The sequence below is a fragment of the Pinus tabuliformis genome, chromosome 1_2 (genome assembly GCF_031772625.1).
Source record: "Pinus tabuliformis cultivar Carrire ecotype Pingquan chromosome 1_2, CPIR1, whole genome shotgun sequence".
Classification (NCBI taxonomy): Eukaryota; Viridiplantae; Streptophyta; class Pinopsida; order Pinales; family Pinaceae; genus Pinus; species Pinus tabuliformis.
The window spans coordinates 575970354-576042442 of NC_142298.1; the positions used below are offsets into that span (position 1 = coordinate 575970354).

Here is a 72089-nt window from a genome sequence, read left to right on the forward strand (position 1 = left end):
ATACATAAGGGCAATTTTTTTTGAGAAAACCGAAATAGAGAGAGAAATACAAGAAAATTAGAAATATAATAAGTCGAGCGGGCAGAATATGACATTGGATTCACTGAAAGAAATTAAAAGTTATAAGTGAACGTAATGAGTAAGAGGCAATCTGCTAATGTAGTGAACTGATGATCTATGTGATTGATGATCTCTCTAATAATAACGCTTCTAACTCTCGATTTCGGTGCTCCAGTTGTTGTATACGCTCGTGCAGCTGAATCACATAATCTTTCGTCTGAAGAAGCAATGTAGCTCTACCCGCCTTCTATATCAAACGGTAGTTAACAATAATGAACAATTAGAATCAATTGGAAGTTGGAACCACTTATAACCAGTCACAGCGCCAAAATTTCAAGGAAGGCAAGATGAAAATGTAAAAATCTTAACTTACAGCCCAAAGATTATCAATACCAAATATTTCAGTGACAAACTTAATATGATCTTTGTTTAAGAAGACATACCTTGATTAACAGTGGAAGAAGTAATGGCTGCCATCTTCTGTCTTCTGTCTTCTGTCTTCTTCTCAGAATTCGGTTTCTCTCCTCTTGCCCTCACTTCCTTTATGCGTTTCTTGATGGAGAAGAATACAACTCTTGTGTAAAACATAAAGGACCAGAAAAATAAACTTGCTCCCACTGATCTTTAGGTATATACAGTGATCAACCGTATTTTCCTTAAAACTAAAAGATGTAATAATGGTATTGAACTTAATATACCATTGCCGGGATGCTTGTTTAAGCCCATATATTGATTTCTTAAGTTTACACACCAATTGTTCTTTACCTTCTACAGAAAAACCCTCAGGTTGATCCATATAAACATCCTCGTCAAGATCTCCATTCAGAAAGGCTGTTTTCACATCCATTTGATGCAACTCCAAATCATAATGAGCTACTAATGCCATTATTATTCTTAGTGAGTCCTTTTTCGAAACAGGAGAAAATGTATCCTTGTAATCAACACCATCTATCTGAGTGTAACCCTTAGCAACAAGTCTAGCTTTATACCGTTCGATATTACCACTAGAGTCGTGTTTGGTTTTAAAAACCCATTTACATCCGACTCTTTTACAGCCATGTGGTAACTCAACGAGATCCCAAACTTCATTATGTTGCATGGATTTCATTTCTTCTTTCATGGCATTAATCCATTCCTTTGACTCTTTACTTTCTACAGCATGTGAAAACGAAACTGGATCCTTATTGATTCCAATATCATAATCTAATTCTTGCATATAAACCACATAATCATCAGAAATAGTTGACCTACGATTTCTTTGAGGTCTTCTTAATGCTACTTGTTGTGGTTCATGCATATCAGTATTATGTAAGTCATTTCCTTCAGGAAGTACTTCTTCATTTATATGTTGTTCATTATCATCATGCTGTTCTACAACAGCTAGAACAACATTTGGAGTAATAGTAGATGGAGGAACTATTCTAGGCAATGTAACATTTACCCTTGTTTCCTTTATTTCTACTATTTCTCTTCTAGTACTCCCACTGACTTCACCATTCTCAATGAATCTTGCATTACCAGTTTCTACAATTCTTGGACTATGATTAGGACAGTAAAACACATACCCTTTAGATTTCCCAGGATAACCTAAAAAATACCCACTGATCGTTCGAGAATCTAATTTCTTTTCATGTGGATTATAAATTCTCGCTTCCGCTGGACAACCCCAAACATGCAGGTGTCTTAAGCTAGGTTTCCTGTTAGTCCATAACTCAAAAGGAGTCTTTTGAACAGCTTTACTAGGAACCCTATTCAACAAATAGTTAGCGGTTTTGAGAGCATACGACCACAAATTCTTAGGTAGTGTAGAATCTGACATCATACTTCTAATCATATCAATTAAAGTCCTATTGCGCCTTTCTGCTACACCATTTTGCTGTGGTGTACCTGGCATTGTGTATTGCGCACATATGCCATGACTTTCGAGGAATTTTGCAAATGGACCTGGACACTGGCCTGACTCATCATATTTACCATAATATTCACCACCTCTATCAGACCTTATGATTTTCACCTTTTTATCTAATTGCCTCTCAACTTCCTTTACAAACGTCTCAAGGACATTCACAGATTGAGATTTTTCATGAAGCAAATAGACATAACCATAACGGGAAAAATCGTCAATGAAAGTGATGAAATACTTTTCTCCATTAAAGGCTGGAGTGTCCATAGGTCCGCAAATATCAGTGTGTATTATTTCAAGAAGCTGGCTGCTTCTAGTGGCTCCTTTCTTATTATGTTTGGTTTGTTTGCCTTTAATACAATCCACACATAATTCTAGATCACTAAAGTCCAAATTTGACAAAATTTCATTACTTACTAATCTCATCATTCTTTCTTTGGATATATGACCTAGTCGTTTATGCCACAAGAAAGCAGAATTTTCATTCAACCTGCTACGTTTACATCCAACATTATTTACTACATTCAACAAGGAATTCGCATAAGTGTCATTCAGTTTCAATTTATATAAACCATCAATTAGAATACCAGAACCAACATTATCAGTATTCTTATATAAATCAAAACAACCAGATCCAATCATACATCCAAAACCAGAAATATCCAATTTACTTGCGGAAATAAGGTATCTAGATAATGAAGGTACATAAAGGGTACTGTATAAGTCTAATACATATCCACTTTCTAGAATTAGACGATAAGTCCCAATGCCTTCAATTGAAGATTTCATTCCGTTTCCCATAAAAAGAAAACGATCTTCATTTGGATTTATGGTTCGGATCGTAAGAAATCCCTGCATATTGTTGGAAACATGAGTTGTAGCACCAGTATCAAGCCACCATGTATTAATAGGAACTTCAACTAAATTTGATTCAAAACATACGAAAGATAGACAACCTGCAAATCAAAAATGAAATAACTATAAGCTCATAACTAACGCGATTCAGATGTAGACATAATAGTATAATATAGCACTCCTTTGGGTAGATACTATCTTATACTTAACATAATTAAATACCAAAACATAAGTAGGTAATAAATATATTCAATTAAATAGAACTGACATCTTTGGATGATCAATATTTATTTAATCAAAATATCTATCAAACCTCATCATGTCAACTAGTTATAGAACAAGACTTTCCTTTGGGTAAGTTCTCAGGTTCTATCATTAGTGACGCCAGTTTTTAATTGGTATTATTATAACTGGCAATTTCTATCAATAATCATTATGTCACTTATGCACTAAATGATTATTCTGATTTTGACCACTTTGGTGATTAACAAAATCATAAATCTCATGTGCATAAATAATTTGCAAAACAACATTCTGATTTTGACCACTTTGGTGATTAACAAAATCATAAATCTTATGTGCATAAATAATTTATAACACATACCTTATGCAAAACAATCAGTCATAGAGCAATTACTTTTATGCCCAAATTTCAAACAATTATTTTGCACCAGTAACTTTAATCGTGCAAAGCCAAAACAGTAAATGATGCACGAAAAGACCCTTCTAAACTTCAATCCAAATTATATTGAATATAAGTAATTATGGTCCATATTTCCAACCAGCAAATGTGACCCTTGGAAACTAATACCCAAATTACAGGTCTTCCAAACAAAGTTCGGCCATAAAGAGGATTCTCCGCGAGCATATTGTAAGGGAAAATGTAATGTATTGTGCCCGTATCAGAGGTGGAGTCCCCAAAGTTAAAAACGGCTGGATATTCACAGCTACTATAACACATTGCAGGCAGCAATGTCATAATCATAACTATACAAGCGCCACAACGTTTAAACAAAAGAGAATTCATGATGACTCTGTATCCGACGGTCGGATCACGAATCTTGATTAACAGAAATCCAGGGTGCAGTTAATGAGGACAATGAAATAGTTGTTTTACAACTGGAACTCAAAAGCAACAGTGCCTCACCCCTCTGGAAACTCAAATCCCAATCTCAAAACTATGGAAAGCAATCATAATATCACGCTGGTGATCTTACTGTGCACAACTCACAAAAGCTAGATGTGGATCATGCGTGGTAAGGAAAATTTATGCCCGTCCACTGCATGCATGGCGTGATGTTGAGATGCCACGATAGGAGTCAACCTCTTATCCAATTGAGGAGATATTCAGGAGTCAGATTGGGGTTTATCAAGGGACTGCATCCGAATATACGAGAAATGTTTTGAGTATATGTTCAGCCAAAAGATTTAAACGTACCCCATACCGGCTGAAATTTAAGGCGAATAGACGACACGAGAAGGGGAGGGCGGATTCCAATTAATTCCCGTTGGCTTAAGACTTCGATTAATGGAGGACAAAGCCAGACGTGATGCAGAATTTGCTTGCGGTGGATTTGTTTCGTGATCATTTCATGAAACCCCCACAATTTCCCAAAGGCTCAATCACATGAGTAAAGCACAGAACAGATCAATTGCAATAGACACATAATTGTATATCAGAAACACATAAAAGAGCTCAGAATGTCACACATCAATTATTATTAATACAACCAAGACCCATTCTTTGAACATGTTCCTTAAATTGTCTTGGTTGTAACCCTTTCGTCAAAGGGTCTGTAATCATAAGTTCTGTCCTAATGTGCATGATTGACACTCTTTGTTTCTGAACCTCATCTTTCACAACAAGATACTTCAGTTCTATATGTTTGGCACCTTTAGAGTACTTGTCGTTCTTTGAGAAAAATACTGCTGCAGAGTTATCACAATAAATTTTCAGCGGCTTGCTAATGGTGTCGACAACCGCAAGTCCTGAAATAAAGTTCCGCAACCATAATGCATGAATTGTGGCTTCATAACATGCCACAAATTCTACCTTCATAGTGGATGAAGCAACGATAGCCTGTTTCGCACTTTTCCATGATATGGCACCTTGAGCAAACATAAACAGGTAACCAAAAGTCGATTTTCTAGTATCGATGCATCCAGCAAAATCTGAATCGCTATATCCAATCACATAGGATGCCTCTCCCACTGATCTTTTGGTATATACAGTGATCAACCGTATTTTCCTTAAAACCAAAAGATGTAATAATGGTATTGAACTTAATATACCATTGCCGGGATGCTTGTTTAAGCCCATATATTGACTTCTTAAGTTTACACACCAATTGTTCTTTACCTTCTACAGAAAAACCCTCAGGTTGATCCATATAAACATCCTCATCAAGATCTCCATTCAGAAACTCCTTGTAATCAACAATTCCAATATCATAATCTGATTCTTGCATATAAACCACATAATCACTAGAAATAGCTGACCTACGATTTCTTTGAGGTCTTCTTAATGCTACTTCTTGTGGTTCATGCATATCAGCATTATGTAAGTCATTTCCTTCAGGAAGTACTTCTTCATTTACATGTTGTTCATTATCATCATGCTGTTCTACAACAGCTGGAACAACATTTGGAGTAATAGTAGATGGAGGAACTATTCTAGGCAATGTAACATTTACCCTTGTTTCCTTTATTTCTACTATTTCTCTTCTAGTACTCCCACTGACTTCACCATTCTCAATGAATCTTGCATTACCAGTTTCTAATTGCCTCTCAACTTCCTTTACAGACGTCTCAAGGACATTCATAGATTGAGTTTTTTTTTTTCATGAAGCAAATAGACATAACCATAACGGGAAAAATCGTCAATAAAAGTGATGAAATACTTTTCTCCATTAAAGGCTGGAGTGTCCATAGGTCCGCAAATATCAGTGTGTATTAGTTCAAGAAGCTGGCTGCTTCTAGTGGCTCCTTTCTTATTATGTTTGGTTTGTTTACCTTTAATACAATCCACACATAATTCTAGATCACTAAAGTCCAAATTTGACAAAATTTCATTACTTACTAATCTCATCATTCTTTCTATGGATATATGACCTAGTCGTTTATGCCACAAGAAAGCAGAATTTTCATTCAACATGCTACGTTTACATCCAACATTATTTACTACATTCAACAAGGAATTCGCATAAGTGTCATTCAGTTTCAATTTATGTAAACCATCAATTAGAATACCAGAACCAACATTATCAGTATTCTTATATAAATCAAAACAACCAGATCCAATCATACATCTAAAACCAGAAATATCCAATTTACTTGCGGAAATAAGGTTTCTAGATAATGAAGGTACATAAAGGGTACTGTATAAGTTTAATACATATCCACTTTCTAGAATTAGACAATAAGTCCCAATGCCTTCAATTGAAGATTTCATTCCGTTTCCCATAAAGAGAAAACGATCTTCATTTGGATTTATGGTTCGGATCGTAAGAAATCCCTGCACATTGTTGGAAACATGAGTTGTAGCACCAGTATCAAGCCACCATGTATTAATAGGAACTTCAACTAAATTTGATTCAAAACATACGAAAGATAGATAATCACCTCTCTTTTCGAACCAAGCTTTCTTTTTCGGACAGTCACTTTGATAATGTCCTTTCTTTTTACAGAAATGACATTGAACATCCTTTAGTTCCTTCTTTTCCTCATCCTGCCCATTCTTAGCAGGTGCCTTTTTCTTCTTGAAATGACTTGATTTTCCTTTCTTTTCTTTACCAGCTTTATTACTCACAAAACTCACTGAGTGATTCACTTGATTTTTCAAACGTCCTTCTTCCTGAACAAGTCTACTGGCCAATTCATTAACATTCCACTTATCCTTTATAGTGTTATAGTTAATCTGAAAAGGTCCATATTCAGATGGTAGCGAGTTCAGGATGAACTGGACAAGAAAAGAATTCTCTACTGTAAGTCCCAGGGAGTTTAACCTTGCTGCAATATTAGTCATCTCTATAATGTGCTCTTGCATAGTTCGCGACCCATCAAACTTCATGGTCGTGAGTTCTGCCATAAGAGTACCAGCGAGTGACTTATCAGCTGAACGAAAACGCTCTTCCACAGACTGCATATATTCCTTAGCACTTTCTGTTTGTGGAATTGTTGACTTGATGTTGTTAGCAACAGTCATCTTAATAAACATAAGGCTCAATCTGTTACTGTGTTCCCATGCTTTATGGTGTGATTTTTCTGCCTCAGTACTATCTCTTGTAAGAGCAGCAGGCTTATCCACAAGGAGTGCCAAGTCAAGATCCTGAATACCTAAATGGAAATTGACTTGTTCTTTCCATTCAGAAAAATTAACACCAGTGAACAATGTAACAGATGAAGCATGTGTATTCATGGTAACTCCTGCAAATTAAAAATGAAATAACTATAAGCTCATAACTAACGCGATTCAGATGTAGACATAATAGTATAATATAGCACTCCTTTGGGTAGATACTATCTTATACTTAACATAATTAAATACCAAAACATAAGCAGGTAATAAATATATTCAATCAAATAGAACTGACATCTTTGGATGATCAATATTTATTTAATCAAAATATCTATTAAACCTCATCATGTCAACTAGTTATAGAACAAGACTTTCCTTTGGGTAAGTTCTCAGGTTCTATCATTAGTGACGCCAGTTTTAATTGGTATTTTTATAACTGGCAATTTCTATCAATAATCATTATGTCACTTATGCACTAAATGATTGTTCTGATTTTGACCACTTTGGTGATTAACAAAATCATAAATCTCATGTGCATAAATGATTTATAACACATACTTGATGCGAAACAATCAGTCACAGAACAATTACTATAGAGATCCATCATTATATGGCAAAACAATCAAACGTCAATAACTTCTATTATCAACGCAATTACTCTGTGGAAATAAATTTCCAACACATTATTCTATAGAGCATGTTCTTGTACAAAATATATAATGGATTATATCAAGATATTTATATGCTGTTATTGATTCCACTATGGACCAAAATCTTACGCCTCAAGCTAGCAGCAACCAAAACCTTGATTTTTACCACTCAACCACCACGGAACAACTTAGAGTTTCGCAGATTCCATTACAGCAAATACAAAATGATGAAAAAATCACAATACGGCGGTTGAGACAGGACGGCAAGTAATAACGATGAATTTTTGACCATATCGGCCCCATATCGCATTACTTTAGCTTTAGTATTATTGTTTGGGTGGGCATAAAATTCAAACCCTTATGTGATTATAGTATACATTTCGATATTGAGGGGATTCATAGTTATTCTCCAGAGAAGCCCAAATTTCATATCATACAATATGACGCATTCAAAACAGAATTAATCCAATAAGGAAAGACGTCACTCCAAACTATATGCCCAGGCACAGAATGTATGATTCGAAGCTGGCAATGCGATGAACTTTTGACAGCGCTGGAAAATTCAGTGGTAGCCTAAGTTTCTCGTGAGCACACCTATCATTCTCAGGAGCTGTCGGATTTGATTCTTAGTACAGAGGCCGAGCATATTTTTTAGAATTAAAAGCCGGTGGCTGCAGAAGGACGTATTCAAAAGGGTCGACTACTATTTTTCTTCTCAAGTCGAATAACCAGTGTGGGGATTCGATCCTTCAGTTTGAGGCTATTCTTTAGATCAACGGTTTCATGTTGTCACAGTACCCACCAGCAAGGAAATCGATCTTTCCAAGGGAGGATGGACTCGTCATTGCCATTTTCATAAATGATATTTGGGAATGTTAAACCTCCAGGATTTCCCAAAACTTAATGGATGATCGCAGGGCATGATGAAACTTAGGGATATTGCGTTTAAACTAGTAAAAATCTTAAGGAAAAGCACAGTAATATGTCGGTTTGCGCGCTTCTGCCGAAAGTAAAATAAAAAAAAAACACAGAGGTCCAGAATCCCCTTCGGCATCGACATGCACAGCGACAAAATCTCTTGATTAATCAAATTTCATAATATTCATTCGCAAGGGCAATCATAGGAAATATTCAGTTATTGATTTTGCTCTGATACCAGATGTAAAAATCTTAACTTACAGCCCAAAGATTATCAATACCAAATATTTCACTGACAAACTTAATATGATCTTTGTTTAAGATGACATACCTTGATTAACAGCGGAAGAAGTAATGGCTGCCATCTTCTGTCTTCTGTCTTCTGTCTTCTTCTCAGAATTCGGTTTCTCTCCTCTTGCCCTCACTTCCTTTATGCGTTTCTTGATGGAGAAGAATACAACTCTTGTGTGAGGGAGAGAGAGGACCCAATCCTTTATATATTATTTAACTCTAATCTGGTACGTCCATCATATACCAATTCAACGCTTAAGATCTAATATTTTAGATTAGAAACTGCTTTAATGCTTTAATGCTTTAATGCTTTTAACGCTTTAATGCTTTAATCGGGTCACATTAAGATTTAGAAACTGCAGATTTCTTACAGAAAATAGTTGCCAGAAATGATTACCTTGGGTTTCGTTGGCCCGTAAAGCAGAGAATATGTCACTCATCTGCCCTCGTCTCTTGCGTTGAGATACAACGTGGTGGATTGCAAGTTTGTCGTAAGTATTGCGAACGGTTATGTTCCCATCGCCAGAGTTACTCTTATAGAGCAACGGTCCTATTTTATGGTTGTTGATGTCATGCAGAAAACGGATCCACCGTTTCTGCAACGATGGATATTTCGAGGGCTGGAGGGAATGTGGTGGATTAGGGTTTCCAGCCTTCCACTCCACAAACGCACTGTTTCTTTTCTGATTAAACGGTAAACCCTGGCAATTAGGGTTGGTCCCTTCAGTGGAAACTGTAATAATGGAATCCTCCATTTGCACTGAGGGCGGACAATTATCAAAGGCCATCTGGTCATGTATAAGGAGATCGGAATAAGAGAAATCATTACATCAATGAGAAGGAAAACAACAGCAGGAATAATCAGCAGCAGCAGCAGCAGATTCAAACGACTCTGTTTGCCTGTTGGTCATGGCGTCGATGAAATCAAGTTCATAAACTTCATAATCATCAACTATGGTGAAATCTATGTTCTCCATAAATGTTTCGTAGGTGTTGCAGAATAACAGCTTTGAAGAAGACGTTGGTAAGGTCATGCTATCAGCAACTTCAGGCAGCTGTAGGTTCTACCCTATTGTTATTATTATCCCTAATTATATCCTCTCAATCTGTAAATTAGGTTAGATCAGGTCTGTTTTTATCACACCATTATGGGCAGGGCCATAGCGAAATTAATGATCTTTGACCTGCAAAACTCACAGGTGAACTGTCGGCCGGTACGCTATAATAATGGAGTTCCCAAAGCCTAAACAATGTGCTACTGTACAGGTTTTTGAACGAAAGGCATAAAAAATATAGGAGACTGTCTGCACATCTGAACCACCATGGGTCAATACTCTATTAAAAAAAATGGAACTGTTCATAGTCAAAAATATTTTCTAAAAAGATTCGCAACGTGCTTCAATTCGCTGAAAACCTGGACAATCCGAAAATAGATGCCAACGTGCTTCAATTCCTAATGACAGGTACCATCAAAACATAGATGCCAAACGTGCCTGAATATGAAATCGCAGCCAATTACACACAACAAAACACAAGTAATTCTGGCCGGTGGAAAGTGGGAATGATCGACATGACATTCATTAAATTCGACCCAGTAGTGGGACATCTTCCGTGACTTCCAATATCACGACAAGCAACTCCCAGTCCTGGGTCCCCATTTTCTTGAGGAGCAGTTCCGCAGTGAAATAATTTTTTAAAATTAAATTCTCTGTTTCGGAAAATGTTTGAGAAATAAAATCTACAGTCCTGTAAAAATGAGGTCGCCCGATTATATTTTATGTAAAAATGAGTTCGCACGCTTATATTTTAAGCACAAATCTAGTTGTCACAAAAAAGAAAACTACACTAAAAATTACTAGACGAACGATGGAAGTCTAGAAAGATGAGGGATTATTAAATAGCACTCAAATAGACTGAGTAACTAAAAAAATCATTTGTATTAACTTGCCTTACTTATTTAAAATTAAATAATATTTGTACAGATATGATCAATATGCTTGTGGTTCCTTATGCATGGACATTTAGTAGAAAAGTGACTCTTTCTTAATTTTAGTTAATAGCTTAAAAATATAATTGTATTGTCAAAACTAGAGTTAGAGGTAGAGTCAATAATAAATCGGAATAAATATATTATGGGGGAAAATTAAGTGAGAATTAAAAAAATTATTCAAATATACAACTCTTAACTTAAGAACTTAAGAAGATCTCTAATAATATGATGAATTGTCAAAGGATAACATTTTCTAGAATAAAAGGGTTTTTAATAAGAGTTGTTCTTAAAAATGGGAAGGAAGAGTTTAGTTGTGGATAAGTTGGAGAGATAAGGAAGTGTGTATTAATGTTTATGAAATAGCCATGTCATTATCTTGTCTATGCCCAGTGTACTTGTAGATAAGGTGGAGAGCCATTTAAGGAAGTGCACATTAATGTATATGAAATAGTCATGTCACTATGTAGTCTATGCACTTACACATGTCATCGTGCATAGCATCCATTTCTAAAATTAGACACTATAAATAGTAACTACTAAAAATAGAAAAATTGCATGAAAGAAGTAGATTTAGGGTAAGTAGGGGTAGGTAATATGTGTGTACTCCTATAATTCCTATTTTGAAACTAATTATATTACACCAATACAACGTACACACTTTCAAATTTGATGGAAATATAACAAAACTTGTTTAAGAATGACATATGGGTCCCACTTCAAGTGATTCCTATTTTGTCCCTCACTACACAACCTCCAAGTCTTTTTCTGTATGTTCATCTACAATGGGAGGAAACTTGAACGCATATTTTTTACACTTAACTGCTAAGCAACTTACACTACACACCAAGGGCACTTCTAAGACATTTTTTTGAGACAAAGAATTGTCTTGACTTAAAAAGTCACTTTTTATTTTAGTTGTTTTAAATTAAAATTTAATATCAATTGAATTGTCTTAAATTTAAAATTTAAGACAAAAATAGTTTGAGATAAAACTTTATATTTAAGACAAAATCAGTTTAGGGCAAAATATTTTAAGACAAAAACACTTTAAGACAAAAATATTTTAAGACAAAACTTTAAATTTTAGACAAAAACAGTTTGAGATGGAAATATTTTAAGATAAAACTTTATATTTAAGAAAAAAACAATTTTAGACAAAACTTTATATTTAAGACAAAAACTTATATTTAAGACAAAATAGTTTGAGACAAAAATATTTTAGGGAAAAACTTTATATTGAAGACAATGACCACCTAAAATGAAACTCATTTAAGAAAATATTATCTTACAACTAACAAAGTGACTCTGATAGTGTGCCCTAAGTCCATCAACTTGCAAGATACTATTGTCTTGCACCTATAACGAGGCTCCTATTTCACTAACTGTGCCCTAAGTCCATCAACTTGCAAGCTACTATTGTCTCACACCTATAACGAGGCTCCTATTTCACTTATTGTTCATGTTATCTTATATAAAGGCAACAATATGGCGTGCTCTTCGTTTTGTGGGGATAGCTGACTCTAGAGAATGCGACAACTTTCCCTAGCAAGATTTCTCTAACATCAATTCATCTTTTGTCCCTTCGATCTTTGCTAATACGATTAGAGACAAATTGTATGTCATTGCATTCAACACTACTACACGGCGGGGGATTTTAAGACAAGAAATATTTTATCATAAAATTTATTTTTGTTTTAAAATTTTCAATACGAGGCACTAGTAAGAAAGGTAAAGGTAAAGGATTAGGGGTCTGTCTTTACGTTGTTGATGGGTCTTTTTACAAAGCAGAGCAATGGAGGCCAACAACAACTGATGGGATTTAGGGCGACGGAGGCCGACAACAAAGGTGTGCTTCCTGAGAGGAGCGATGGCAACACTTTTGATGAAGATGGATAACCACTAACATAGTTGGAGTACTTTTCAGCGTCTCCATCGATTGTGTTTTAATACGTGTTTTTTGATTGTTTCATTTATTTTAAACACTACTTCTATATGTCAGTTTTTGTCATCAACACATTGTTATGTTGGAATTCCTAATTTTCATGGACAACATGGGTTAGATTCACCTGAAGGATTGTTGAAAAATGCAGCAATAAATTATCAATTTGATTTTGCCTTGCTTAAATTGAGAAAATTTGAATTTCCACATCGACAGAGAACATGGATGCAATTAACTTGCATGACATGGCTTGTGTCACCTACTTTACTCAGTAAATTTGAGTTGGAGGAGTTACAGTTTAGTTAGGCATGTGTAATTGCTAATTTATAGCAATCGAAGTTGGTTATCTCAAGTCGTTCTCAGTTAAACTAGTTCTAACTATTGGAGAAACTAATGTAAGGTAAGTTTTTTAGTGGGACATCAGTCAAACTCAATGATCATCCAGTTAGTTGATCAATCAACCCAAAATATCTAGTGCATGAAAAGAATTCAAGTCCCCCAATTGTCGTGGAGATTCCAAGGGAGTATAGCATCAGTTGTAGATTAGACTTGAGTGTGCAAGTGTTTCATGCAGTCACATGATCAATATTAGGAAATGTGTAATCCATTTGGAAAAAATCCCAAATAATAGGGGCATAACTTCTCAAGGAATTGCGCAAGGAAATAGGGGCTTAAGTAGATGCAAAAATTTACTAAGTATGTGTCAACGCTTCTGAGTGAGCAGAGATATGGGTTATTCACTTGCATGTTGTACTCAATTGATAAAAGAAATTGTAATACATCTCTATTCATCAGATTAATGCAAGCAGGCATATGGGTTTTTACCACATCTCTTTCCGTAAGAAAAATATTGTGTGCATATGTATTATTTCCTATTGCATGTCTGAATTTTTTGTTTTAAATTGTCAATCAACTTATGCAGAGCACTAGATTAGGTTTGTGTCTTGTGATTTTAAAAAAACTTCATGAGAAGTTGCAAATATAAACCATAATTTCTACATGGTATAAGAGCCAGATTCACGTTAGAGCAGGAATTTCGAAATTGCTTCTCAGAAGATACAAATTTGTAGTTCAATGTAGCATGATCTCTTCAGAGCTTAGAAGATGACCTTCAGTGGGTTGAAGATAGAGGATTCCTCGGAGGGAATATCTAATTTCATCGCATGGAAGGATCTCATGGAGGATGTATTCGATGAAAATGGATTGCTAAAATACATCAAGATAGATGTTACAAAATCAGGGGAATATTATGCCCATAACCTTGCTCCATGGGAGAAAGATGTAGCCAAGGCAAGGAGAGTAATATTGGAGGGAGTACGGGATCACATTGTCACCAATATCCATGGGGAAGAAAAACTTTATACAATGTGGTAGGCATTGATAGATCTCTTCCATAATAGTAGTGACCATAGGAAGATGGCACTCAAGGATAAACTTTGAAATATCAAGATGCAAAAGAATGACACTTCCTGCAGTACATGAGCAGGTTCACACAAGTTTGTGATGATCTTGCAAGAGTTGGTGTTACTATTTCAAAGGATGACTTTGTAAGTCTAGCCATTATGGGCCTTCCTAAGAGCTCGTATGGTATCAAGATTCAGTGAACGAGAGGGAGAAACTACCGAAATGGGAACACTTATGGTTTGATTTGGTACAAGAAGAAATAAGGAAGAATATCAAAGATGGGACCTCATCCAAGGGAAATGATGAAGAAAAATTGCATTGGTTGGAAAGGGAAAGAAGGGAAAATGGAAGAAATCACAAACCAAACCAAAATCCAACCAAAGGGGAAAGAAGAAAGATTTGTAAAAAATTAAATGCTTCCATTGTCATGAATACGACCACTATGCCATGAAGTGTCCACGAAAAAATGCTAGCAATAAGACCTTAGGAGGAGGAGCAGATGAAGCCTCAACTTCACAGTTCGAGCTAAAATTTATCCTTATTGCATGCATGTCTAGCACAATGATGGGAGTGTGTTTTACTTAGACTCAGGTGCTTCATTCTACATGATAAGGTGTAGAGACTTTTTCAGTGACCCAGAGGAGAAATATCTCTAGATGCACATCACGTGAGTTGATGGCAGAAGGTACAACCTGACTCGTATTGGTACAGTCACGTTTCAGAGGGAGTCAGACACTCCTCTCAGACTCAAGGATGTCATGTTTGTTCTAGGCCTAGAGAAAAATATCATCTCTATTGCAGTTTTAGAAGATCATGTTTCTTATGTAATGTTTAGCAAAGAAAAAACATTCCTGAGACACATAACCAAGGTAGAGGTGAAGCAAATCAGGGTTCGTGTGAAGAAATAGTATAACCTAGATGTGGAAGATTGTACTACATTAATAACTAAGGCAAAGAAAGTGCAGGGTTGCGATATAAGTGAACATTGGCACATAAGACTTGGCCATTTGCATTGGGACCTCTAAGATTATACAACAAATAATCACTGGTCTCCCTAAACGAGCACTTGAGCAGCAAGATGTATGAAAAGGATGTACATTGTGGAAGTACAAAAAATCCACATTCCATGATCGGGATAGAAAAGAACATGGAGTCCCAGAAATTATCCACTCTGATGTCTGTGGACCTTTCTCGACAACATCCACTACCAGACACAAATATTATGTCATTTTTATTGATGAATTCTCACGAATGTGTTGGATATTCTTCATGTAGAAGAAAGATAATAAATTCTCCAAGTTCGTAGAATTCAAGGCACTGGGTGAGAAAGAAAGAAGCGAGAAGGTGAAGCTTCTCACGAGTGATAACATAGGTGAGTATGTGTTGAATGAATTTAAAAAAAAAATTGGGTGAAAGAAGGCATTCGAGGAGAGTTGACAACACCCCACAATCCACAGCAGAATGGGGTGGCTAAGAGAAAGAACCATAGCATTGTGGGAGCAACGAGGGTGATGTTGTATGACCAAGGCCTACCTATACATTTGTTAGTTGAGGCACGCAACACAACAATCTATTTCCAAAACTGGAGTCCTCATCGGGTTTTGGGCATGCTTACACTAGAGGAGGATTTCTCAAGGAACATCAGTTGTAGACTAGTCTTGAGTGTATAGATGTAGGATTTAGTGAGATGATTGTAATGCTGCTGCTGAAAGCCAAACTTTGACAGGATCTGATGAAGCCACAAGGCTTCCTTACTAGCTTCTATGGCACCACGATACTCTGCTTCTACTGAAGAAAGAGAAATGGCACCTTGTTTCTTGCAATCCCATGTAATAGGTCCTGAACCAAGAGTGAACACATAACTTGCAGTAGACTTCCGATCATTAGGGTCACTAGCCCAATCAGAATCAGTGAAACCAACCAATAGAGGAGATGCTTCGGCACTGTAATGAATCCCAAACTGAATTGTACCTCAAACATAACAAAGTATTCTTTTAGCTGCTTTCCAATGACTTTCACGTGGGTTTTGCATAAACCGAGCAACAAGGCCAAAAACAAAGGAAAGGTCTGGATGAGTATGGGTTAGATACAAAAGTTTTCCTACAAGTTGATGGTATAAGGTAGCATCAACTTTAGGAGAAGTACAAGTGACTGAAAGCTTGACTCCAGATTGAAAGGGAGAAGGGGCTAGCTTACAGTCTTCCATGTGAAAATGGCATAGAATATCACAGGCATACTTGGACTAGGAAAGGGAAATACCTTCCTTGGATTGCAAGACTTGAAGACCAAGAAAATAATGTAAGTGTCCTATGTCTGTCATTTCAAACTTCCTTTTAAGGCTAGTCTTCATGTGGTTTATAAGGTTGGGATCACTACCAGTCAGGATAAGATCATCAACATAAAGAACAAGAATGATAAGAGACTTGCCCACTTTCTTGGTGTAGACAGTATTGTCAGAATGACACCTAGAAAAGCCATTTTCTAAAAGAAAGTTATCCATTTTGGCATACCAAGCTAGAGGAGCTTTCTTGAGACCATAAAGGGATTTCTTAAGCCGACATACAAGGTTGGAGTCTGTTTGTATAAAGCCAATAGGTTGTTCCATATAGATTTCTTCATGCAAGTCCCCATGTAAGAAGGCGGATTTAACATCCATCTGATGGACTTCCCATTTGAAAGAGGTAGCAAGGGAAATAACCAGGTGGATAGAGTTCATTTTGGCAATAGGGGAGAAGGTTTCAGTATAGTCAATGCCTTCAACTTGTGAAAAACCCTTAGCAACAAGATGAGCTTTATGTTTATCAACTTTCCCATCTGGTCCATACTTGGTTCTGTAAACCCATTTGCATCTAACAAGTTTCCGTCCCTTTGGTAGAGGAACAAGATCCCATGTATCATTTGCCAATAATGAATGATATTCTTCATTCATAGCTGCTTCCCAATCTGGATGGCCTGAAGCTCCTGCAAAGGTGTCAGGATCATAATTCACTAAAGCTTGAGCCAGTAAAGAAGAGGCTCTATCAAACTGAGAACGTGTATGTCGCTAATCTGTAGGATCACCGGCAAGATCACCTGCTGCACTCCGAGTAGCACGAACCCATTTTGGAAGCTGAGGAGCTGAAGGAGGATCCTGAGAAGGTGTGGGAGGATTTTCATCCTCGCTTTCATCATTTGAAGAAGAAATATTTTCAAAAGTAGAAGAGATAGAGAGAGGTGGCACATCCGCCGAACTAGGCTCGCAGGCCAATATATTTTCAACAAACTTTACATCTCTTCTAATGATAACATTTTTGGACTTAAGTGGAATAAGTCTATATCCTTTGACATCTTTAGAATATCCAACAAAAATACATTTTTCACTCTTATGTTATAAAGCTTTATGTTTGTCATCTAGAATATGGGCCCATGCTTCACTTCCAAAAACACGAAAATGACTTACATCTAGTTTGATTGAGCTCCATGCTTCTTCTGGAGTGATATTCGTTAAAACCTTAGTAGGAGTGCGATTTATTATGTAATTGGCACAGTTAATTGCTTCTGCCCAATAATTAAGACCAAGTCCTTTAGATTGAAGCATACAATTAGCCATTTCCTTTAAGGTGTGGTTCTTCCTTTCAGCTACACCATTTTTTTGTGGAGTATATGGAATAATATGTTGCATTTGAATTCCATTCTCGGTGAAAAAGTTGATGAATTTGTTGTTAACATATTCTCCGCCATTATCAGATCTTAGCTTAAGAATTTGATGTCCAGATTGTTTTTCAACAAAGGCCATAAAGGCCAAGAACATGTTAAATAATAGAGTTCAGGTTTTTGTGATCCATATCAAGTTAGAGAGAGATTCTTCGGCGAAAATAACATGGAAAACCATTTGTCGATGCGTTTCGAACCAACTAGTGTGGTTCATCGTCAGGACAAGATGAAGAAACAGATCCAGCTTAGCATGTTAAATAGTTTGAGCGGAGCCTCCAACGGCTAACTAAGACCAACGGCTAGTTTGACTATAGGACCAGGATCAAAATTATTATAATAGTTTAATTAGTAAGATTAAGGACCAAAAAATATATAATATATTTATGAGGGGAATAAAGTTCAAAAATATTATTAAAAATTATAAGGTAATTAAAATATAGAATGAAATTTAGTTGAATAAAGGACCTTAAAAGCCTAAGTAATATATAAATTAATCTTATTAAAAATATTAAAAATTATAAATTAATTAATAAATAAATGGAAAAAATAAATAAAATCAAAAGGAGGTTAGGTTAGTTAGAAAAAATAGTTAAAAAAAATAAAAAATAAAAAATAAATAAATAAATAAATAAAATAAATAAAGTAAAATAAAAACAAAAATAAAATAAAAAGTAAATAAATCAGTTAAGCAATAATAAATAAAATAAAATTAACAATAAAAATAAAATAATAATAAATAAAGGACCTTAAATTCTAAATTAAAAGCCTATAAATTAATCTTATTTAAAAATATTATTAAAAATTAATAATTAAATGGAAAGATAGTGTTGAAGGCCCGAAAATCGGGTCGACAGCAAGGGGGATACCCACCCGGTCGAGACCTTGGTTGGCAACAACTTATCCGTTTGGTATAGCGGGTCCGACTAGGGAAAATGGGACCAGTTTCCCAATCTAAGGGGTGTGTGTGTGTGTAGAGTTGAATGATGCTGATTTAGGAGTGTTCTAAGCTAATTTAATTCAAACTTCTAAGCTACCTCTATGCTATTGTAATCTAATAAAGGAAAAACAACACATCTAATCTACACTAACCCGGGTGTATTTCTTCTATTATGCGATCTAAAAAGATTTCAAACAATAACTAGTAATAAAGATCATTCAGCTATCATAAGAATAGAAATCAATTAAGATAAACCATTCTGCATAAAAAGTTAGGCAAAAAAGTTGTGAACAACATATCGCATAATGAGTTATTCATATATCAAGCACGAATAAATGACTCCACCATACAGAAGTGCCAAATGGTAACCCACACATTCATGCATTAACGTATAAACAACTAAAACTGCATATCACTTTAAGGATATGAACAGAAATAGGTCAAGAGATAAAAGTACCATTTATGACTGGTTCCACTCATAAGCTTTAAGCAATAACGATTTATCTCTACTTGTTCTAACATCTACTAAGAGTACAAAAGTGAAACATCAGTAGCAGACATTAAATGCAAACATTGATAAATCTCGATCCATCCATTCACCAAAAACCCCCTCTGAGGGTGCAAAAGTGCATGTTCTGAGGACAAGTCTTTTGACAAATTTCTGGACCCTTCTCTAAATGCCTGAGAAGGGTTTAAATACTGCTAACTAATTAATCTTAATTACATAAATTTAGGACAAGGTTTGAAATGACCGCCCTTCTACTAAAGCAAATTTATTTCTAAAAATTAAATCTAATTTCCAACCGTTTCTGTATTTGCTCCTTAGTGCTGTAAGAAATGCAACATTCGCCTGGGAAGAGTCGGCTGGTTGTCTTCTTCTTTCGTTTGAGTTACGAAAATAGAAACAACAAGAGCTGGCACCGCTTTTCTGACAAACTAGAAGATATTTTCCTCTAACTCGGTGTATTCGCTGCATGTATTGTTGGTAATAACCCAAATTTCTCTCAAAATGATTGTGATGTTGCTATTTCGCTTTCCGGCCTTGCGAATGACTGAATAAATCAGGGACTTTGCTCTCTGGACAATTTTCTAAATTGAAAACTGCTTCCGTTCTTTGTTCCAGGCTTTTCTGGAGCGCTTTCCCTCTTTAGCGTTTTTCTTTTTGCTTTACCCAGTCTAAGCTTCAGGATCTTTTGTGAACATGCTGCTTTTGTGCGCCTTTGACTCTGAGTCTTGGATAGTCTATTTCCTTCAGTCTCTGTTGAGTGATACTCTGGAATCCGCGGTCCTGCTGCATGCGGCATCCGTTTGCGAAGGCATTTCTTCTCTCTTCTCCTTAGATGTTTCCTGCATATTGATTGATATTAGTTGTTGTCTTGTAGTTTACGCAAAGAAAAAGAGTAACGACGAAAATATTGACATGAAAGCTTTAAGCTCTAATGAATGCATAATCATGACACTCATAATGAACTGACTCTTTGAAAAACACAATACAATCCTTCTCGGATACTTTGGCGTACAACCATTAAATTCCTTTTTAGGTGCGCGCTCAATTTGGTCTGCAGACAGCTTTCCTTGAACGCTGTGCCGAGGAACCTTTGCGATGAGTGATTTCTGTGACTCGTATCGCAGTGTCAAGGATTGCATCATTTAAGATGTATCATCGCAGGAACTGGTGATCGCATTCATCGCAGATCGCAAATCGCAGATCGCAATATCGCAGATCGCAGTATCAAAGATCGCAGTATCGCAGATCGCAGTATCGCAGATCGCAGTTTCATAATTATCGTATGTTGTTTATGCGATGTTGCGATATACGACGTCGCATGTCGGCCGTCGGGGATTCCTTAAGTTTTTCATTTAACAGCACTTCACAATATAAGCGATGCGATATAGCTTTTAGGGAGTTTAAAATACAAAATTTTTTGATAAAATGTTTTTTGGATTTTCGTTAAGGGTTCCCATTTGCTTGGTGTTATTGCTAATACCAATCAAAGAGGGGGGGTGTTGGTGACCACAACAATGCCGATTCACTGTGAAGAACCAGTTATCGCTGTTTTTCTATTGAATTTCAACTTCTGAAGCAGAAAAATTTTCATATATCTAAATTTTGTTATGGATAGATAGAGTATATTATGCCTTATCCTAACATTGATACTTCGTCTCAACTTTTTCAAATTCCAATCGTTTGTTTCCTCAGGCTTAGTTCTTGTATTCACACCAGACACTACTTGGTCTTTTAAAGATAAAATAAGGTCTTCTCTGCGCGCTGGCCTTTTAAAATATGCTCATTCGTCGTAGGTAGAGCCTCTGCTGCCCGCAAGCGTCCATAGCCTCGACAGGGTTACCTGTTTATCCAGCAATGATCCTTTATCCTGCTTGAGGTTATTTACAACATTTCAGAGGAAAACCCTTTTTGACACTTTTTCCTTTTTTTATTCTCTAAAAAACAATTTCTTGGTTTGGTGGCCAAATTATGACACAATCATTCACTTGATTTACACTTTTGCTGAACAAGCTGGCTCGTGATGAGACCCCTTGTCTTTTGACTGCAACAATCTTGAGTCGTTGCCCTATTTTGGTAGACAGTATTGGCGAAGTCAGCAAGTTATAATATCTGTGATCATGATAAGCCAGCTCGTGATGAGACCTCTTATTCTTTGAGATATAGTGTTTTCCAGGATTTTCTTCTGAACGTTGCGATTTCCTTTAGCAGGGAGGGAGTCATTGTCTTTCCTTAAGAAAGCTCTGGACAACAATAATAGAGTTTGAAAGCAGCAGCCTTACAGAGAATATTTATTTTATTATTGATACCTTTCATTGTGCTGATATAAAACAATTTTTGACCAAAAGGTTGCTTTCATCAAATTTTTGAAGTTGAAACTAGCATCAATGTTTAGGCTAAAGTTGACTCTACCTGTCAATAATAAAAATTAGATCTTTCGAAAATTTTTGCTACTTGTACAAGTGAAAAGCTCAAAATCTGATAAAGAATTGGTGTTCTTTTCATGAACCCTTTTAGTGACCATCTACAACCGGTTTTATTCATAAGAAAGAGAAAACAAATAAAAACTAAAACTATCCTACAAAAAATAGAAGAGTAATCTTCTATGGAAAATATTTTTTAAGAATCTGTCCATTAACAGGCAAAGAATCTCTTCTACCTATTAAATCCTGCAACACAAACGTCGATGGGCCTATGACTTCTACAATTTGGAAAGGACCAAGCCACAGTTTCTAAAATTTCGTATGTTTGCCCTATTCTTCATGAGCCTTATCCCATTTCAAAACTAAATCTCCCATCTGAAAATTTTTTCTGGTCATTATGCTTGAGTCAAAAGAGGATTTTATCAGCGCTTGGTGATGAGCATGGGTTTTCTTATCTTGTTCTCATCGTTCTTCTAATTTAATTATTTCCATTTGCCTTAGTTGTATGGAGGAGGTGGGTATCTCATCGATGTGTTGTACTAAAGATACAGATGGAATGACTAAGTGAGTTGGAAGAACCACTTCTTTCCCATAAACTAAATTAAAGGGAGAAGTGCCGATTGAAGCTTTCTTCGTTATTCTATCTGCCCATAAAGCATTTACCAACGCTTTGTGCCAATTCTTTTGGTTTTGGTCGACTGTTCTTTTAATAATCCTAATCAGGTTTTTGTTTGTTGATTCAGCCAATCCATTACCTTGCGGATAGTAGTTGGCTGAATATTTCAGTTTAAACCCTCTTTTAAGTGCAAAATCAGTCATTGTATTTCCAGAAAAGTATGAAGCATTATCAAATATTAAGGCCGTTGGCAATCCAAACCTAGTGATTATAAATTGATCTATGAATTCAATAATATTTTCAGAATTAGCTGTCTTGAGAGGAACTGCTTCTACCCATTTAGTAAAATAATATGTTGCCGTTAGGATGTACCTATGATGCTTAGAAGAGTGAGGAACGATCTCACCTATTATTTCCAAGCCCCACTGGCTGAATGGTTGCTCGATGTTTACCGGCTGTAGTGGCATGGACGGTTTCTGTTGTTTCCCTGCAGCAGTTTGGCAGATTTGGCATTTCCTCACGTAACTGTGTGAGTCTTTGAACAGTGTGGGCCAATAATATCCTGCACGTAAGATTTTATGTGCAGTAGTATCTCCAGCATAGTGTCCGTCTGCTGGCCCATCGTGGAGTTCCTGCAAAACCTTTTCGGCTTCAGTTTTCTCAAGACACATAAGAAGCACAGAGTCGTAATTCCTTTTAAACAAAACATCATTTATGAGCTGGTATTGTTTGGCTTTCAACCTCAGAGCTCTTTTCTTGGTGTGATCCAGGCGTGATGGAGCATACCCGTTCTTAAGATAATAAATGGTGTCAGCATATAATGATTCCGCATCGTTTAGGCTTACCTCATACATATGTACCTCGTCAAATGAATTCTCAGGAATTTGCGATGCTCCAGCCAACATTTTGCAGAAGCCTTGGCCTCTCACAATGTTTGCTGGTTTGATCTCAAGATTGTATTCTTGTAAAGCGTTGATCCAATTTTCTCTTTTTTCGCCCACATCCTTCTGTATCAGAAGATTCCTTACCACTAGAAACGGTACTATGACCTTAGTATGAGCTTTGAGTAAGAAAGGTCTGAAATATTTGATTGCTTTGAAAACAGTGTACGCCTGTTTCTCTACATCGGAATAGTTGAGTTCAGCACCTTGTAAATTTGAGCTAAAAAATACGATTGGAGCTTCCGCTTTCTCTTGATTTGTTTGAGTTAGAATCCGGCATAAGATTTTTCTGAGGCAAATGTGTATAAGATAAAAGATTCTGAAAAATTCGGGGTTGCTAAAGATGGAGCGTTAATGATGGCTTGTTTTATCAAGTTGAATGCTTCATGCTCATCTTGACCCCATTTAAATTTTGAATTCTTTTTTATCATATTTTGCAAACGAGAAACAATACGTGAGAAATCTGGGACAAATATCTTCACAAAATTAATTTGACCAAGGAAAGATTGCATGGCCTTTTTGTTATGAGGCATGGATATTTCGGAAATTTCTTTAATTCTGTCAGGTTCAATGTGAATGCCAGATTTTGACACTATGAATCCTAGAAGTTTTCCTTCACTTAATGCGAAAAAAGATTTCTTCGGGTTAAGTGAAATCCCGTACCTTAAACATCGTTGAAAGATTTGTTTCAAGTCTTTGAGGTGGTCACTTCGCTTCTTGGAGTACACTGTTATATCATCTAAGTAAATCACTACAGATTTATTGACCAAGCCTTTGAATGCGATGTCCATGGCTCCCTGAAATGTAGCGCCGACATTGATCAAACCAAATGGCATCTTCCGATATGCGTATGTGCCCCATTTAGTTCGGAATGTGGTTTTTAGCTGATCATCGGGATGCACCAGCACTTGATTGTATCTTGAAAATCCATCCAAAAAAGACATTAATTCTGAGCCTGCTACTGCCTGTAATATCTGCTCCATAGGTGGGAGGGGAAAATTGTCTTTTTGACAGGCTTTGTTGAGGTTTCGGAAATCAATACAAATTCGAATATCTCCGTTTTTCTTTCTAACAGGTACCATATTAGAGACCCATTTGGAATGTCTGACGGGGAAGATTATTCTGGCTCTCAAAAACTTATTTAGCTCAGTTTTTATCTGATTTTCTAAATTGGGGTGGATTTTTCTGAGCTTCTGTTGGACAGATTTTTCATTGTCAATCATCGGGATAGTGTGTTGAATGATAGAAGTGTCGTATGTTTTCAACTCATCGTAGTTCCAGGCAAAAACATGCATGTATTGTATCAAAAGACCGATGTATGCTAATTTCTCTTCAGGTGCTAGGCCGTGGCCTAGATTGACGTTTTGTGGTTTCTCATCGGTTCCTAGGTTTACAAAATCGTAGTTCAGAGTCGAACTGTAAAGTTTAACATTGGTAGACCTTTTAAACCGACTTTTCAAATCATATGTCTTCTAATTTAACCACCGACTTAGGTATAACATTATCAGTACTATGCTGTTGTATTTGATGATCGCGATGGTCTTCGCCAATTATTTGATTTGAGTAGGATCCTTCAAAAGTGAGGAAATTTACAATGTCTGGATCGTCATTGAACACTCTCCAGTTTGTAATGTTGTCAGGGATGGACGGTCTAAAAATTAATTCTATAGAGAATCTATCTGGACTAAAATCTTCAGAGGGAATAAGTCTAGAGGCTACGTTAGCTAACAGGTCTGCGCTCTCATTTTGGAGCCTTGGGATTGATGAAATATCCAATGCTATGAAATGTGTAGTCAGATCTTGAACTAAAGATTGATAGTGCTTCAAATGACCTGATAGGCAATGTATGGTGTTACATACCTGTTTGACGACAATTTCAGAGTCTCCGAAGACCTGAAGGTACTTAATGTTCAACCCGATTGCTTTGTATAGGCCTTGCACCAAGGCCTCGTATTCCGCTGTATTGTTCGTGCAATCGAATTCAAGCCTGCACGTAAGCATGGTCTTATTTCCGTCTGGGCTAATCAGAACGCATCCTGCTCCTTCTCCCTCGTTAGATTTGGAGCCATCAAAATATAATTTCCAAAACAAAGATGTATTTACAGAGTTATCTAAAAAATTAACACACTTCGAATCATCAGTTTGGGAAAAATTTTCTACTTGGACAAAACTGAATTTTCTAAGTAAGGTGAGGTCTGAGCATTAAAATTTCCGAGGAAAGAATCTACCAAGTAGTTTCCTATGATGCTGCTGTTGTATGCTATTGCTTCATTTTCTCCCTCCAATTCTGTCACTATGTACTTCTGGTGTAACTCTCGTTCAACCTTTATTTGATTCGGTTTACCATTGTAGGGTAACCACATGTGCGACCAGTCGGTTGAGAAATATCCATGGAGTTTTTCGGACCAATCCCTGCTAAGAATTAAGCCATAGAATTCAGGGATATCAGCTACTAGAATGTCAATAACTTGACACACCTTCGGGTTAGATGACAATCTTATGGTCACTTGATTAAGTTCACCAATCACTTCGACTTGGGATCGATCAAGCTGAACTATGCGCACTGCGGATTTTTGCGGTTGAACATTCAACTTGGCACATATTGATCTGGGTAAAATATTCGTTGAAGCACCAGAATCTATCAAACAATTGTGCACGTTTTTGTTGAAAATTTCGTAAGTGAGAATAAAAGGGGGAGTGTGAGACCTTGATCTCCCTCCAATTAAGGCGATGTCATTTGGGTCAATCTTATTGATCGTGTTGGTTGGAGGTCTTCACGTGTTATGGGAAGCTACAGCTGTAGGTAGAGATGTAGTAGGTACGGCATGTGATTCTTTCATCATTATCTTTTGTTGATGTTTCAATTTGCTCAACTCATAAAGAGTGATATTAGCCCTAGTCTTTTTTTTGTCATCAATAATGTTATACTCCATTTCATCCGACACAGTGAGTGTTCTTGATGGAGGTGTTTGATCTGATCAGACTGGGCTAGATTGAGTCGCCTTTGCAGTTGTTTTCTTTGTTGCGACTTTGTCTTTTGCTGCAGGGCTTGCGCCCTTCTGCTTGGGGGTAGTTTGGGGAGGATCAAGTTGATTTTTGCTTCGTGTACTAACCGGAAATGCTTCTTGATCTTCTTCTTGTGGGAGGATGAAAGCCCACATTCCTTGTAGTTCCACAACTTCTTCGTCATCGATCTGCCCTTTAGTGGTATTCTCTTCTTCTTATTCTTCTTCAGATTCGACGTTTGAGATAGCGTTGGGCGGTTTCACCTCCATTGAAGGATTTCTTTTAAAAGCTCTATAGGGATTTCTCGAAGAAGTTTCTGCTACTTGTTTTTTTATGTCAATCATCTCATTGGACATGGTTTTTAACACTTTTTGTAATCCCTCCAAATCGAAAGGATCTTTCGATTGTTTCTTCTTGGGGTCTTCCTTGTAGGATACTTTCTTAGATTTGTGTTCCTCTATCGCAGATCTCTTTTTGAGGGATACTACGCGTTTCTCTACTGCTATCACCTCTGTCAAATTTTCAACTAAAGTTGTCTTATTTGCCCTATCCACGAAGATTTCCAAGTTCGATGGTAAGGCAGTAATATACCATTCACATCTCACTTCTTCGCTGGGCTGGGAAGCAGCAGGAATTTTGTTGAGGATTTTATTGCACTGTAAGTTAAAGTCATTGATGGGTTCTCTAGCCTCAGATTTGAGATTGGATAGGTCATTTATTAATGTCGCCGTTGATCTGTCATCGCCAAATTTGGTAAGAAATTGACTTTGAAAAGTGTCCCAACATGTGATAGACCTGGAAGGTAATGAAAAGTACCATGACCCGGCTGTTCCTTGCATTGTGTACGGAAAAAGCCGGACGACAGCATCCTCGTTGGTAACTCCGTTGAGATTAACAGAAAGCATGAAATTATTGATATGTTCTTCAGCTAGCATGCCTACTTCTGGATTGAACTTGGGTAGCCATTTCTCAGGATGGGACGGTATTGGGATCAGAGGTGGAGGCATTAAAACTGCCCCAGGATTGTTCCATGGAGATTGGGCCATCGTTGAGATGCTAGTGAATGTAAGTGCAAAGGATGATCCCTGATGCTGGGAAGATGAAGTTATTATGATCTTTGATGATTGAAGAGGAGGGGTTGTGGAAGATGGATGAATGGTTTGAAATGAAGACGTGGGTGGCTGACTTCGCGGTGAGGGGGTTGAGATGGACGACGTAGATGAAAGAGTCTCACTGTCAGACTCTGGTGGTGTTTTCCTTGCTCTTTTCCTCGTGGGAAGAGGAAACTCAGTTGGCTGGATGCCAAATTTTTCGCTCTTTAATCTGGTCAGAGGATGAGCAGGATTGTACTGCGAAGTCACGCTGCTTTGAGATTTTTTAGACCTCTGAGAAAAAATAGAAAATCCATGGAGTTTGCGAATCAGAGTTTGAACTTCAGGGGGCTCAATGATAGGTTGGTCTGAAATATTAGGGTGTGTAGCAGCGGTTGATACCTGAGCGACTTCTGACTCTAGATTTAATCGTATTAGAGAAGTCGGGGGAGTTGGTGAGGGCGATTTACTCTCAGAACGGTGTTTAGATTTTGATTTAGATGCCATTCTAGTTCGGGCCCTCCTTCTAGCGCCAAATATGTTGAAGGCCCAAAAATCGGGTCGACAACAAGGGGGATACCCACCTGGTCCAGACCTTGGTTGGCAGCACCTTATCCGTTTGGTATAGCGGGTCCGACTGGGGATAATGGGACCAGTTTCCCAATCTAAGGGGTGTGTGTGTGTGTAGAGTTGAATGATGCTGATCTAGGAGTGTTCTAAGCTAATTTAATTCAAACTTCTAAGCTAACTCTATGCTATTGTAACCTAATAAAGGAAAAACAACACATCTAATCTACACTAACCCGGGTGTATTTCTTCTATTATGCGATCTAAAAAGATTTCAAACAATAACTGGTAATAAAGATCATTCAGCTATCATAAGAATAGAAATCAATTAAGATAAACCATTCTGCATAAAAAATTAGGCAAAACAGTTGTGAACAGCATATCGCATAATGAGTTATTCATATATCAAGCACGAATAAATGACTCCACCATACAGAAGTGCCAAATGGTAACCCACACATTCATGCATTAACGTATAAACAACTGAAACTGCATATCACTTTAAGAATATGAAAAGAAACAGGTCAAGAGATAAAAGTACCATTTATGACTGGTTCCACTCATAAGCTTTAAGCAATAACGATTTATCTCTACTTGTTCTAACATCTACTAAGAGTACAAAAGTGCAACATCAGTAGCAGACATTAAATGCAAACATTGATAAATCTTGATCCATCCATTCACCAAAAACCCCCTCCGAGGGTGCAAAAGTGCATGTTCTGAGGACAAGTTTTTTGACAAATTTCCGGACCCTTCTCTAAATGCCTGAGAAGGGTTTAAATACTGCTAACTAATTAATCTTAATTACATAAATTTATGACACGGTTTCAAATGACCGCCCTTCTACTAAAGCAAAATTATTTCTAAAAATTAAATCTAATTTCTAACCGTTTCTGTATTTGCTCCTTAGTGTTGTAAGAAATGCAACATTTGCCTGGGAAGAGTCGGCTGGTTGTCTTCTTCTTTCGTTTGAGTTACGAAAATAGAAACAACAAGAGCTAGCACCGCTTTTCTGACAAACTAGAAGATATTTTCCTCTAACTCGGTGTATTCGCTGCATGTATTCTTGGTAATAACCCAAATTTCTCTCAAACTGATTGTGCTATTGCTATTTCTCTTTCCAGCCTCGCGAATGACTGAATAAATCAAGGACTTTGCTCTCTGGACAATTTTCTGAATTGAAAATTGCTTCCGTTCTTTGTTCCAGGCTTTTCTGGAGCGCTTTCCCTCTTTAGTGTTTTTCTTTTTGCTTTACCCAGTCTAAGCTTCAGGATCTTTTGTGAACATGTTGCTTTTGTGCGCCTTTGACTATGAGTCTTGGATAGTCTATTTCCATCAGTGTCTGTTGAGTGATACTCTGGAATCCGCGGTCCTGCTGCATGCGGCATCCGTTTGTGAATGCATTTCTTCTCTGTTCTCCTTAGATGTTTCCTGCATATTGATTTATAATAGTTGTTGTCTTGTAGTTTACGCAAAGAAAAAGAGTAACGACGAAAAGATTGACATGAAAGATTTAAGCTCTAATGAATGCATAATCATGACACTCATAGTGAACTGACTCTTCGAAAAACACAATACAATCCTTCTCGGATACTTTGGCGTACAACCATTAAATTCTTTTTTAGGTGCGCCCTCAATTTGGTCTGCAGACAGCTTTCCTTGAACGCTGTGCCGAGGAACCTTTGCGATGAGTGATTTCTGCGACTCGCATCGCAGTGTCGAGGATTGCGTCGTTTAAGATGTATCATCGTAGGAATTGGTGATCGCATTCATCGCAGATCGCAGTATCGCAGATCGCAGTTTCATAATTATCGTGTGTTTTTTATGCGATGTTGCGATATGCGACATCGCATGTCGGCCGTCAGCGATTCCTTAAGTTTTTCATTTAAGAGCGCTTCACAATATAAGCGATGCGATATAGCTTTTAGGGAGTTTAAAATACAAAAATTTTTGATAAAATGTTTTTTGGATTTTCGTTAAGGGTCCCCATTTGCTTGGTGTTATTGCTAATACCAATCAAAGAGGGGGGGTGTTGGTGACCACAAAAAATACTTATATAGAAGATCAAAAGGAGGTTAGGTTAGTTAGAAAATAGATAAAAAGTCTAGAAAATAAAAATAAATAAATAAAAATAAAAAGTAAATAAATAAATAAATCAATGAATAAATATTAAATAAATATAAATTAGTTAATAATAATAATTAGTAAATACATAAATAATAATAAATAAGTAAAATTAACCAAAAAGAATTCAATAGAAATAAAATACAAAAATAAAATAGTAAGGTAAAAAACCTAAAGAGGAGGGTAGGAAACCAACTAGGAAGAGAGTGCTGGGACCCAACACCTACTGATTTTCCAGCCATCTTCCCTATTGAGATTGCATGGCCTTTTTTCAATCTCAAGCGCTTCCCTAAATTTACGATGATGGAAATGTAAAACCTTAGCAATAACACTAGCCTCCTCAATACAAACATGATGATTGGTTTTTTCAGCATGTTCAGCTAAAGCAGAAGACTTAGCTCGCCTATGTTTAAGGTCCGCTGCGTGTTCGCTAATCCTTTGATTAATGGAGCGACCAGTCTCCCCAATATAGGGGGTCCCACAGGAACATGGGATCAAATAAACACCTTTCATATCCTTAGGGTAGATAGGATCCTTCACAGATCTTAGGGACCTACGAATGGTGTTCAGGGGCCTAAAGGTCACAGGGATACTATGCTTCCTGAGAATCCTTCCAGTTCTATCGGTGGTCCCTTGAACATACGGAAGATGGACACCTGGAATTCGTTCCTTCGGTTCCCATTTAGTCGGAGAGTTCTTAGAAGCTTTACGAAAAGCCCTCTGACCCAAGTGTCTACTATAACCATTCTCAACAAAGACATCAAGAAGATGGGATTTTTCATTCTCAAAGCTCTTTTTGTCGGAGATCCTTAGGGCCCGAGTAGCAAGGGTATTGAGAACACCCATCTTTTGAGCCGGGAAATGGTGGGAACTGGCATGAAGATACTGCTCTGTATGCGTTTTCTTACGAAAAACTCGATGGGCGAGGGATCCATCACTATTCTTAGAAATAAGAATATCAAGGAATGGAAGGCATCCATCAACTTCTTGCTCCTTAGTGAACTTAATGGCTGAGGATTGATTGTTGAGATGATCAAAGAAGAGATCAAGCTCATCCTGGCCATGAGGCCATATGACATTGGTATCATCCACATACCTTCTCCACAGCTTAGGCAAGAGCTGGGAAGAGCTAAGAGCCTTGGACTCAAAATCTTCCATAAACAGATTAGCAACAACAAGGGAAAGGGGGGAGCCCATCACAACCCCATAGGTTTGCTCGAAGAAATCTCCTTCAAAACTGAAGAAGGAGAGTTCCCCCTTCTGTTTTCTAGGTTCTGGGCAAGGGTTTAAATTTTGCCTTAGCCCCTAGAAAAATTCCTGTGGAAGATATTATTTGTGATATTGAGTTTGGGATCAGAGGTTTACCTGATAGGATCAAGGATACTATTAGGTAGGATTGTGCAGTTGCCTTGAGAAAGGCTAGGCTGCCTAAGAGTAACGTTAGCAAGGATGAATATCTAGCTCTCAGATCCTTAAACCAGAACAAAGATATCATTGTTCTTAAGGCAGAAAAGGGTGGTGCTGCCATCATTCTTAACAGGGTTGATTACCGCAGCAAGATGTTGGATCATCTTCATAATAGTGGTAGCTACAAAAAGCTTCCTAAAAATCCTTTGAAGAAGGTTGCTAGAAATGTGGCTTTGGCCATTAAATCCATTGGCTCATTAAGTTCCTTGCACCATAAGCTCATTGAAAGCAACCCTATTACTCCTAGAATCTATGGTCTCCCCAAGATTCACAAGGAAGGAGCCCCCTTAAGGCCCATCGTCAACACCATTGGGGGTCCTACCTACCTTCTTGCGAAGTTTCTTGCGTTGAAGCTTAAACCCTTGGTTGGTCGGACTGAGTCATTCGTAAAAGACTCTGCTTCCTTTATTGAAGAACTCAAGGACATTAAGCTTGATCCTGAGGACATTCTTGTGAGTTTTGATGTTGTCTCCCTGTTCACTTGCATCCCTATTAATGAGGCCATGGAGGTGATCCACCGCCTAACAGATCCTGGCACGGCCAGGTTGGTTGAGATCTGTCTCACTTCCTCCTTCTTCAGTTTCGAAGGAGAGTTCTTTGAGCAAACCTGTGGGGTTGCGATGGGCTCCCCCCTTTCCCTTGTTGTTGCTAATCTGTTTATGGAAGATTTTGAGTCCAAGGCTCTTAGCTCTTCCCGGCTCTTGCCTAAGCTGTGGAGAAGGTATGTGGATGATACCAATGTCATATGGCCTCATGGCCAGGATGAGCTTGATCTCTTCTTTGATCATCTCAACAATCAATCCTCAGCCATTAAGTTCACTAAGGAGCAAGAAGTTGATGGATGCCTTCCATTCCTTGATATTCTTATTTTTAAGAATAGTGATGGATCCCTCGCCCATTGAGTTTTTCGTAAGAAGACTCATACAAAGCAATATCTTCATGCCAGTTCCCACCATTTCCCAGCTCAAAAGATGGGTGTTCTCAATACCCTTGCTACTCGGGCCCTAAGCATCTCCGACAAAAAGAGCTTTGAGAATGAGAAATCCCATCTGCTTGATGTCTTTGTTGAGAATGGTTATAGTAGACACTTGGGTCAGAGGGCTTTTCTTAAAGCTTCTAAGAACTCTCTGACTAAAAGGGAACCGAAGGAACGAATTCCAGGTGTTCATCTTCCATATGTTCAAGGGACCATCGATAGAATTGGAAGGATTCTCAGGAAGCATAGTATCCCTGTGACCTTTAGGCCCTTGAACACCATTCGTAGGTCCCTAAGATCTGTGAAGGATCCTATCGACCCTAAGGATATGAAAGGTGTTTATTTGATCCCATGTTCCTGTGGGACCCCCTATATTGGGGAGACTGGTCGCTCCATTAATCAAAGGATTAGCGAACACGCAGCGGACCTTAAACATAGGCGAGCTAAGTCTTCCGCTTTAGCTGAACATGCTGAAAAAACCAATCATCATGTTTGTATTGAGGAGGCTAGTGTTATTGCTAAGGTTTCGCATTTCCATCATCGTAAATTTAGGGAAGCGCTTGAGATTGAAAAAAGGCCATGCAATCTCAATAGAGAGGATGGCTGGAAAATCAGTAGGTGTTGGGTCCCAGCACTCTCTTCCTAGTTGGTTTTCCGCCCTCCTCTTTAGGTTTTTTACTTTACTATTTTATTTTTGTATTTTATTTTTATTGAATTCTTTTTGGTTAATTTTACTTATTTATTATTATTTATGTATTTACTAATTATTATTATTAACTAATTTAGTTTAACTAATTTATATTTATTTAATATTTATTCATTGATTTATTTATTTATTTACTTTTTATTTTTATTTATTTATTTTTATTTTCTAGACTTTTTATCTATTTTCTAACTAACCTAACCTCCTTTTGATCTTCTATATAACTATCTTTCCATTTAATTATTAATTTTTAATAATATTTTTAAATAAGATTAATTTATAGGCTTTTAATTTAGAATTTAAGGTCCTTTATTTATTATTATTTTATTTTTATTGTTAATTTTATTTTATTTATTATTGCTTAACTGATTTATTTACTTTTTATTTTATTTTATTTATTTATTTATTTATATTTTAATTTTATTTATTTTTTAAATATTTTTTCTAACTAACCTAACCTCTTTTTGATTTTATTTATTTTTTCCATTTATTTATTAATTAATTTATAATTTTTAATATTTTTAATAAGATTAATTTATATATTACTTAGGCTTTTAAGGTCCTTTATTCAACTAAATTTCCTTCTATATTTTAATTAGCTTATAATTTTTAATAATATTTTTGAACTTTATTCCCCTCATAAATATATTATATATTTTTTGGGCCTTAATATTACTAATTAAACTATTATAATAATTTTGATCCCGGTCCTAGAGTCAAACTAGCCGTTGGTCTAGTTAGTCGTTGGAGGCTCCGCTCAAACTATTTAACATGCTAAGCTGGATCTGTTTCTTCATCTTGTCCTGATGATGAACCACACTAGTTGGTTCGAAACGCGTCGAAAAATGGTTTGCCATGTGATTTTCGCCGAAGAATCTCTCTCTAACATGTTAAATACTTCACTCTTGAGTTTTAAGAAGTATACCCAAGTGCGTCTGGAGAAATCATCAATGAAAGTTAAGAAATACTTGTAGCCAGAGAATGAAACAACTGGAAGTGGACCACATAAATCACTATGCACGAGCTATAAAGGGGCTGAGGCGTGCCAAGAGGCATGTTTTTCAAAACTGTCCCGATGATGTTTTCCGAGTACACATCAGAAACAAACACCATCTCTGCAAGATACCATTGGAAGACCTATCACCATATTTTCTTTACATAGATTCTGAAGAGAGCGATAGTTTAAGTGACCAAATCGCTCATGCCAAAGTTTGCTCACTTCATCATTATGAGCAACAAATACTAAGGGAAGATTTGATGACCCAAAGTTGTGAAACTTATACAACCTTGTAGAATCATTAGCAAGGCCAGTAGCTAAAATTTGTCTAGGATCTCTTAGGTCCTTAATTACAACATCGTGAGGTGAAAATTCAATGATTTTACCTTCACCTGAATGAGTTATATGATATACATATACAAGGTTGCAAGATAAGGTTGGAACACATAATACATCATTAAATTAACCATTGTCTATATGAACAGTTCTAGTCCCTACAACACTAAGAGATCTATCATCACCAACATATATATTTTTGGTGTTACAATCATTTAAAGAAGAAAACATGGCTTTGTTTTTGGCCCTGTGATAAGAAGCTCCATAATCAATGAGCCACTCATGGGAATGAGAAGAAGAAGATACATTTAGTGCATAAACAGACCGCGATGCTTGACAACCACATGCAGAAAGTGTTATTCCTAAAGATGAAGTTGAAGTTGAAGAGTGCTCCAAATAGATGTTATGCTTCTTCGTTGCTGCTTCCAAGGCTTCCATCTTCTTAAAGCATTTGGATTCTAAGTGGCCATGTCGATTACAAAAGTTGCAATGTCTATTAGTCTTCTTCCCTTTGTTTTTATTTGTCTTAGCATTTTGTTGAAATGATTTTTCATTTTGAAGCTGAAAGTGCTTAGGACCCTTGTTTGGTTTAGGACCATTCCTTTTAGGATACAACTTCTTAGGATTCTTTGAATTCGGTTGCTGCTGGGTGGCTAACGATTTCTTAGAAGAGTTTCCAAGATGAAGAAGACCAAGGTGTAAGAGTTTTTCTTGTTCTCTTATTAAAGAATCAAAAAAGGAATCAAAGGAAGGGGACTTGTAGGCTTTTCCTTGAGAAATGAAGGCTTCTCTTGTAGAATGGAAGGTGGAAACAAACGCAGAATAGGTTGGTCCCAACTTAGTAAGAATGGAATAGATAAGGCTACTATCTTCTTTCTTAACCTTAACACCTTCCAAGAGAAGTCTAAGGGTCTTGAACTTGGACAAAAAATCTTCAATGCAAGAAAAATTATTGGGGTCCAATGTAAGCAACTCATTTTCGATTTGATGGTCTTTAAGTTCATTTTTAATTCCAAAAACTTTAGTGATCTGTTTCATTGCTTCCTCAGGAGTATGAAGTTCTGCAATATGGAATCTAAGATCTGGAGAAATAGACATCCCTATCAACCGACGTGCTTGATCTTGCCTATTTTCCCATTTAGCTACCCTATCTTCATCTTTCGGTTTGGTTTCTTGGCCTGAGGCTATTCTGTAGAGACCTTTACTTCTAAGTAAATCCACAATGTAGGACCACCATTGGAAGTAGTTGGTGCTGTCAAGAATAACTTGGCATGGAATTTCCATTTTAGTAGAAACTGAAGCTATGGATGCTGAAACTAAGTGTTCCAATGGAAAGATATCAAAAAATTAGGCTGGTTCAAAAAAACGGCTTTGAAAACGACTTCTGGATGAAGAAGTTATGGCTTTTTGAAGAAAAGTTGATGAAGATGCCGACGAAGTGCGGGAATGTGCAAAAAAGAAAAATACACCCCCAAAAAAGGAGACTTGAAATCAAGACCTCTACTCTCATAAATTAGCTTTGGACCAAGTGAACTAAACTAAAAGTTTGAGAGAGAGAGAGAGGGGTGGTGTGTTTTTTAGTCACTGAAGCTTTGGATTGCGTGCTTGCTTGAGAAAGCTCTTTTTCCCTACAAAAAAAAAAAACACAAAACCAAAACATGGACATACAAACACAAACAAGCCTTATGGCTTGAGGTTAGCTTTACCCGGAAACTAAATATTTTCCTCAAATTTTCTGATTTTCCGAGATCACACTAAGGCGCAGCGGAAAAGAGCATACGCATGAGAAAAATCCTTCCTCTTTGTTTCTGATTTGCCCAGATCGCACAGAGTCGCAGGGCAAAGAGCATACGCAGAAATGAAAGGTATAAATCCGAAAAAAAAAAAGCTAAATAAAACGAAATAATAAACAGAGAGAAAAAACTAGAAACTGCAAATAAACATTGTATACCTCCAGATCTTAAAAATGACGTAGCTAGGGCTACCAAAAATCTTTTCGTGTGAAACGAAAGGGGTTCCTCACTGAAACAGATACTCCCAACACAACAAAGCAGTCCTCTTGGCCTAAAAGTAGTCAAAAACAGTAGATCCAGGAAACGGTAGTCGGATGCAGTTCTACCGGCTTCAAATTTGGCTCACCAACAGACGTGGCCCTCAAATAGCTCCAATACGATGTAGGAATTTACAGGGTAAGTTCCTCAGATAGAACACCAAAGGACACCGCTCACAAATAGATCACAGATCGATACACCAGTACTTTTGACATGGTTAAAACCCTCAAAGAGGGAAACAGTCCACGACTTGAGCCAACGCGGCCACTTCAGGGAATTTATTAATAAAAGAATGAAAATTTACATAAGCTTCTCTCATGAACGGTTTACCTACAAATGACCCTCCATCCTATTTAAATAGAGATCATGGACCAATCGGGTGTTAAGCCGTGGATCAAGTATCGGTAATACCGAGGAGAGAATGAACCGTCGGATCACTACATATTGTGACCATCAGATTGTAAGTTACAAAATGTACATAGTAAAGAAGCACACTTTACCTAACTCTATACTAGACCAAGTTATACTTAACTATGTCCTATGTGTCGGAATATCCTAACAATGATCAATGTTGGGAATTGCGCAATCCATTTTTTTATAAATTCCTAAATACTAGGGGCTTAATTTCTCAAGGAATTACGCAAGCAAATATGGGCTCAAACAGAGGTAGAATTTGAATAAGTATGGGTCATAACTTCTCAGTGAGTAAAGAGATAGGTTATTCACTTGGCGGTTGTTTTTCTTGAGAAAATCAATTGTAATACATCTCTATTCATTATATTAATGCAAGCGCATTTAGGATTTTTAGAATATTTCTTTCCCCAAGAAAAATATTGTATGCATTATGTTATTTCTTATTGCATGTCTAAAATTTTTGTTCTAAATTGTGAATTAACTTCCACAAAGTAGTAGAGTAGGTTTTTGTCTTATGATTTTGATTAAAAATTCATGATTAGTTGGAAATATACACCATAATTTCTAAAAGGATGGTGGAGGAAAATTACAGAATATTTGTTGGGAGACAATATACCTACTTCAAAATATCTACTACAACTTTTGCGAGAAGCATACGTTGAGCACAAATTTTCAAAAAAATTTAAAAATTTTCATTTTTTCCATTTATATTTAATAAATAAAATTTATTTTTGACCATTCCAAATTTAAATATAATCTCTTTCCATATTTTATAAAACCAAAATTAAAATTAACTGCACCAATTCCGAACTGTAAGAATAATGTATTGTAATTTTCTATTACATGTTAATAGATAAAGTAATCATCTCTTTTAAAAATCTAAGAGGAAAGAAAATTTCATACCCCAGAACATGAATTGGATTACAAGACCTAAAATAACCACCACTTTTAAAAGTAGGGAAGGACAGGAAATTTCATACTCCGAATAAAGGTTGGATTACATGTTAATACATAAAATAACCATCACTAGTTTGAAAGAAAAGGAAATGTCACCTCGAAGAAAAGTGGAATTCAAATTTACTAAAACTTATCCTAGGGAAATTATATAAAAATATGAATAAATATAATTATTTATAAACTTGGTCAAGTATTTATATATATATATATATATATATATATATATATATATATATATATATGCATAAATAATAGAGATAGTGTTGTCACATACACATGAGGTTTAAGAAACATATCATACTTATAAGACTATTTTATATTAGTTAAATATAAATTAGAATATATATAAAATATTTTAAGGTTTATTTTTTTAGGTTAATTTTTGCATTAATTTTCATATAATTACACTATATCTATTAAACTTTCTTGATGACTTACCACTTGGGAAATTAGAATAAGGATAAAAGATTATGGAGTTTGTAATAACATAATTAAAATGTAAATGGAAAGATATGTCTATAGAGTAAATAATGGATTTGTTGCACTATAGTTGGGATATGCAATAATAAATTACAAGCTAAAAAGCGACATTGCTATGCTATAATGCCTAAGAGAATATACTATGCAAACTAAAAATAACAATTGACTTAGGGTGTAAACATCCCTAGAAAACGAGCATAGAAATCTAAATTCTAAATAACTTGATTAGAGGGGAACTTGGGCCTCACGATGATAAGGAAGTCTCAAGATTGATGGGTTGTTCCTCGACCTTGCATATGTAACACCCTCCTCCCACACCCACCCAAGTGAACCAGTCCACTAGGGTAAATATGTGATGATGTTATACTATGATATGACTCAAATTCCTAGGTAAAATTAAGTAGGTGGAATCATCCAACAAAAAATTCATTGACTACCCTCAAGGACTACAAAACCCCCAGGACTTAACTAACCACATCGAGTGCCAAACCCCTGAGTTAACTTGACTTATTAATAATCTAGACTGCAAATACCTCTCATGACAAGAAATCCAGTGACTGGAACCATCTAGTTACCCCCATAATCCTACTTCCCAGTGACTATAGACTAAATTACTCTATTTTGTGCCAACAACCCTGATATATGAGTCACTTTTTCATGGCTAGAAACCAGATCTCTGCACAAAAATTAATGAAAATATTAGAAATGGTAAATTATAGATAGAAAATTTTAATTAAAAACTTGATCAAGGACATAACTTGACCCATCTTAACAATGACAGACATTTCGTCCAATACATCATGAACATGTAATCTACAAGTCATAGTTACATATCTCAACATAGGGCTCTCATACTTATATGAGAATTGTTAAGAAGGTCTGATGTCTTCTCTCAATAACTGCAATGTTATCTAATAGGTCATGCATTCATTAACCATTCATTTACTAATGAAAACATGATGAGATCCATAATTAAAGTTTCTCATAAAACCATCCATATAACCAAAATATAACAAGAATAATAACAATGATAGAACAACCATCAAAGTCACATAATAATATGTATAAATACCCATGAAGTACAAAAGGGAAAATAACTCTTATTAACATATGCAAAAGTCAAACAAGTCAGGGACTTCCATGTACCACCCGACCAGAGATTAAGCTGAACTAAATCTTTCTTTTAGCCAATCACCCATGTGCCATATTCCAAGAATCAATATGGGACTCACAACAAAACAACCATGGATTCCTCAGGCTTTACCACATATCCTGCCATTACCGGTCAAGAGATTTCTATGCTCAAAACTCTCATTTATACAACCAAGTTTTACTATTTATCTAGCCATTACCAATCAAAGGATTCCTAGGCCCAAACAAAGAACATACACTACTAGGATTTTTTACAATCCCACCAAAATTGGTCAAGGGATCATTAGGCCTTAAACGAGCTTAAAGACCTCATAATTTCTTCTTGAATACCTTGAGGCTTTACCAGGTATCTTTCCATTACGAATCAAAGTATTTCTAGGCCCTTGAGAATTTTCGTGAGACCACCTCACCCGGTTCCAAAACCATCTGGAAATCTAAAACTAAACTAAATAAAAAAACCCCATCACACCATGTCTATCAGGAAATGGAAAGGAAAGGATGAAACAACAGTAACACCTGGCATATCCCATGCCAATGACAACAAGAAAACCAAATACAAACATGCATGTACCATGCATGTTAAAACCAGCAGGGAAATTATAAATGCAACTCGATACCTGCAAGTAATCCTGCTGTAGTCACTTCACCCAAATATTACATGCTTGATATTTGCTTCCCTTTACTTCCTTGTACTTCCTTTTCCTTCCTTTTTATAATGGTAGAGTGATCCAAGAATCCTCTAAGTGTGCAAGAGTATTAGAGAGAGAGAATAGAGAGAGAGAGCTCCAAAACTGAACTGACAAAAGGTTAAATTCACAAAAGATGTGAACTGATCCTCAGGAGCCTTTTTATTAATGAGGCCTGTATTTTCTTCATTTTCCTCTATTTTCCTTCAATTTCTTCCGCACATGCATCCTGTGACCTTTCACATTCATTTTCTTCTATTTTCCATAACTTCATAAACAAAATGCCAATTAATCCCCCTTTACCTTTCCAAATCCTTTTCCACGTCCTTTGCAAATTTCCCTTAGCCATAATAAGCCAAATGAACACCCACTAGGATATTTTTCCCCACATTCAGCTTGGAATATGTGTCCATGACCTTAGTCTTATTTTTCCTTTATTAACTTTATTACATGAAATTTTAACCCTAGGTTGTTATAGATCCCTCCCCCTTAGGGCAACATCATCCTTGGTGTTATATGACACCTGCAACCAACAAGACCTCTAAAAAGAAAAACACATTACCCATGGATATTTATAACTTAGCTCAATGTATTATTTACAATGATCAGCTCGCTGAAAACAAAACCAACATGACACCCATACTTTTTATTGGAGCTTTATAACACAACATGTTGCAATATTTACAATAACAAACATACATAAATATGTCCATATACAAAAACACATTTTCCTTCACAGGAAAATAATGAAGGATACATAGCCCACATTTGATAATTCATCTCCCATGTAGATTCATCAGACCCAAAGTGCTTCCACTACACTTTAATTTGCTTGATTGCTTGATTCGGGAGCATGAGAATCTTTCATTGCAATATGCTCTCAGGTTCCAACTAGAATTCTCCTTCTAGCTCCACCTGCAATACAAACAAATAAATCACATGGTCAAAAAATTTCAAATATGTTTAAGAAATTAAACATTGAAAACATCATGGACTTTCATTGTCGTAGGTAGTGCAAGTCTGTAGGAAATTGGTCGAATCCTCTCAAAGATCTCGAAAGGTCCACAATACTGAGGTGTTGACTTCGCACATGACCCAATTCTCAAGGATCTCTTCTTGGGCTTGATGCGTAGGTACACATGTTATGCAACCAAAAGCTCATTAAATTCCATATGCTGATCTACATAACTTTTCTTCATATCTTGTGTTGCCTATATATTCTTCTTGATAACCTGTGTTTTCTATTCCATCTCTGCCAACATATCTAGTCTTGTCAACGCCCTATTCACTAGATCACTCCAACTGATGGGAGTATTACGACTATGCCCATATAGTGCCTCAAATGGAATCGTCCTTAGTGACTCCTGATAACCATTGTTGTAATAAATCTCTACCATTGGAAGTTATTCTTTCCACTTTCACTGCTGATGCATAACATACATTCTCAACATGTCCTCCAAATCCTATTGACCCTCTTTGTCTGTCCATCTATTTGTGGATGATAATTTGTACTGAAGGGAAACTTTGTACCCAAACCTGAAAATAATTCCTTCCAATACATGGAAGTGAACTTAGCATCTCATTCTCGTATAATCTTCTTTGGAACACCATGCAACATCACTATCTTCTTAACGAAGACTTGTGCTGCATCACTAGATGAATAAGTAGAATTCACTGCAATGAAGTGTGTTACCTTGGTAAACTTGTCAACCATAACCATAATAGAATCATTTTTTATATATGTCCTCAGTAAACCTCTAATGAAATCCATGGAAATGACCTCCCATTTGCATTCTAGAATCGGAATCAACTGTAGTAGACCATATGGATGTCTACACTCTTCTTTTACCTGTTGATAATCCAAACATCTAGCTACAAAATTTTCCACTTACTTCTTCATATTTCGCCAGTCGTAGAATTTTTTCACTGTTGTCAATGTCTTATGATATCCCAGATGACCTGAATATGGATTAACATTAAATTACCTTAACATAAGATTCTTGAGTTCACCATTGTTTAGCACATAGATCGTGTTAATAAATCTAACCAAACCACCTGCTGTGAGATGATAGTCCACATCCTGATCACCTGTACCCTGTTGTTGTAGCTTGTGCCTAATATCCTTATAGATATAATCTGTTAGGTCCCTATAACACTAGTGATTACCCCATTACTGTTGTAGTTGTATCCCTTATTAATATTGTTGTGCCTTTATATTATTATTGTTAGGTCAGCTGGGTTATATTGTGACTCCTTAGACTCCTATATATAGAAAGGAGGTTTTGTCATTTGAATCATCAAAGAATCATTCATTTGCGTAATGTAAAGGAAGTTGCCCCCTCGAAGAGGCTGAATTCTAAGGCATTGATCTATCTCTTCTATCTTTTTGTGAGCTGGTTTCATAACATTTGGTATCAGAGCTTTGGATTCTAGGGTTTCACTGCTCCAAATAGGTCATCGTGGCATTTTCACTATAACTTTTTTTCTGTGATGTTTCAGAAGCGAGAAAAAAAAACCCATTTGAGACGAGATCACAGTGAAGCTCAGGTCTAAATTTCAAATCTTTTCATGCTATATTTGCGGAGATATGATCTGAGGAAGTTGGTCTTTTTGCAGACTCCTGAATTACATTCCAAATAGGTGACCTGGGGAAAATCATCATAACTTTCTCTCTGAGCATCGGATTGAAATTTCATAAGAAGGTACAAAAAGAGAATGGACTTTAGTTTCTTGTATATATTTTTCAGAGCCAAAGGTTAAAACAAGGACACGTGGCACATCGTACAAGTTTTCTCTACTGAACTCGTCTATAATCAGGTCACTGTTGGAGATTTGGCATAACTCCTCCTTGGAGAATCTAATTGGGATCAGACTGGTGGCACTGGAAAGAGGACATAGAGGACTACTATAGATCGTAATTTCAGAACTGGATGATCTGAAATTACAGAGATACATCAGAGGCAATATTGAGGTCCTACAAAGTGAAAAAAGGTGTGTGGAATTTTTTTTTTAATTTTTGCTTAAGCTTGGTTTGAAAAATCATTTTGAAGGAATTCAAAGGGAATAGTAGAGAATTATTATCGGTAGCTAATGCCCCGAGGAAAGAAAATGCAATCACCTAGTAAGTAACCTGAAAGCTCTAGCATGACTCATGAAGAAGAGGAAGAAATGCTACATGATATATCAAAATTACAAGACCAAGTGCAACAAATTTCACTATCACAAAAGCTAACAAAAGCTAAGATAGATGGCGTGGAATCTAAGATAAAGGGCATGGAAGCTAAGATGAATGGTTTGGAAGCTAAGATTGACAATTTGAAGATAGATTTGAAGACAGATTTGATAATTTTTTTACAAGAAATACTTACTAAGGGTGAAAAGGTAGTAAAGGAAACTCATGATGCGAACAAAAGAAATGTTAATCATGATTTCATAGACTCTAATGTTGGATCAAAGACCCACCATATTCAAAAATCGATATGAGGAAGTTTGATGGCAAGGATCCCGCAACATGGATATTACAGATGGAGAAATTTTTCGATCTCAATAATGTGCAAAAAACACAAAAGGTACATATTGCAACTTTATATTTGGAACCAAATAAGTTTGTATGGTATCAATGGCTTTTCTCTCATAAACAAATTATCACTTGGGCAATTTTTATGAAAGAATTGACAGCGCATTATGAGGATACAAAAAGCAGCACCTTTTTTAGCCAATTGATAAGTCTCAAACAAAAGGGTTCAATAATGGAGCACATTTAGGAGTTCCAAAAATTGAACATAAGGGTAAAAAATATTCCAGAGGAGCATAGGATTGATGTGTTCATAGGGAATTTAAAGGATAATATCCAATATGATGTTCGCCTTTGGGAACCTGATTCATTAGAGAGGGCATTCAGGTTAGCAAGAAAAATGGAAAGCAAAATTATGGCAACCAGGAAGCATACCACTAACAACTATAAAGATGGAAGTATTGTTCGCCCTAGTCTTCCAAAACCTATAAGGTTGACACCACAACAATTTGAATAAAAAAGAGCAAGAGGGCTTTGTTACAGTTGTGATAGCAAATACACTAAAGGTCATAAGTGTGCTAAGAATAAATTATTATACATAGATTGTGAAGAGGAAGAATAAAAGGAGCAAGAAAGGTCAAAGGAAGAGGATATACTCCAAGAACAAAGCCTACATAAAGAAGAAATGAATCTGACCATATCTTGTAATGCATTGGCTGGAATTACCACTCCTCAAACCATCAAGATAGAAGGAAAAATCAAAAAGAAAAAGGTAATAGTGTTGATTGATTCAGGAAGTACCCACACTTTTATTCATTGTAAGGTAGCAAAAGAATTGAATTGCTTCCTATATCCAACACCAGAGTGTCAAGTGATCGTTGCAAATGGAGGAACAATAAATTGCTCTGCAAAGTGCCATAATATCAAGCTATCCATAGGAGAATATGTATTGACTAGTCCAATGCTTTCCATTCCAATGGGAGGCGCTGATGTTGTACTAGGAGTCCAATGGATACAATCCTTGGGTATAATAGCTTTTAACTTTCGAGAACGTTTCATGAAATTTTATGCGGAAGGAAAGGAAGTTGAATTAAGGGGTATTGTAGGGAAACCGTGAAAGATAATAAGCTCTAACAGTATGACAAAGCTTTTGAAAAGGGAACAAAGAGGTGTAATTGCACAATTATGTTCGCTAGATGTTTCCACACTGAAATCATCTATTTCTCCAGATTTCCAAAATGTCTTGGACAATCATTCCAAGGTATTTGAGACTCCCAAAGGTCTCCCACCTATTCGTGATCATGATCATTCTATTCATCTGATTCCAGGAAGTGTTCCTCCAAACATCAGGCCGTACAGATGTCCCTATGCCCAAAAGAATGAAATTGAACGTATGGTTGCAGAAATGCTAGAGGCTGGTATAATTCAACCTAGTCAAAGTTCTTTCTCTGCTCCAGTAGTATTGGTGCACAAGAAGGATGGATCATGGTGCATGTGTCCAGATTATAGGGAGCTCAACAAGCTCACTATTAAAGATAAGTTTCCCATTCCTGTCATTGATGCATTATTGGATGAATTGCATGGATCAATTTACTTCACCAAGTTGGATCTTCGTTCAAGATATCATCAAATCAGAATGAAGACTGAAGACATTTTGAAAACAACATTTAGAACTCATGAGGGTCATTATGAATTTTTGGTCATGCCTTTTGGCCTTACCAATGCACCCTCTACATTTCAAGGTTTGATGAATTCCATTTTCAAACCCTCCTTAGAAAAATTGTGTTAATATTTTTTGATGATATACTAATCTACAACAAGTCTTGGAAGGATCATGTTGAACATGTTGACAGGGTGCTACAACTATTGGAGGAGAAACAATTATATGCAATAAGATCCAAATGTTTCTTTGGAGTACAAGAGGTGGAATATCTGGGTCATATTGTATCTCATGGAGTTAAAGTAGACCCTAGCAAAATTAAAGCCATTAAGGAATGGAAAATCCCCACATCCATAAAGCATCTGTGAGGATTTCTCGGGTTGACAGGGTATTATCGCAAGTTTGTTAAGAATTATGGGAGAATAGCAGCACCTCTAACAACATTGTTGAAGAAAGATGCATTTTCATGGACTCCAGAAGCAATAAAGGCCTTTGAACATCTTAAAGAGGCAATGTGCCAAGCACCGGTCTTAGCTACACCGGACTTCACAAAAACTTTTATTCTGGAATGTGATGCTTCAGGAAGTTGAATTGGTGTTGTTTTAATGCAAGATGAAAGACCCATTTCTTTTGAAAGTCATCCAATCAAGGGAAAGTTTTTACACAAAGCTATTTATGAGAAGGAAATGTTGGCAATACTACATGCACTTAAGAAATGGCGACCCTACCTAATGGGAAGACACTTCAAGGTAAAACCGGATCATGATAGCCTTAAATACTTTTTAGAACAAAGATTATCCTCTGAAGAGAAAAATGTGGTGGCAGATGCACTCCCAAGAAAGGATGAGGATGTGGAAGCCTTTTTGTGCGCCATTTTTGTTATCCAACTAGATTGGATAAACGAAGCAAGGGAGGAATGGAAGAATGATGAAGAAGTGTGGGCACTTATTCGAAAGTTACAACAAGATTCTAGTACATCTGATACATTTAGCTGGCAAAATGATTCGTTATGGTACAAATATTGCTTATACCTCTGTAAGAATTCCCAAATCAAGCAAAATATTCTTATGGAATTGCACACTTCTCCCTTAGGAGGGCATTCAGGATTTTTAAAAACATACCACAGGGTTAAGAAGGAATTTTTTTGGGATGGCCTTAAATCGGATATTCAAATGTTTGTGGTGGAATGTTTGGTTTGCCAACAAAATAAAGTTGAAATAATTAAGACCCCGGGTTTATTACAACTTTTATCCATTCCAAAGCAACATTGGGAGGAGGTTTCAATGGATTTTATCACAGATTTACCCAAGACTGAGGGAAAGAGTGTCATCATGGTGGTAGTTGACAGACTTACCATGTATGCACACTTTTATGCATTATCACATCCATTTAAAGCCAGTACAATGTCTACTGCATTTATGGAAATAATTTAAAAGCTACATGGAAACCCAAAGATTATTGTAAGTGACAGGGATCCCATTTTCACTGGAAATTTTTGGACAAAATTATTTTCTTTTCTCAGTACTCAGTTAGCCCATATCTCATCTTATCATCCTCAATCTGATGGGTAAACTAATATAGTAAATAAATGTTTGGAAGGATATCTTCGTTGCTTTGTATCTGATAAACACAATGGGTCAAATGGTTTCCTCTGGCTGAATGGTGGTATAACACTTCCTTCCATACAACAACAAAAATGACCCCATTTATGGAACTTTGTGGATATCAGCCACCATCCATCACATCATATTTAAGAGAAAATTATAAGGTTCAAGCAGTGGAACATCACATTGAGCATCAACAATAAGTCCTCCAACTCTTAAAGGATAACCTCATGCTGGCGCAGCATAGAATGAAACAACAGGCAGATCAACATCGCAACGGAAGAAGTTTTGATGTAGGTGATTGGGTATTCCTACAGCTATAACCATATAAACAAATGTCACTCAAGCAAGCTAAGAAGAATAATAAATTATCATCAAAGTATTATGGTCCGTACAAGGTGTTGCAAAATATTGGTACTATGGCATACAAATTGGAGCTCCTTGCAACTTCTCGAGTGCACCGAGTTTTCCATGTTTCATGCTTAAAGAAGGTTATAGGCGACAAGCTCCCAATTCAAACAGTATCTCCAGAACTTGACGAGGAAGGATAAATTATATTGGAACCGGAAGCAGTTACAGAAACAAGAACTTGACAGCTACGAAATCGATCAATTTTGGAGTATCTCATCAAGTGGAAGAACTTATTCTCTAAATATTCCACATGGGAGGATGAGAATTTTATGCAGAAGCATCGAGAACTACTCAAGCGTTGAGCACAACACTTTTTCTTAAGGCGAGGGGCATGTTAGGTCCCTATTGATAAGAAATGCAGAAGACAGAAGTTTGGACAAACACACGGGAGCTCACAGGTGCAGATCACCAGGAGCTCCCACCCGCAAATGCATTCGCTCACCTTATTCATTAATCATTAGGAATTAAATAGATACATAAGCAAAAATAGATTCCTAATTAATAGGAACTGAATGTCAAATAAAGAGAAAATCATAACTACATAACCTATTCTCCATTAATTTCTAACATCCCCCCTTAATGGAGAAAGGGATTTTTAAACACACCTAAAATGTCCCTAAACAAATCAAACTTCAGTCTTCCTAGTGGCTTAGTGAATTGTGGTTCCTGTTTCCTTGGACACCGAAGGAGATTGAGATAGCGAATCGAAGGATTCATGCATAGGCGATTGTTCTCCTCTTATTTCTTCAATCATCTTCACAACATGACTCATCTTCGGGCGTTGCTCAGAGGGCACAGACACACAGACCATTGCGATTTGAGGCATGCCCACCATTTCCTCCTCGATGTTCTTGTACCTCATGAGTTCTAGATCAAATACCTCGGCTGTCCATTCTTCCCTCACAATAGATTGTACCCACTTGGAAAGATCTATGCTTTCATCAGATGCGTGTGTCTTTCCTTCATATAGTCTTACTTCAGCTTGAGCACCCACCGATCTAAGTGCATCAGCAAAATTTGTCCTCGCTTCCGATTTGCAATTGTTGTGAGCATCCTGCAGAGATGACACTCCAAGATCTTGGAAGCCTTGTTTGACTGCATGCATCACATAAGGAATCATTCTCAAAACAAAACCTTTATCAGCCATCTCCCCTGAAACCCCTTGAGCAATTTTCAGCTTAGATTTATCACCCAGATATCTTGTATCACTTCCTTTTGCCATGGCTTCAAGAGAACCCATCCCTCTGTACTTTTTAAGGCGTTGCCCATCCTGAACAAAGTAATCACCAGGAGACTCCTCTGTGCCTGCAAGAAAGCTTCCCATCATGATAGTAGATGCTCCCAACGCCAAGGCTTTAACAATGTGCCTTGAATTTGAAATTCCACCATCAGCAATGATAGGTACACCACTTTCTCTTGCGACAGATGAAACTTTGTAGACTACTGTTGCCTGTCCCCTTCCAACAGCACATACTTCCTGTGTAGTGCATATCGAGCCCGATCCCATTCCAACTCTAAGGGCATCTGCCCCTGCACTTATCAAATTCCTGGCCTGATTGGAAGTCACTACATTGCCCGCAATCACATCCAAGTGAGGATAAGCTCTCTTAGTATAGCCCAGCATATCTCTCTGGTATATGGAATCTCCCTGTGAGCTATCAAGAATAACTATGTTCACACCGGCATCGATGAGAAGCCGAAGACTCTCTTTATCACTTTCTCTAGTCGCAATTGCTGCTCCAACAAGTATCTTGCCATCATGTCCAAGAGATGGACTACCAAGAGGAGGACTCTGTTTGATTCTCTTCACATCATCTCTAAATAAAAGTTCCATAACAGACTCATCATTCTCTGAAACCAGAGGAAGATACTTGACCTTATTATCAATCAGAATTTTTGTAGCCTCTTCCAAACTGCAGCCTGCAGGGGCTGTGATAATATCCCAGGTCATGACTTCACTAACTTGAGTATACCTATCTGCAACAAAATCCAAGTCCCTGTTTGTAACTATCCCTAAAAGCTTAGATCCAATGGTCCTTGATTCTGTAACTAATGCACACAAAAAGCCATGCCTCTCCTTTAGGGCATCAATTTTATGAATACTGTCAGTTGGCAACAAACAAAACGGATCACGAACAAACCCAATTCGTTGGCTTTTGGCCTTTTTCACGAGATCAGCCTGCTCATGTGGGAGATTGTTGTAATGAATAAAACCTATTCCTCCCAGGGCAGCCATGGCCGCTGCCATTGAAGATTCTGTAACAGTGTCCATGGGAGACGATAGGTGACGGGAAAGCATCGTCTGGTTCTTCATCTCTAGACTCGACGGGGCCAAAACCGATGCCGAATTGGGAACCACCGTGGGAAGAATATCCAGGCTCTCATCGTGAATTTCGCTGTTGTGGTTGGTGTCGGAGTCGATCTTCATTTTCTTCAGGTTTAGGGGCTGGGATAGCAATTGAAACGGAAGCATTCGGGTGTGAAGCGCTCCAATTACCTTCTCAGCAGGTACCATTGATGATGGATACCTGCTGTCCCGGCTCCTTTCAGCAGACTTATTTGACGTCATCAAGGCTTGCTGAGGCGTACTTTTCACATCCAACTTGTAGAGTCCTCCTATGCGAATACCTGTAGCAATGGGCTTCATCTGATCCAACAAATCTTTAATAATGCAATAAGATTTAAAAAATTCTACCTTGAGGTCCTGATCTGTAATCTTGGACACAGAAATCACGTTCTTCTTAATGCCAGGAACATACCACACATCAGATATATTCCTAATCTTACCATCAGGCAGAGTAACAAGGACATCTCCATGTCCCTTGATCTCGTACACACTATTATCTCCAAGATAGACTTTTACTCCAGTGTTGGATTCTTTAAAATTTCTGAACCATTGCTTTTTACCTGACATATGCGAGGAGGCTCCAGAATCCACGATCTAAATATCTGATTCATCCTCCTCAATAGCAGTGTCACCCTCGGCCATAAATAGTCTAACATCCAGATTCTCATCTGGGTCTGTATCTGCATCTGCATCTGCCAAATGACCTGCATGCCTTTTCTGATTGTACCTCTCTTGATTTGCCTTCTTCTTGCGACAAAATTTAGCAATATGGCCTATCTTACCACAATAAAAACATTCAGGAGCAGAGTCATTTCTATACAAGGTCATACCTTGTGGTGTCATTTCTGATGTGTTGCCCCTCCTCTGATCAGCCATCGCTCTCCCTTTTGCCTTGAACTTTGTTATCAATGCAAGATTTGGATCTTAAGGCTTGAGAGACGACCTCCTTTCCTCTTCATGTAGCAAAATTCCAGTAAGCTCTTCAAAACTTGGAGGCTTTTCCCTTGCATTCAATCCAGTTATAAACATCTGATAGTCATCTGTCATACCGTTCATGGTGATTGTCATGAGATCATCATTTGCCACGGTTTGACCGATATCAGATAGTTTATCTTTAACTTCGTTTATCCGAGATAAGAATGACGAAACAGACTCATTCTCCTCCATCTTGATTGAGAGGATTTTCTTCCTGAGGAACAAGGTTCGGCTGGTGTTCTTGATTTCATACATGTCTTTGAGAGTTGTCCAAATCTCATTCACTGTCTTGCAATCCCGAATATGAGGGATGATGCAATCTTTAACTGACAATTTTAGTAGGACCTTTGCCTTCAGCTCCCTTTTCTCCCATTCTTGAGTTGTTGCATTCGTTCCACCATTTGCAACAGTTGGCTTACCTTCATCACCGATGACAATGCTGTAGGTATTCTGACCTTCAAGCAAAGTCTGAAGCTTAAATTTCCAATTTATGTAATTGGAACCATCCAATTCGCTGCTTTCATTTAAATAATCTGCCATCTGAGAATTCATCTTGAAAAAAAAACAGGTTAACCCGGCAACTTAAAAAACCGAACAACTCTCAATTATCACAACAATCCACCACTACAACACACGAGCTTCTCCGCTCGATCTCCCAACAGCCTCCATGCTCAACCTTCGAGCTCCTTCGCTGCCACAGTCCACCTCTGCTCTTTGGGTTTTCGGCTCTTACTGGTTCCTCCCACCACGACTCACGATCTATACAGAAGATCGCTCCATGCTGCCACCACAGTTTCTTCTGCCAACAACGAGAGTTTCTCTGCTCTCAGATCAACACAACCAAATGGCAAACCTTTGAAACTCTCCGGGCATTCCCTTGCCCACTCGATCCACCGAAACCCTCCTATACTTTTCCTCTTGAAAATCTATCAGATTGAATGCCAAAACAACATCAAACCAATCCTACGCAGGAAACCCTGAATTCCGAGGATGAGTTCAACAGAACCCCGAAAGCGCTCATTCCTCGAATTTCTTCAGCTTTTTCTTACTAGAAGACACTGGATACCCTCCCTGAGAACAAACCCTGACGAAGGACTCAGGAAGCCATGGGTGACCAAATCAGCGTCTAAGGACACGGCTGGAAACAGCGTTCGAAGAGCTGTCCGTCTATGTCAGATTGGAGGCCAGAGGAATTCGAATCAGGACCTACACATAACTCAAAGCTGCACACCCCGACCTGAGACCCCCTACACCTCCTTCTCGACGCAAGCACTCGACTTCCATGCAGGATCCAGTCGGCCACGTCTTTGCAGCCTTCCAAAGTCACGCACAGCTTCATCTTACAGGATTCCCAGCACTATGCTCTGATACCATGATAAGAAATGCAGAAGACAGAAGTTTGGACAAACACACGGGAGCTCACAGGTGCAGATCACCAGGAGCTCCCACCAGCAAATGCATTCGCTCACCATATTCATTAATCATCAGGAATTAAATAGATACATAAGAAAAAACAGATTCCTAATTAATAGGAACTGAATGTCAAATAAAGAGCAAATCATAACTACGTAACCTATTCTCCATTAATTCTAACACCTATAACACCAGTGATTACCCATTACTATTGTACTTGTATCCCTTATTAATATTGTTGTGCCCCTATTGTCCCCATATTGTTATTATTATGCCCCATAGAATCCCTCTATTGTTATTTTTGTGCCTTTATATTATTATTGTTAGGTCGGCTGGGTTATATTGTGACTCCTTAGACTCCTATATATAGAAAGGAGGTTTTGTCATTTGAAACGTCAAAGAATCATTCATTTGTGTAATCTAAAGGAGGTTTCCCCTCGAAGAGGCTGAATTCGAAGTCGTTGATCTATCTTTTCTATCTTTTTTTGAGCTGGTTTCATAACATCATCCTATTGTCATGTCTGTAAGATATGAACCTGTAATTCTATCCCATATGAACTCATAGATTTTATGCTATTTACATGTACTCTTTTTCTAAGAGCATATGCAACCTTATTCTATTTTCTTTTAATATACTTTATCTCAAATTCAAATTCATTGATCGTGTCCAACCATCTAGCTTGTATGGAATTCAAATTTGGTTGGTTAAACAAGTACCTTAGCCAACTCTGATCAGTCATCAACATAAAACTTCTACCAAGAAGATAGTGCCTCCATATCTACAATGTATGGATTATCATTGCCAAATAAATATCATGCATCACATAGATTTACTCGTGCTCATTTAGTTTCCTTGATTTCTAGCATACCCACTATCCCTCTTGTATCACAACTCCACCAATTCCGCTCTTACAAGAATTCTCACACACCAAGAACACTTTATTTGGATCTACAATCTTGAGACCTGAAGCATTTGCCAACAACTCCTTCAACTATTCAAAAATTGTTGCACATTCCTCTATCCATCCAAATTTCTTTCCTTTCCTTTGCAATGATGTAATAGGATAGGAAATCTATGAGAATTTGTTGATGAACCTCCTATAGTAACCTTCTAACCCCATGAATGATCTCACATCATCCACATTCTTAGGAGTTTCTGATTCCATGATAGCTCTTATTTTCTCTAGATCCACTACTAGGTCTTCCTTGGAAGCAACATGTCCTAAGTAATGTAGCTTTGTCTGAAATAAATTGCATTTACTAAGCTTGGCATACAACTGATGCTCTCTCAGAAATCTCAATGTTGTTGGTAAGTGTTAGACATGATATTCCTCATTCTTAGAATATATCAATATATAATTAATGAATAGAATAACAAACTAGTCGAGATAAGGACACAACACACTATTCATCAAACACATGAAAGTAGCTACAACATTAGTCAAACCAAAAGGAACTACAACAAACTCATAATGTCCATACCTCGTCTAGAAAGTAGTATTGTAGATGTTCTCTTCTTTAATTTGTACCTGATGATATCCTGATCTCGAATCAATCTTCGAGAACACCAATGCTCCCTTCAACTGGTCAAACATGTCATCAATCCTTGACAACGAATACTTGTTCTTGATGATTACCTTATTCAACTGCCTATAATCAATGCACAATTTAAGAGTACCATCCTTCTTCTTCACAAACAATACCAATTCATCCCACATCGATACATTTCGCCTAATTTATCCCTTGTCAAGTATTTCTTTCAATTGAATCTTTAATTCCACTAACTTAGGAGTGCTCATCCTATATAATGCCTTTGATGTTGGTGTTGCTCCTAGTACCAACTCATTAAAAAATTTCACTTCACTGTCAGAAGAAAAATATGAAATCTCCACTCGAAATACATCCTGCAACTATTGTAAGGCATGATACTTCTTTAAGACTTTCACATCCTCAACATCCTTCCCTTTATCACTAGAAATACACACCACAAATAACACACACCCTTTCATATGACTATGCTTTTTCTGCATAGTTGTAATCATTGTAATTGATCTTGCATTCTTCTTACCCCATAAGAGTCTTTATTCTCCATTGTCATCGAAGCATTCAATAGCATTTCCATAACAATCCAACTTAGTCTTGTGAAGGTACAACCAATCCATACCCAAAAATATATTGCATGATCCCAAGGGAAGTACATTCAGATGCACTGATGTAGGTATACCATTCAACTCAAATGCACAAGCTATTACCCAATGATGAACTCTTTTCTTAGTACCTATAGCCAACTACACTAACCAATAATTTTCATGCACGTATTTTCTCAAAGCACACCTATCCACCAGGTCAGGGTTAACATAGCTATAATCGGATTGAGGGTCAATCAAAATAGGAACAACTTGATCACAAAGATTACCATCAATCTCCACAATGTATGCCTGGCGATTGTCCTTCCTATTATCCAATGGTATATACATCGAAGGAATGAGCTATCCAACATCCCCAAGTATCTATGCTTCCTCTCCAAAGTAGATCTAAGACTTACCACCTTGATATGATGAGAAATCCTTCTTGAGATGCATCTTACCACATATCCAACACTGCAACTATCTCTTACCCTCACCTTTATTTTGATGCCCTCGAAGTTGTGAGCCATGTGCCTTTCCAACTACATTAAGCTTCTTGTAAGGAACAACATTATCTTTCTCACCTACATCCGGAGGTATTATTCGCTTCGGTGGTCATTTACCTTTAGTCTTTTATTTCCATTTCAAACCTTTTTGTGACTTTCTCTTATGCTCCCATTTCTCATAACAATGCTTCAAATTTCCAATTACTTCATCAAGTGGTTGAGGCACATCATACTCAATCCAATCTTTAAATGCTAATGGTAATCCACCGAAAAATATTTGAACTTTGGCATTCTCATCCTTAAGATATGGTACATACCTCAACAAATCTAGGAACTTAGTCATGTAGTCCTCGTCTGTAATTGATCCCATATTCATCTCATTGAACTCAGATTTAATTTCATATTAGGTCTTTGACAAGTATTTCTTCCTAAAGGGTCTCTTGAATTCATGTCAATTCATTTCCTTTGTCTTGTTATCTTTGACCTGCTTCATATCTTCCCACCACATGTCTTCTCGCCCTTTGACACTAAAATTAAATATCCCGACCTTCATGTTTTCTATGTAATCATGAAAATGAAATAAGTTCTTCATTCCAAGCAACCATGTGTATGCATCTTATGGTTTCTTCAACTCTCCATCAAATGTAGGTGGCTTGGATTTCTTGAACTCTGTTGGGTCCCTATAATACTATTGATTACCCCATTACTATTGTAGTTATACCCCTTATTTATATTGTTGTGCCCCATTGCCCCCATATTGTTATTAATGTGCCCATAGAATCCCTCTATTGTTATTTTTGTGGCTTTATATTATTATTGTTAGGTCGGCTGGATTATATTGTGACTCCTTAAACTCCTGTATATAGAAAGGAGGTTTTGTCATTTGAATCACGAAAGAATTGTTCATTTATGTAATGTAAAGGAGGTTGCCCCCTCGAAGAGGCTGAATTCTAAGGCGTTGATCTATCTTTTCTATCTTTTCTTGAGCTGGTTTCATAACATTTGGTATCAAAGCTTTGGATTCTAGGGTTTCGCTGCTCCAAACAGGTCATCTTGGCATTTTCGCTATAAATTTTTTTCTATGACGTTTCAGAAGTCGCAAAAAAATCTATTTGAGAAGAAATCGCGCTGAACCTTGGGTCCGAATTTTAGAGCTTTTCGCACGATATTTTCGGAGATATGATCTGAGGAAGTTGGTCTTTTTGCAGACACCTGAATTACACTCAAAACAGGTGACCTGGGGAAAATCGTCATAACTTTCTTTCTCAGCATCGGATTGAAATTTCGTAAGAAGGTACAGAAAGAGGACGGACTGTAGATTTCTTTTATATATTTTTCAGAGTGAAAGGTTGAAACAGTGACACATGGCTCTTCATACAAGTTCGCTCTACTAAACTAGTATATAATCAGGTCACTGCGGGAGATTGTGCATAACTCTTTCTTGGAGAATCCAATTTGGATCAGACTAGTGGAATTGGAAAGAGGAAATAGAAGGCTACTACAAGTCACAATTTCAGAACTGGATGATTCGAAATTACAGAGATACATCAGATTCAATATCAGGCTTCTACAAAGAAAAAAAAGGTGTGTAGTTTTTTTTTTAAATTTTTGCATAAGCTTGGTTTGAAGGAATTCAAAAGGCATAGTAAGGCATTATTATCGGTAACTGATGCCCCGAGGAAAGAAAATGCAAACAACTAGTAAGGAACCTGAAAGCTCTAGCATGACTCATGAAGAAGAGGAAGAAATGCTACATGATATATCAAAATTACAAGAACAAGTGCAACAAATGTCACGCTCACAAAAGCTAACAGATGCTAAGATAAATGGTGTGGAATCTAAGATAAAGGGCATGGAAGCTAATATGGATGATCTGAAGGCAGATTTGAGGACAAATTTGAAGACAGACATGGCAGATTTGAAGACAGATTTGACAAATTTTCTACAAGAAATACTTACTAATGGTGAAAAGGTTGTAAAGGAAACTCATGATGTGAACAAAAGAAATGTTAATCATGATTCCATAGACTCTAATGTTGGATCGAAGACCCACCATATTCCAAAAATCGATATGAGGAAGTTTGATGGCAAGGATCCTGCCACATGGATATTACAGATGGAGCAGTTCTTCGATCTCAATAATGTGCAAAACACACAAAAGGTACGTATGGAAACTTTATATTTGGAACCAAATCAGTTTGTATGGTATCAATGGCTTTGCTCTCGTAAACAATTTATCACTTGGGCAATTTTTACGGAAGAATTGATAGCACATTATGAGGATACAAAAAGCAACACTTTTTTTAGCCAATTGATAAGTCTCAAACAAAAGGGTTCAATAATGGAGCACATTGAGGAGTTCCAAAAATTGAACATAAGGGTAAAAGATATTCCAAGGAGCATAGGATTGATGTGTTCATAGGGTCTTTAAAGGATAATATCCAACATGATGTTCGACTTTGGGAACCTGATTCATTAGAGAAGGCATTCAGGTTAGCAAGAAAAATGGAAAGCAAAATTATGGCAACCAGGAAGCATACCACTCACAACTATAAAGACGGAAGTGTTGTTGCCCCTAGTCTTCCACAACCTATAAGGTTGACACCACAAAAATTGGAAGAAAAAAGAGCAAAAGGGCTTTGTTACAGTTGTGATAGCAAATACACTAAAGGTCATAAGTGTGCTGAGAAGAAATTATTCTACATAGATTGTGAAGAGGAAGAAGAAAAGGAGCAAGAAAGGTCAAAAGAAGAGGATATACTCCAGGAACAAAGCCTAGATGAAGAAAAAATAAATCCGACCATATCTTGTAATGCATTGGCGGGAATTACCACTCCTCAAACCATCAAGATAGAAGGACAAATCAAGAAGAAAAAGGTAATAGTGTTGATTGATTCAGGAAGCACCCACAATTTTATTCATTGTAGGGTAGCAAAAGAATTGAATTGCTTCCTATATCCAGCACCAGAGTGTCAAGTGATGATTGCAAATGGAGGAACAATAAATTGCTCTGGAAAGTGCCATAATATCAAGCTATCCATGGGAGAATATGTATTGACTAGCCCAATGCTTTCCATTCCAATGGGAGGTGCTGATGTTGTACTAGGAGTCCAATGGCTACAATCCTTGGGTACAATAGCTTTTAATTTTCAAGAACTTTTCATCAAATTTTCTATGGAAGGAAAGGAAGTTGAATTAAGGGGTATTGCAGGGAAACCAGGAAAGATAATCAGCTCTAATGGTATGACAAAGCTTCTAAAAAAGGAGCAAAGGGTGTAATTGCACAATTATGTTCGCTAGATGTTTCCACATTAGAATCATCTATTTCTCCAGATCTCCAAAAAGTCCTGGACAATCATTCCAAGGTATTTGAGACTCCCAAAGGTCTCCCACCTATGCGTGATCATGATCATGCTATTCATCTGATTCCAGGAAGTGTTCCTCCAAACATCAGGCCGTACAGATATCCCTATGTCCAAAAAAGTGAAATTGAACGTATGGTTGCAGAAATGCTAGAGGCTGGTATAATTCAACCGAGTCAAAGTTCTTTCTCTGCTCCAGTAGTATTGGTGCACAAGAAGGATGGATCATGGCGCATGTGTCCGGATTATAGGGAGCTCAACAAGCTCACTATTAAAGATAAGTTCCCCATTCCTGTCATTGATGAATTACTGGATGAATTGCATGGATCAATTTACTTCACCAAGTTGGATCTTCGTTCAGGATATCATCAAATCAGAATGAAGATTGAAGACATTCCGAAAACAGAATTTAGAACTCATGAGGGTCATTATGAATTTTTGGTCATGCCTTTTGGCCTTACCAATGCACCTTCAACATTTCAAGGTTTGATGAATTCAATTTTCAAACCATTCCTTAGAAAATTTGTGTTAGTATTTTTTGATGATATACTAATCTACAGCAAGTCTTGGAAGGATCATGTTGAACATGTTGACAGGGTGCTACAACTATTGGAGGAGAAACAATTATATGCAAAAAATCCAAATGTTTCTTTGGAGTCCAGGAGGTGGAATATTTGGGTCATATTGTATCTCATGAAGGAGTTAAGGTAGACCCTAGCAAAATTAAAGCCATTAAGGAATGGAAAATCCCCACATCCATAAAGCATTTGCGAGGATTTCTTGGGTTGACAGGGTATTATCGCAAGTTTGTTAAGAATTATGGGAGAATAGCAGCACCTCTAACAACATTATTGAAGAAAGATGCATTTTCATGGACTCTGAAAGCAACAAAGGCCTTTGAACATCTTAAAGAGGCAATGTGCCAAGCACCGGTCTTAGCTACACCGGACTTCACAAAAACCTTTATTGTGGAATGTGATGCTTCAGGAAATGGAATTGGTGCTGTTCTAATGCAAGATGAAAGACCCATTGCTTTTGAAAGTCGTCCAATCAAGGGAAAGTTTTTAAGAAAAGCTATTTATGAGAAGGAAATGTTGGCAATACTCCATGCACTTAAGAAATGGCGACCCTACCTAATGGGAAGACACTTCAAGGTAAAAACGGATCATGATAGCCTTAAATACTTTTTAGAACAAAGATTATCCTCTGAAGAGCAACAAAAGTGGGTCACAAAGATGTTGGGTTATGACTTTGAAATCATCTACAAAAAAGGGAAGCAAAATGTGGTGGCAGATGCACTCTCAAGAAAGGATGAGGATGTGGAAGCATTGTTGTGCGCTATTTCTATTATCCAACCAGATTGGATAAATGAAGCAAGGGAGGAATGGAAGAATGACGAAGAAGTGTGGGCACTTATTCGAAAGCTACAACAAGATTCCAGTACGTCTGATACATTTAGCTGGAAAAATGATTCGTTATGGTACAAAGATCGCTTATACCTCTGTAAGAATTCCCAGCTAAAACAAAAGATTCTTATGGAATTGCACACTTCTCCCTTAGGAGGGCACTCAGGATTTTTAAAAACTTACCACAGGGTTAAGAAGGAATTTTTTTGGGATGGCCTTAAATCAGATATTCAAAATTTTGTGGCTGAATGTTTGGTTTGCCAACAAAATAAAGTTGAAACAATTAAGACACCGGGTCTATTACAACCTTTATCCATTCCAAGCCAACGTTGGGAGGAGGTTTCAATGGATTTTATCACAGGTTTACCCAAGTCTGAGGGAAAGAGTGTCATCATGGTGGTAGTTGACAGACTTACCAAGTATGCACACTTTTGTGCATTATCACATCCATTTAAAGCCAGTACAGTTTCTACTGCATTTATGGAAACAATTCAAAAGCTACATGGAAACCCAAAGATTATTGTAAGTGACAGAGATCCCATTTTCACTGGAAATTTTTGGACAGAATTATTTTCTTGTCTTGGTACTCAGTTAGCTCATAGCTCATCTTATCATCCTCAATCTGATGGGCAAACTGAGATAGTAAACAAATGTTTGGAAGGATATCTTCGTTGCTTTGTATCTGATAAACAGACACAATGGGTCAAATGGTTGCCTCTGGCTGAATGGTGGTATAACACTTCCTTTCATACAGCAACAAAAATGACCCCATTTATGGCACTTTATGGGTATCAACCACCATCCATCACATCATATTTAAGAGAAAATTCTAAGGTTCAGGCAGTGGAACATCACATCGAACATCAACAACAAGTCCTCCAACTCTTAAAGGATAACCTCGTGTTGGCACAGAATAGAATGAAACAACAGGCAGATCAACATCGCAGTGAAAGAAGTTTTGATGTAGGTGATTGGGTATTCCTACGGCTACAACCATATAAGCAAATGTCCCTCAAGCAAGCTAAGAAGGATAATAAATTATCACCAAAGTATTATGGTCCGTACAAGGTGTTGCAAAAGATTGGTACTATGGCATACAAATTGGAGCTTCCTGCAGCTTCTCGATTGCACCCAGTTTTCCATGTTTCATGCTTAAAGAAGGTTATAGGAGACAAGCTCCTAGTTCAAACAATATTGCCAGAACTTGACGAGGAAGGAAAAATTATATTGGAACCGGAAGCAGTTATAGAAACAAGAACTCGACAGCTACGAAATCGATCAATTTCAGAGTACCTTATCAAGTGGAAGAACTTATCCGCTGAAGATTCCACATGGGAGGATGAGAATTTTATGCAGAAATATCCAGAACTACTCAAGCATTGAGGACAACACTTTTTTGAAGGAGAGGGGCATGTTGGGTCCCTATAATACTAGTGATTACCCCATTACTATTGTAGTTATACCCCTTATTTATATTGTTGTGCCCCATTGCCCCCGTATTGTTATTAATGTGCCCATAGAATCCCTCTATTGTTATTTTTGTGGCTTTATATTATTATTGTTAGGTCGGCTAGATTATATTGTGACTCCTTAGACTCCTATATATAGAAAGGAGTTTTTGTCATTTGAATCATGAAATAATTGTTCATTTATGTAATGTAAAGGAGGTTGCCCCCTCGAAGAGGCTGAATTCTAAGGCGTTGATCTATCTTTTCTATCTTTTCTTGAGCTGGTTTCATAACAAACTCATCTAGGAAATATCCTCTGTCATTCCTTCTATAAGGATGATAGCGATGATGACCATGGTACCTTTTCAAACCAAAACTAGAAAAATGTCCATTTCCATTGCCTCTCCTGTCACGTGTATCCAAGAATCTCCCATCACTAACAATACCATCCTTGTCCAACCTGTTTCCATCATGAGATATGTTGCCATATGCCCCATTAGTCTAGTCCTCATGTCTATGTCTCATCCTAAGTTGTCCCTATCTATTGAAGTATGATAAACTCTAAAGGATAAATGCTTTGACCTCTTCTTGTTTCTCCTATGCCCTGGAAAGTCTCTCTTGTGACTGAATGATCCTGTTGTTATCTACTTTTTAGCTTATTAGTTATGCCTTCAAACTTTTCAAAGTTCCTTTTATGTGAGGTGGGTATGCATCACCATGCTAATCATCTGATTTGTAGGGAGAGTCTCATGAACTATAATCCACCATTTTGTTGGTAATATTTGATCCTCTTCTTCCTGCAAGTATACCATGTTAGCTAAACCAAAATATAGACATAATCAACATACCTCAATGAATTTCATGGAAGGATATCTCATCCGCAAGATAAATCATATTAATATGATACATATATAATAATAATCATAAAAATATATTGACATCAACCATGAAAATACAAACTGAATACAACGAATTCATGCACGACAACCATGCCCATAACAATGAATGCATAACAAGATATAGAAACTCACATGCATAACAAATACATATAAATATCACATGCATTCATGACAAACAAATCCCAACAATAACATCATCAACTTCTACATAAAAACATAACTGTAACAATGACTACCGCCGTACATACATAACATCCACATATATAACCTTCATGCATGCATGACAACCATATTTCACCCATCAAATCCAAGTGTTGAACCATGCTCTAATACCACTCCGTAACACCCTCCTCCCACACTTATTAACGTTCATCGATCCACCGGGGTAAATATGTGACAAATAGTTACTATGATATGACTCAACCTACTATGTATAGTTAAGGGAGTGGAATCATCCAATCAAAACTTCACTAACCACCCTCAGGTACTACAAGACCCCCAAGAGCTAACCAACCATTCCTGGTGACCAACCCTTGAGTTAATTTGGATTATTAATGATCTAGACTCCTAGACCCTCCCATGACAATGGAAGTTGGTGACAATAGCCCTCCAGTTACTCCCATAAGCCTCCTTCCTACCCACTGTAGAGTAAATTACTCAGTTTTGTGCTAGTGACCCTGAGAACTGACCCGCTTTTTTAGGGCTAGGATCCAAACCTCTTCCAAGAGCTTGATGAAACTTTCAAGAATGATAAATGACACAAAGAAAAATCCTTTAATTTAAATTTTTATCAAGGACATAGCCTTACCCATCCTAACCATGACAGAAATTCCGTCAAACAGATCATGAACAGGTAATCTACAGGTCATAACTACATATATGAACATAGGGGTCTCATACTTATCTGAGAATCATAAAGAAGGTTTGATGCCTTCACTCTATAGCTACAATTTCATCTAATAGGTCATTCATTCATTAACCATTTATTTACTAATCAAAACATGATGAGAGCCATAACTAAAATCTATCATAAAACCATGCTTATAACCATCATATAACCTGAATAATAACAATGGTATAACAACCATCAAATTTGCATAACAGTAAGTATAAATACTCATGAAATACAAGGGGAAAAAGGGATCTTATTAACATATACAAAAGGAAACCAAATCAGAAATTTCCATGTACCACCTGACCATAGATTGGGTTGAACCAAAATTTTCTTTTAGCCAATCACTCCCATGTCATATTGCAAGCATGAATGTGGGACTCACAACAAAAAAACTAGGGCTTCCTCAGGATTTACCGCATATCATGCCATTATTGGTCAAGTGATTTCTAAGCCTGAAACCATCATCTATACAACCAAACTCTACCATGTATCTTGTTATTACCAGTCAAGGGATTCCTAGGCCAAAATAATCAAGCATACACTACCATACTTTACTGCAATCCTGCCAAAACCAGTGAAGGGATCACTATGCCCTAAACAATCTTGGATGCCTATGTGTTTCTTCACCAATACCATGAGTAATTTTCCCATCTCCACCCACAGGATTTACCGTGTATCTCTCCATTACCGGTCAAGGGATTTCTAGGTCCTTGGGAATTTTCCTAAGACCACCTCACTCAGTTCCAAAACCATACAAAAATTCAAGTCTAAACCAAATGAAAGAGCTCCATCACACCATGGTTATCCAGAAATGGCAAGACAAGGCTGAAACCACTAACACACCTAGAAAATTCCATGCCAATGATAGCTAGAAAACAAAACACACGTGCATGTAGCATGCACGCCAAAACTAGCAGGGGAATCATACATGCAACTTGATACCTTCAAGTAATCATGTTATATGTGCTTGATCCAACTCTTCCTTGTTTGATCTTTACTTTCTAGTTCTTATTTCACCTTCCTTTCTCTAATGCTAGAGTGCTCCAAGAATGATCTACGTGTGCAAGAGTATGAGAGAGAGGGAATAGAGAGAGAGCTCCAAAAATGAAATTACAAAAGTTTAAATTAACAAAATATATGAATTATTCCCCATAAGCCTTTTTATTAATCAGATCTTTATTTTGTTAATTTTCCTCTATTTTCATTCAATTTCCTGCTCACATCCAACTTGTGTCCTTTCACCTTCCTTTTCTCCTATTTTTTATTATTTCATAATTAAAATGGCAATTAATGCCTCTTTTCCTTTTCAAAGGCTTTGCCATTGCATTTTCCAATTTCCCTTAGCCATAATAAACAAAATGACCACCCACTAGGATTATCTTCCTAAAATTCAGCTTGGAATATGTGTCGCATGGCCTTGGTCTTTTTTTTCCTTTTCTAACTTTATTACATGAAATTTTAATCTCGGGGTGTCACAACATGGCAAAGGACTCAGAGAGTTGTGACCCCATCTCCAACCTTTCCAATCTTCCTTCAATGTTTATCATGAAGTTCTTCAACTAATTAAACTAGTGGATGAGATTAACTTGATTCTCTCATCGATCTAACATAGCCTTGTCCAACAACAAATTCACATGCTAGTAGAGGTCCACTGCTTCCTTCCACATGAATTTCCTATATTTATTTCTCATGGAGTGTCTCTCACCATGACATCCAAATCCATAAATTCTTTCCTTGCTTCACACATTTCCTCCTTCCCCAACCTAATTTCATCCTGGATGCTAGGAGGGTTGTTTTCATGAAACATAGAAGTTGATGTCTCAATCGAAAATATTTCCTTGGGGACACCCATTGTTCCTCGTCCCTATCCTCCGACATCATGGACACTAACTTGTTGTTACAATAGAAGGTAGAAAGATCCATCTAATACTTGGCTGAGGTGGTGTTGAAAGCTATAACATACATGGATGGAAGAAGGTAACCAAAAATTCATTCTAGTAGCTTTGAATGTCCATTGAAGTTTGGATGAGTCCTTCACCTTCAAAAAAACATGATAAATATGGAGGAAAATCCAAAGGAGATGGATAAGATACCCATTTCCAAAAATTGTGTTATAATAGGTCATGGATGGCGAAAGAAGAAACATGACGACTTGAAGGAGGAGAGGGAATAGAGAAAAATAGGTTTCCATGGAGGAATAATATCATGGGGTTTCCCACCCATGTCATTATTTTCACAACAATGGCTCTCCTAAGAGCCTCTGCCACGTTCGTTAGGGTAATTTAATTTTATCTATGAATATTTGTTAAAATTATTATATATCTTTGTTGATATCTTTTCGCGCATAAATTTTTCAGTGAATAATTTTTATATATATTGAATATATGTGGAGGTATTTCTAGTGATACATCCTCTGGTATATATACAAGAATTAATTATTTTTGGTGGATATTTGTGTTTATTTTCCTAGCATACATCTTGTATGAAATATCTACTGAAATAAATTGTCTCTGTGATGAAAATTTGAGGTTGTATGAAGATTTATCTAGTCACATATATACTCCATGGTCTACAGTATTAAATTGAAAATAACTCTACAATAACATACCTATAAGAATCTCAACAATACACTCCATGAAAATATATCCAATCGCTTATATTATGGGTGCATATATTTCATTTCGTTATTTACTTTCCTTAAATTTTCTTTTAATTATGATAACTTCACCATACATTAAAAACCATGGATATACTCTATAATCTATAACAATACACTTGCAAAATATCTACAACAACATACCTACAAGAATTATGTGGAAATATACTCTGTGGAAGTATACTCACTCGCTCATAATCTAGGTGCATAAGTTCCTTTTATTTATGTTTCTTCTTAAAAAAAAATGATTACAAGTACTTCACCATACATGCCAAAACTCGAACCAAATGAAATCCTAGAAAGTATTTCTTATCATATTGATTCTTTAGAAAAAAAAGAGAGAAGAACGATAAATGGAACATAAAATAAAATTAGTTGCAATGTTTGCAAAAAAAATCAATTTCTTAAAGAATAATATATTAAGATTTCATACTCAACTATAGGAAATGAAAGATATGCAATGAGAAATGAAAAATAAAAAACAATCAATCATTGAAGAAAATTTCTCTTTGAGGACTATTAAAAATTTTAAATAGAAAATAAATAACAATTTGGCCATAAGTCGTAAGGAAACTAAATTGGAAATGAAACCTACCAAAAAGAACATAGAAAAGCTAATTGTGTTGGAACATGAGAAGAATAAAATATCCTTGAATCTTATAATTGCTAGTATAAAAAAGAAAAAAGAAGGGGACAACAGGAAAAGAAGAATTAAAAAATAACTACCAAATTGCAACAACCCCTCTCATAAAATCAAGAAGTTTGGGTAGGATATTCAAGCATAGATATAGATTGACTTAGGTTAGCATGAGTAATAGTGAACATAAATTTGAAATTCTCAATAAATCTCAAAATTTAAAAGGGACAAAAGTATTTATAAATGAGGACCTCGTTTCAATTTACCAATTTGAATTACGAAATGAGGTGAAAAAAGTGAAGGAATCCATAAAGGAAGCCAAATAGGCAATCATTAAATATATAAAAACTATTATTATGTATAGAGATCAAAATAAGAATAATAAATATGAATTTGGAACATTTTGAATCCTTTTGTGGAATTTTTATTTATGTCAATGGCGTAAAGGTCCTATGTTAAATTGAATCCTAAGTGAAATTGATATTATTGTTTTGGTCAAACCTTGGGAACATGATGAGTCTCAAATTCCTCACATAGATGGATTCATTTTATTGTCAGTATGGATTGAGAAATCCTTCCATAAAGGGATTGGAGGAATAGACTAATAGATTGAAATAAGTTTTCTCCTCACACTGATCTTCGTAAGGTAGACCCTCTTAATAATTATATTTGGATTGAAATATCTCACATTAAAAATAATAGGATTTACATAAGAATTTTTTCTTTAACACTTATCAAATCCACCCTTTATAAGAAAAACAATATAGATAAAAAATTTCCTCATAATACCCTAGAAAAAGATATTTATGGTGTGAGTAATGAAAGTAATAACCTTTTCTTTAGAGGCTTTAATACTAGAAATATCACTAACCAAGTTATTCTTCTAAGCAATTATTTCAACTCTAGCCTGATTTGGCTACATGAGGACCTTGATTTAGCTATTCAATAGAAAATAAACTCTAACTATCTTACATAGAATTTATTTAGTACCAAGTTATTTAAGCTATATAGTTCTACAAACCCTATATTTTTCAATGGCATAATAAAGTAGCCAAAATCCAATGAGATGACTTGTATTTAATGACTTTTTAGTACCGTCATAAATTTTGTGATACCAAAATCCTTGTTTCTAAACAAATTATAAAATTTTACATCTTATATGACCATGATCGTGACCCTAATCATAGATATTTATCCTTAAAACTAAAAATTTTCATGTATAAAACTTACATGGAAGAGAATTATTAGATTTAAAGGCACCTATTTCTCAACAAAACAAAAATTGATCTCTTCTTAATGATTTACACTTAAATTGTAAGGACAACATTGAAAATATCTATCATAATTTTACTACAACCCTCTATACTTATGATAAACAAATATTTTGAGATATCATATAAAAAGAATAATAGTACTACCAACCATGGTATGAAAAATGGTTGTAAAATTGCTAAAACAATAATTAAGGATTTTCCTAATGAATCCATAAAACTTGATATGATAAATATATACAAAGCTCTTATTAAAAGGAAGAAAAATTATTATATAGAAATAGAAAAATAGTTCTTGTTGCACCTATCTAAATATAATCCTAGAAGGCTTTGGAGGAAAATTATAATTCATTGAACTAAAGAAAATAATCTGGTTCCCCCAAATAACCAAAATTCCTATCTTGAAAACTTTTGTGAATTGTTTAATGCCATGGAGACTATTTTAAATGCCCCTACGGAGGATGTTATGTATCCAATGGAAGACATTGAGTTTTGTTAATGGTCTTATGAAGGGGAATTTAGGGATATTTAAGGCTACGAATTTGAAATTTTCAAAATGGGAGGTTCTCACTATCCCTATATTTAAAAGGGAGGGTAAACCCAATCCCTATAACTATAACACCATTATTATTAACCACATTTTAGCCAAGCTATACATAATTATTTTGAAAAAGATGATTAGCCTATGGCTAAAGAGCCATGGTAGAAGAGCTAAATTCCGAACTAGGTTTAGGAGATATCATTCAACCTCATTAGTCTCTAGAACATTGTAGAAGAATGTTATAATAATAAAACTGATCTCTTTTTCTGTTTTGTTTCTTTTATAAAATCTTTCCACTGCATTCCTACGACAAAATTATGGAGGAAATTGGAAGAGATAATGATTCCTATCCAATTGAGGATGTTGTGATAAGTCTATTCGAGAATTATTTTCAAGTTTATGACTAATAAGGGGAGGTAGAAAGAAATTCAATGCAATATGTGAGTTAAGCAAAGGTGTCCCTTACCCCTACCCATTTTTGCATATAAATTGATAAGCTAGAAGATTATTTGGAAGATTATGGCTGTGTTGGTATAATTCTCACTATTATAGTCATAACTTTTCCACTTTATGCTCACAATAGTGCTCTTTCGAAGATTAGACATTATGAACTTGGCAAGAAACAAAATCATCCAAGCTTTTTACTATTAAATCAACGAAGACCACATATATTTTCATAGAAATATCATGTAATTGATATCAATCAAAAGGTCAACTGGAATTATAGCAATGAGAAAAGGATAAATGGAGAATAAAGCACTTATTAAGGGCTTGAAAACAACTTCAAGTCAATAAATCTGTGTATATGGGAGAAGAACTCCATTTTGAGACTCACTTTACTTTCTTATTTTATATGGATGTGAGGTTTGGGTTGCAGTATTTGTAGAAAGTCATGGGTGAAGATATAAGATGTTCAAAAGTAGTTTATACCCTACAATCTCAAGACTAAAGGAAATACTCCCTATCCTATTATTCCGATTGAAGAAATTTTTTACATCATTCAAAGTGTTTCCATGGCTAAGTATCTAATGTATAAAGAGAATTAAACAACATGGAAGCCAAGAGGTTTACTAAAATCGCTTCTAACTCTAGCTAAAATTCCCATCGCTTAAGAAGGGATAACATAAGAAGCCAAGTTTTACATAGAGGGTGATAAAGAGATTTTATAAGGAAATTATCAATTCCAATATAGAAAGTCAAAAGTATCTATTTTTCATAGCAAATCTTAAGAATAACATGAGTTTTGCTAAAATAAGAGTGAATTCTCATCAGCTTCATAATTGAATCTCAGAATTAGTCAATTCAATATTTGCTAAAATAAAATTAAAATTTTCATAAAACTTAAATTATAATACCAACTTTCTTGACTTTTTAAATTACATAAACTATCATAATCATGAAACTCTTCTCTGACAACTTTAATCTCTTACATTATTAATATTTTACATATAAAATTAATAATCATAATAAAAATATTAACTTCACTCATATGAATCACATCATTTATTTAAAATATATCCAAATTAAAAAAATACCAAAACACACTTCAACAAATTTGATTTATTGTTACTGTTTTTGATAAATCTAAACTTAAAATGCATCTTAAAGGCATTCAAACATATGGAATACTTATCAAACATAATCATGAAACTCTTCTCTCAAGACTTTAATCTCTTACATGGTTAAAATTTTACCTATAAGGTTAATAATCATAATAAAATTATCAACTTCACACTTATATGAATTACATCATTCATCTAAAATATTTCCAAATTCAAAAAATACCAAAACAAATTTCAAGAAATTTGATTTACAGTTTCTGTTTTTGATAATCTAAACTTAAGATGCATCTTAAAAGCATTCAATCATATGGAATACTTATGAAACAGCCGTAAATACATAAAATCATATGGAATACTTGTGAAACAGACTTAAATACATCAAGGCAATTTTTTTTTGAGAAAACCGAAATAGAGAGAAATAGAAGAAATATAATAAGTCGAGCGAGCAGAATATGACATTGGATTCACTGAAAGAAATTAAAAGTTATAAGTGAACGTTATGATTAAGAGGCAATCTGCTAATGTAGTGAACTGATGATCTATGTGATTGATGATCTCTCTAATAATAACGCTTCGAACACTCGATTTCGGTGCTCCAGTTGTTGTATACGCTCGTGCAGCTGAATCACGTAATCTTTCGTCTGAAGAAGCACTGTAGCTCTACCCGCCTTCTATATCAAACGGTAGTTAACAATAATGAACAATTAGAACCAATTGGAACCACTTATAACTGGTCACAGCGCCAAAATTACAAGGAAGGAAAGATGAAAGTAGTTGCCAGAAATGATTACCTTGGGTTTCATTGGCCCGCAAAGCAGAGAATATGTCACTCATCTGCCCTCGTCTCTTGCGTTCAGATACAACGTAGTGGATTGCAAGTTTGTCGTACGTATTGAGAACGGTTATGCTCCCATAGCCAGAGTTACTCTTATAGAGCAACGGTCCAATTTTATGGTTGTTGATGTCATGCAGAAAACGGATCCACCGGTTCTGCAACGATGGATATTTTGAGGGCTGGAGGGAATGTGGTGGATTAGGGTTTCTAGCCTTCCTCTCCACAAACGCGCTGTTTGTTTCTGATTAAACGGTAAACCCTGGCAATTAGGGTTGACCCCTTCAGTGGAAGCTGTAATAATTGAATCCTCCTGAGCATTATCAACGGCCATTTGATTGTGTCTAAGGAGATCTGACGAAGCGAAATCATTACATGACTGTGTAGAAAAACAACGGCTGTAATAATCAGCAGCAGCAGATTCAAACGACTCTGCTTGCCAGTTGGTCATGGGGTCGATGAAATCAAGTTCACAAACTTCATAATCATCAACTGTGGTGAAATCTATGGGCTCCATAGATGTTTCGTAGGTGTTGCGGAATAACAACATGGAAGAAGAAGTTGGAGAGCTCATGCTATTGTTATTATTATCCCTAATCATCTACCCTATTATTATTCTCCAAAACTGGATTTATCTACCCTATTGTTATTATATCCCTAATCATCTCTATTCTATCTGTAAATTAGGTTAAATCCGGTCTGTTTTTATCACACCGTGATCGGCAGGGCCGTACAGAAAAAAATGATCTTTTACATGCAAAACTTGTTGAAAATATAATTTCAACTGCGATCGCCGATATCGCATCGGCAAAATGAAGTGAAGAAATATAAAGAAGCTTTTGTGTTTCCGACGAGCGAGCGCCGATATCGCATCGGCAAAGTCGAAGTGAAGAAATCATAAAGAAGCTTTTGTGCTTCCGACGAGCGATCGCCGATATCGCATATCGGCAAATCGGCATATCGGCAGGTTGGAGCATCGGAGGCAGGTAGTGGCAGCAATGTAAAACATCGCCGATGAGCGATCGCCGATATCGCATCGGCACATCGCTATCGGCAATGTCATAGGGTCGGCATCTTTGACATGAGTAAAGTTGCGATGCGATGCAAATAAAGTCAATGGTTAAAGTACAAGTCTGCAGCAAATAAATTTGACGTGAAGTAAAAGTTCCTTTACCGCCAGTAAATGTCAGTAAAACAGTAAATGCAATTTACTGTAGGTTGGTAAGTTTTGGTGAAGTTTTTAATTTTATTTCAGCGGGAGTATGGGCAAATTTAAAGAATGGTATGGGCAAGTCATCGCCCTATCTTTAATGTTTTTGATATATGTTTCTTGTGTGTGCTCATTTTGTATATGAGTGAATTGCACATGTAATTAAAAATGTGAATGATAACACACAGCAGTGTGTAAAAAGACAGAACCAGGTGATGTAATTTTTGTGTAGGGAAAAACCATGTGTGGTTTTGCACAGCAGTGCATAAAGAAAATGGTGGAGCATTGTAAAACGAGTGTGCAGTAAAAGCGAAAAACCATGTGTGGTTTTGCACAACAGTGCATGAAGAAAAGAAAAGGTGGGAGCACATCTGAGCACATCTGT

The 72089-nt window shown here is 36.6% G+C and overlaps 1 protein-coding gene across 1 annotated transcript; it reads right to left on the reverse strand.

The window, feature by feature from the left end:
* Positions 1 to 48267: 48267 nt before the first annotated feature.
* LOC149206915 (inosine-5'-monophosphate dehydrogenase-like) lies at positions 48268 to 50841 on the reverse strand. The gene is made up of 4 exons (XM_089397839.1): positions 50796 to 50841; positions 50598 to 50657; positions 50314 to 50495; positions 48268 to 50265 (listed from the first exon to the last, which is right to left on the reverse strand). Exons 1-4 carry the CDS (start codon positions 50839 to 50841, stop codon positions 48268 to 48270), a joined length of 2286 nt encoding a protein of 761 aa, XP_089253965.1.
* Positions 50842 to 72089: the final 21248 nt, after the last annotated feature.

Bases quoted from the DNA above. Each gene is read 5' to 3' on its own strand.
- LOC149206915 (XM_089397839.1), bottom strand. From the start codon at position 50,841: ATGGCTGATCAGAGGAGGGGCAACACATCAGAAATGACACCACAAG. The intron at 50,658-50,795 runs GTATGACCTTGT...GTCATTTGGCAG, and splicing joins ATCAGAAATGACACCACAAG to ATGCAGATGCAGATACAGAC. The intron at 50,266-50,313 runs GTAGAATTTTTT...TTGTTGGATCAG, and splicing joins TTACAGATCAGGACCTCAAG to ATGAAGCCCATTGCTACAGG.